This window comes from Colossoma macropomum, unplaced genomic scaffold (assembly GCF_904425465.1).
Source record: "Colossoma macropomum unplaced genomic scaffold, Colossoma_macropomum, whole genome shotgun sequence".
NCBI lineage: Eukaryota > Metazoa > Chordata > Actinopteri > Characiformes > Serrasalmidae > Colossoma > Colossoma macropomum.
The window spans coordinates 8,903,298-8,975,386 of NW_023494789.1; positions in this window are offsets into that span (position 1 = coordinate 8,903,298).

Consider the following 72,089-nt stretch of genomic DNA (forward strand, 5'->3'; position numbering starts at 1 on the left):
CTCCACAATAGTCCATGTTTTAGAAGGGGCTTTAGAGGCATGGCATGCAAAATTGCAACACAACCCCCCCCCCCCGCTTTGTGTGTTGGGTTTCTACCATAGAGTGAAGAGATGTGGCTAGTAATGGCCTCCCCTGCATCTCCTTCTACACCAATGCCACTGTGGTACCAGAAGTGGGATAGTGCCTTGGAATGGCATTTCAACGTACTTACAGGTGGACAGTGAGAAAGAAGAAGAGAAGAAGGCGAAGGAGATGAAGGTGAAAGAGAAGCCGATGGGAGAAAAGATGGTGGAAGAGATGATGCTGGCCCTGAAAGGAGAAGTGCTTATGTACCTGCTGGTAGAACAACAAGGTGACCTAGCGACGTTGACCAAGCTTTTCAGCGGTGCTGACCTTTGGGGGACTATGTGGCGTCTGCCAATGCTCCATGTTTCAGAAGGGGCTTTAGAGGTGTGGTATGCAAAGCTGCGCCATGCGCTCCGCCTCCTCTCACTGAGGAGGAAACTTGTTGCTGTTGTGTGTAAATTGAGTGTGTTTTATTGTGCTGGGCTTTGGGTTTAGTTAGAGTAGGTTGTGGGTAATGTATCTGCTGTAGAGTGAAGAGATATAGCTAGTAGTGACCTTCAATGCCATTCCGTTTGTGTGCATGTGCCTTTTCTGCTGGTGTAAATAAAAGAGCACTTCTCATGGCATAATTGATGGCTTCTCATGTGTCTCCTTGTATGCTGATGCCACAGTATATAATAAGGAGAAAAGCAGTAAAACTAAAAGATACAGCAAAATTACTAGTTCTCTGAAGTCCAGTCTTCCTCAATTTGAAAGACTGATTTGTGGAGTTCCTCAAGTGTATCACTTCGGCCCCTTTTCTTTTTTATACATCAACTAGTAAAACTACAACACTCTGTACTGTACTACAGGTAACACAGTTGGTTTTACTCCAGAATTAAATACTTATTAACTGCACTATAATTTAAGGAATCAATCAGAAAGTAGATGAATGTGATAGAGAAACAATAGGCATGATTTTTGTGCAGCTATAACCTTTTACACCCCAGGATTCTGTTCTTGAGTTCATTAAGGTTTTTTAGATCAGGGAAAGCACTAAACTATGCAGCTTTGTGGCTCTGCAGGCCGCAGGCCTTGTCTTTTTGACTCTGATTACATTGACTCTGATTACATGACTCTACTGGGTTTTGCTCCCCCTGCTGGTGCATAAGTACTATAGCATTCAGAAGGACAGGGTTCCTTCACCACTTGTGGCAACGGGGAGAGTTTAGCAAACTAATAATTTACACAATGGTCATCTTAACAAAATGTAGTCAATAAGCCAAAAACAGCTTTGGTGTCTAAAGTTTTCTTTTTTAGTTTTGCAATGGAGCTATGAGGCTAATGTAGCTAATGAGGGAAAAAATCAAACTGTGGGTGTAATTATGAAAGATAGTGATGTAAATGATCACACAGTACTGTGCAAAAGTTAGAGACCACCATAATTAATTTTATTTCCAGTCAAAATGATATTAAGTTCAAGTTATTCATTTTTATTGTCAGACAGAAAACATACTTAGCAAACAAAATTACACAGATGCTACCACAACTTAATATATTATCAGTTTTACAGTATTGAGTGACTTTTTCACTCTTTGCCTTTATTACAGCTTTCATTTTTTTTCAGGAGCCTCGCTTTCAGTTTCTCAAAGAAATCTGCAGGGATACTTTTCCACACCTCCAAAGTTCAGTCTTAGAAGTTGGTTGCATTTTCTGTTTTTCACCATCCAAATAATCCCAAACACATTCAGTGATGTTGAGGTTTGGACTCTGGAGTGGCCACTCCATTGTTCTGAGAACAGCTGCAGCTTCTTTGTTTTGCAATTTTTCTTTGTTACCCCTTCTCAGTGAGGCTTCTTGACACCTCCTTCAGACTCGTAGTGCTGAGTTGTCTTCTCACAGTGGAAGGACGGACAGAAAGACCTGTGGATTTTTTCAGATCTGAAACAAGAGTGGAGCTTGATTTTCTCCTCTTGATCAAAGATGGAAGTACTGTTTACAGTTTCGGTGGTCTACCAGGTCTTGCATGGTTATTAGGAGTCTCATTTTCTCAGTATATTTTAATCATTTTTTGAATTTTACTTTTGAAAACTCCTGTTCATTTATGCAAGTCTAACGTCCTCAGAAATATATCCTGAAAAATTAATCTTTTTGGATTACTGCATGCGCATTAAAGGCATGTAAGTATGTCCAAAAGGAGCTAAAATGTTGTAGATAGTTTACGTCAGCAGCACTGCGTCAACTCCAGTCCTTGGAGAGCCATATTTTACAGTCTGTTGTTGTCCCTGCTCCAGCTGATTGAGTTCATTGGCTACTTATAAAACCCTCCAAGGGGCTGAATCATGTTGGAGCACTGAAAACAGTAAACATTACAAACTGCTGTATGAGATGACGCTGTTAAGGTGCAGTGCTGAAAGAATTTGCACTGTGAATGGTGACGGTCTATTGCTGCTTTTTATTCAGAGCCCATAGGCTCGATCCAAAGCCGGCATGTTTATGTAGCAGGATTCATGCGTGGCCTGTGTGCAGCATTATCGGTGGACGTGAGGTGACTGTAGGTGTTTCAGGCTTCTTCTCTGATTAATGCTCTTTTCCCAAAGCTTGTTTTATCCTACTGAACACCAGCATCACTGCGTTGCACAGAATAATCTGCACTGATCAGATCATGTCCAGTGTAATAAGTAGGGATGCACCAAAATTTCACCCACTCAAAGAGAAAAAAGGCAGAAGATTAAACAGGCCCACAGTGAAGTGTTGGAATAGAAGACTTTGAAATCATTTAATGATTGATGACAAACTGTTCCTTTGTTTTCCATGAATCTGCAGAAGCTTTTTGCTTGCCAGCTTCTTATTCTAAATTTTTCATTCCATCTGGTGTGGCAGTTACATTCTGGCACCTGTGGTCACCAGAATGTAACTGCCACCATTTAAGGTGGAACAGAAAATTTGAATACAACGCTGGCAAATATGGAGCTAACTTCAGCCCTGTTTGCTTTCTTGCGCTGGTCTTCACAGACGCACTATGACACCATCTATTGATAAAAAATTTATAAACAAAAGCCAAAGTGCAAATTACAGCTTAATAAATAATGGAATTTGTTGACTTAGATCAACAACCTTTCCTGATTGTCAAAGATGTTAGATTTTGTGGCACATACTGTATTACTGTAAATACTGTAATAATTTCAGTATGGATCTGGCATGTAACTCACTCGCTCACTCACATTTAGCAGGCTGAAGGTTCTCCACAAGGGGGAGATATTAGCACTCAAATAGCTTTTGGCACTTCATATAAACATTGCTTTATAGCAAGAACACTGTGTCTTTGTTTGCTATTTTATTTACACTCAGTGCATTTACATGCATTCAATAATCCAATCCTAATCAGATTTTTGCATTTATCTGATTATTCAAATGGTCATGTAAACACCATACTTCCATCTAGAAATTTGATTAAGAAATCTGAAAAAGAGAGCTGGATTTTAACTCAGTAGTCAGATTTCCCAGTGCATGTGAACTCTTACTCTGATTTCTTTTGGATTTCTCAGTCTGTGCATGTGTGGAACAGACTGCTGTGCTGGAAAGTAAGCAAGCAGTGTTGCTGCGTGATGGCATCAAAACACTTTTGGAGCGGCGCTGAAACCCAACACAAAATGAAGGATTTAAATATTCTTGGTCTTCTAGATGATGTGTGTTCATATTTTCAGGTATCAATCACTACCTGACTCATGTAGAAACAGAGTTTTCACACATCTGATTACACAAGTACATATAAACCTATTGATCGTATTACAGACACAATCTGCTTTTCTGCAGTTATCGGATTATTCAGTGCATGTAAACACGCTCAATAATATCACACAGTGTCAATTTAAATGTGTAAACTAGACACCAAAACATTCAATATTTCAGATATTTTGGGAACAACAAGAAGTGTATATATATATAGCCATTTTATTTACTATCCAAAACCATCAGTGAACCTACACATGTTTTCTGACTTTTTATATGTAAAGTTAATGATAGTGATATGTGGTAAATCTTCAAAAATAAGCTTTCTCTGGTGACTACTTTGCCTCACAACAGGCCAAAACCTTTTTCAAAACTGTCATGCAACAGTGTCTCAGGCATCAGGCAGCATATTCATAACTATTTCATGTAATATTGTTCTGTGTGGCATCTTTTGGAAGCATTAAATACTTTTGATGTTGGTTCTTATTAATGTCTGGAATTCTCCTTTAATGGAAGTCAATGAGAGCTAATTTTGGACCAGTTCTATTAGACCATTTGTCACAAAATGTTCACAGAACGTAAATGGGTGACAAAAACAGATACTAGGTTTTACTCCGACAGTAAATTCTGCACTGCATGTTCTCAGTACATAACAGCCAGCACTGTTAATGTACGTTAATACAACAGATCACATTAATTGTGCAGAATCTCACATCCACAGCTGCATTTTCCTCCTACACAGGCAGCAGCTAAAGGCCACTGAAATGTAGGCTAGGTGGTGGTTTGAGATTTGGGACAGAAGAGAAAACGAGGCGTAACAGGTCCTGGCAATAACCGAAAGCTTTGTGAAGAACATTAAATAGATAATTAGCCGTTTGTTTTGATGTAGCTTTTAAATAGAACATTAACATCACATTATGAAGAACATATTTCCTGAAGAGTCCATCTGTCCTCTAACTGCCATTCTGCAGGTCTTATGGGCAGTTTGTGTAGAGCTGCGTAATAAATGTTTGCAATAATGTGTCAGAATGAGTGTTAAATGTATCTGATAAAAATAATGTAGCGCAGTGTGATCAGCAGCTGGGCTGCTGCCTGGTTTCCATGGAAAAACGGATCCAGGCCTGATCCGGATACTATTCATATTACCAGAGTACACATTCCAGGAAATATGGAGCTGCTCTCAATCAGGTTCTTACGCTAGTACCCTAGGAAAGGGTGACATCAATGGCAGTCTTGCAGTTTTTGTGCAACGCAGCTAATTAACTAATATTAGCCAACATAGAAGCGAATGTTGCTCTTGTTAGAGTCTCCTGAAGCACCAGAGCCTATTTTCTTAGCTTCAGATAGGCTACTGTGTCTTAGATAGGCTTTTTCCTGAGCTAGCATTAGGGCACAAGGAAACTAGCACCTGCATTAGCTAGCTAACCAGCTAACCTTAAAGTTAGCTATTTAGCTACATCAGACACACCGTTTAGAAATGTAAAAAAATGACCTGTCTAGCAAGAAAAGGTCGCCATCTCTCTTCATGCCCTTCAAGTTCTTCAGCTTTCTCCAGCACTGTAAGCCAGGCTAATATTTACGGTAGTCCTTAATGTAGATAAGTTATATTCTTTACCATTTCTATTCCTCTGTCTTCCTTTCTTGTATCGGTCTGGCTTTGTAAGCTGTTGTAGGCAGTGGCAGAATTGGAAATGTTAATGTTGTACGCTTTGTAGTTTACCTCCTTTATCTGAGGATCTGACAAGGTATAAGCAACATTCATGGGGTCATGCCTGTGTTCCCATAGGGCCCTATGTTTCCATGGCCCCGTATATTCTCATTGAAATGTCTAGGGAATAGCCCAATGTTTCCAGGGCTTTGTTTTTCCTCTTTGTAAATTTGGAAACAGCCCTATGTTTCTAAGAACCCACATTCCCAAGGCTCGATGTTGCCTATTTGAAATTTTCTAGGAAATAACTCTATCCCTGATAGCAAGATGTGAGAGGGCCACTGTGGGCCCACTGATGGCAAAGCTGGCGCTCCACTGGCATTTTGCGCAGCATTTTCTGGACGGCCCACCAGTGTTTAAGCAGAATATTACACAAAATTCCATGTATCTTCGCTCATTTTCCACTCACAGTCCAATTGACTTATTTTTCCTTCCTTCCTTTCTTTAGTTATACTTTGTAAATTAGTTCAGTAAATAATTTTCATCTAGCACAGTGTCAGCAACAGCATTTTCTATTCAATTATTACATATTAGGTCCAATCATTATTTATTCTCTCTCAGTTGTTGGTAATATTTGTCTTATTATATTTTCTATAATAAAAGTCCATGTGAATTTAAAATCTGTTTGAGGAGATTAAGAACCAGGTAGAGCTTATATGCAGGACAATAATCTGGGTGGTCCAAGGGTGGACCAGAAGTGGCAAACAGTGAGCGGCCCGATATTTGCTCGCTATCTCTTGTTCCAGTCCCATGTTGTTTCGATCTTGTTTCTTGCAGAACGTAGCCTACATATCACTGTGCTCTGATACTACATTCATTTGGTTTGACTTTTTAAAACTATGACATTAAATTTGCTATGTTCAAATTAGGCTTAATGTAGTAAGTTACTCATTATGTATTCCTGTAAACGTGAGCTCAGTACTTTGCTAATGCGTTAGTGAGATAGCTAAGGGCTACACAACTAGGAACAAAAGAAAAAAAAGAGAAGCAACACACCACATTCAAACCAGACAAAGCAATTATTCAAAATTTAAACGTATTCAACACGCTGACTTCTCAAAAAATATTTTGCATTACAAAATTTGCGTTGCTAGCTAATTAACCTAGCCGAGGGTAATTGCGTTCCAGTTAAAAAATAGGCTCTTTGTTCTTTTTGTAGCACCTGTGGTTCCTTGTAAACCCGGTACCCTAACGATGACCTTACGAACCCTTTTATAGGTTTTTTTTATCACATTGAGGTATGAGTGCCCTAGGAAAGGGTGGCATCATTGGCAGCCTTGCAGTTTTTGTGCAACACAGCTAATTAACTAATATTAGCCAACATAGAAGTGAATGCTGTTCTTGTTAGAGTCTCCTGAAGCCCAGAGCCCATTTTCTTAGCTTCAGATAGGCTACTGTGTCTTAGATAGGCTTCTGAGCTAGCATTAGGGCACAAGGAAACTAGCACTTGCATTAGCTAGCTAACCAGCTAACCTTAAAGTTAGCTATTTAGCTACATCAGACACACCGTTTAGAAATGTAAAAAAATGACCTGTCTAGCAAGAAAAGGTTGCCATCTCTCTTCATGCCCTTCAAGTTCTTTAGCTTTCTCCAGCACTGTAAGCCAGGCTAATATTTACGGTAGTCCTTAATGTAGATAAGTTATATTCTTTACCATTTCTATTCCTCTGTCTTCCTTTCTTGTATCGGTCTGGCTTTGTAAGCTGTTGTAGGCAGTGGCAGAATTGGAAATGTTAATGTTGCGCTTTGTAGTTTACCTCCTTTATCTGAGGATCTGACAAGGTATAAGCAACATTCATGGGGTCATGCCTGTGTTCCCATAGGGCCCTATGTTTCCATGGCCCCTTATATTCTCATCGAAATGTCTAGGGAATAGCCCAATGTTTCCAGGGCTTTGTTTTTCCTCTTTGTAATTTTGGAAACAGCCCTATGTTTCTAAGAACCCACATTCCCAAGGCTCGATGTTGCCTATTTGAAATTTTCTAGGAAATAACTCTATCCCTGATAGCAAGATGTGAGAAGGCCACTGTGGGCCCACTGATGGCAAAGCTGGCGGTCCACTGGCATTTTGCGCAGCATTTTCTGGACGGCCCACCAGTGTTTAAGCAGAATATTACACAAAATTCCATGTATCTTCGCTCATTTTCCACTCACAGTCCAATTGACTTATTTTTCCTTCTTTCCTTTCTTTAGTTATACTTTGTAAATTAGTTCAGTAAATAATTTTCATCTAGCACAGTGTCAGCAACAGCATTTTCTATTCAATTATTACATATTAGGCCCAATTAACATTATTTATTCTCTCTCAGTTGTTGGTAATATTTGTCTTATTTTATTTTCTATAATAAAAGGCCATGTGAATTTAAAATCTGTTTGAGGAGATTAAGAACCAGGTAGAGCTTATATGCAGGACAATAATCTGGGTGGTCCAAGGGTGGACCAGAAGTGGCAAACAGTGAGCGGCCCGATATTTGCTCGCTCTTGTTTCAGTCCCATGTTGTTTCGATCTTGTTTCTTGCAGAACGTAGCCTACATATCACTGTGCTCTGATACTACATTCATTTGGTTTGACTTTTTAAAACTATGACATTAAACTTGCTATGTTCAAATTAGGCTTAATGTAGTAAGTTACTCATTATGTATTCCTGTAAACGTGAGCTCAGTACTTTGCTAATGCATTAGTGAGATAGCTAAGGGCTACACAACTAGGAACAAAAGAAAAAAAAGAGAAGCAACACACCACATTCAAACCAGACAAAGCAATTATTCAAAATTTAAACGTATTCAACACGCTGACTTCTCAAAAAATATTTTGCATTACAAAATTTGCGTTGCTAGCTAATTAACCTAGCTGAGGGTAATTGCGTTCCAGTTAAAAAATAGGCTCTTTGTTCTTCTCGTAGCACCTGTGGTTCCTTGTAAACCCGGGACCCTAACCATGACCTTACGAACCCTTTTATAGGTTTTTTTTATCACATTGAGGTATGAGCTGAGGGAAGGTAGCACTCTGGAAACAAAGGACCTATATCCTCCCATCTTAGGTTCACTCCCATCTTAATTATAATTATGTGGCTCAGCTGAAGCTTTTCCCAGTAGCAACTTAAAAATACCCATCGCAGGAATGATTCTCCCTGGAGCACTTCATCTTTATGAGCTTTACACACTATCAACTGAGATCAAACCCATGACTTCTTGGTCCAAAGCCAGGTTTTGTGAATGATAAGAAACCACCACTGCAATTGCTAATTGCTAACGACATTAGCCCTGAGGGGCTTAGCTGCACAATGACCCGAGTTTGAACTTGAGCTTGCTACCTCGCCCAGAACCCTCTGCGTTTACCCCGACCAATCAGAGACACAGTCTCATGCATTTGCAAAAGCTCAGTGATGCAAGTACATGAGGTTACAGCAGAAATATTCTTGGTTAAAGTTGTTTTTTTCACTCTGATACGAGAGCAGCTCCTTTTAACAAATCTTCATGTAAGCCATATAATAGAAAAGTACTAGACTCAGATCAGCGCTATTGGGCAACTGTCTCCAGCAACAGAGTCATAGCATTGCTAATGTGTATAGTAATACAGAGACAAGGAGGGAGATGGGTGGAGACAGGATGGGAGGGAATGATTGAGAGTAGTCAGTATGATGATATGCTATTCAGTGGTGTAACCACTGGTAGTGCAAGCAGGGCAATTGCACTGGGGTCTGTAGTGTGGCGGAGGCCCAAGAGCAGTGGGCCTTCTACTGGCTTTATTGAACTCATTATATTGCTACTTGTAACTGTTAGTAAACAAGCAAAGTCCACTGTCCTTTTTTTTTTTTAAATTGAAGGTACCAGGACTCCAGGCGGCATGGTGGGCAGCAGTGTCGCCTCACAGCATGAAGGACTTGGGTTTGATTCCCAGCTGGGCGAGCAGGGTCCTTTGTGTGTGGAGTTTGCATGTTCTCCCTGTGTTTCCTCCCACAGTCCAAAGACAAGCAGTCAGGCCAGTTGGACACACTAAATTGCCCCTAGGTGTGAGTGTGTGTGTCTACCTTCCGCCCAATGACTGCTGGGATAGGCTCCAGCACTCCCCCCGACCCAGAAGGACAACTGGTTTAGAAAGTGTGTGTGTATCAGGAGTCCAACATTTTTTTTTCTTGCACTGGAGCCCTTAAGTTTGTGATAATTGTTATTTATTGTAATTTAATTGTGATAAATTATGCCACAATATGTTTTTCCCCCAATTTGCATTGTGTCAAACTCTACTAGGTCTCCCTTAATCACATGATATTACCAACGCTAGGAGGGTGAAGACTAGCACATGCTTCCTTTGAGTCACGTGAAACACCACTGCCTCTTTTCTAACTGTGGCTAATGCAATGTTATTGGACAGCTCAACACTCTTGGGGGAGAATATGATTATTATTATTATTATGATTATTATTATTATTATTATTCAGCCTATTTATTTACCATTTTAATTCCAACTTAAATACATGTTAAATCCTGTATACTAAACCAGCTGATAGTTGTACATGTTAATGACCTTATTTTGTTCTCTCCTCACTGATTACTGAGAAAGCATCCATGAAAAATACATCGCAAAAGACTGTCCATGCTAAACTCTGGCTAACAGGACAGTGATTTATATGACACCATGTCATCAACATGCTAGTTAACAGTGACATTTGTCATGCTTATTGTTGTATGTTATGGTTAGGCAACGTAATACAACAACTTTGATAACCAGTAAACTTCACCACTTATGCAGCCAACAACAAAGCGTATCTAGCCTATAGCATGCGGATTGAACTTTAGTAGTAGTCTCAATACAAAAATAAATGAAATTATATATATATTTATAATATTTTAATTGCCCTCATAATCTTTCACAGCTATATCAAAGCTACACTGTATGACCAAAAGTATGTGGCACCTGACCATCATGCCTACATCATCTTGCTACAGATCCCATTCTAAAATCATGGGCATTAATATGGAGTTGGCCATAACTCCACTCTTCTGGGAAGGCTTTCCGTAAGATTTTGGAGTGCACCTCTAGGATTGTGTGCCCATTCCGTCAGAAGAGCATTTGTGAGGTCAGGCACTGATGTTGCATGAGAAGGCCTGGCTTGCAATCAGTGTTCCCATTCATCACAAAGGTGTTCACTGGAATTAAGGTCAGGGCTCTGTGCAGGCCACTGGAGTTCCTCCACACCAAACCTGTCAAACTCTGTCTTTATGCACTTGGCTGTTCGCACAGGGGCATAGTCATGCTGGAACAGAAAAAGGCCTTCCCCAAACTGTTGCCACAAATTTGGAATCATATAATTGTCTAAAATATCTTTGTTTGCTGTAGCATTAACATTACCCTTCACTGGGACTAAGGGGTTGAGCCCACACCACTTGAGACGATGCTTAGCACTGTGCATAGTGATCTTAGGCTTGTGTGCAGCTTCTCAGCCATTGAAACCTTTTCATGAGGCTGCTAATGCACAGTTCTTGTGCTGATGTTGCTTCCAGAGGCACTTTAGAAGCTTTATAGTGAATAATGCAACAGAGGTGATTTTTACATGCCACGTGCTTCAGCACTTGGCAGCTTGGCTTTGTGCGATTGTCTACTACTTCGTGGCTGAGCTGTTGTTGCTCCTAGATGCTTCCATTTAGCACTTACAGTTGTCTGGGGCAGATATAGCAGGACCGGAATTTCACAAACTGACTTGTGGCAAAGGTGGCATCCTATGACAGTGCTGTATTCAAAGTCACTGAGCTCTTCATTATGACCCATTCTACTGCCAGTGTTTGTCTATCGAGACTGCAAGGCTATGTGCTTCATTTTATACACCTGTTAGCAATGAGTGAGGCTAAAATACCTGAACTCAATAATTAGGAGGGGTGTTCACATACTTTTGGCCATATATTGTACATCATAAGTTAGCCTATAGTAAATGTGTTCTATATTGTACATGTCAAGAGGTCAAAGTCGCTCTGGTTAAACATAGTGAACAGTTGAACCTTCCAAAACTACTGAGGTCTAGACCTCTGTGTCTTTATAGCTGGTTTTGGCCTAGTTTGCAAATACTGTATTAAATTAACCACTGTACATTTCATAACCTTTTTAACTTGTTTGTAAACTAAATATCATTATACACCGATCAAGCATAACATTATGCTTATTATATCATTATATCCTTGTTTCTATGCTCATTGTCCATTGGTGTGTTAGTGTGCATTGTGCTGGTACAAGTGGAGTTTTTAAACACTGTGTCTATTAGACACTCCTACCTTGTCAATCCACCTTGTAGATGTAAAGTCAGAGACAATAGCTCATCTGCTGCTGCACAGTTTGTGTTGGTCATCCTCTAGTCCTTCATCAGTGGTCACAGGACGCTGCTCACAGGACGCTGCCCACAGGACGCTGTTGGCTGGATATTTTTGGTTGGTGGACTATTCTCAGTCCAGCAGTGACACTGAGGTGTTTAAAAACTCCAGCAGCACTGCTGTGTCTGATCCACTCAGACCAGCACAACACACACTAACACACCACCGCCACATCAGTGTTACTGCAGGGCTGAGAATGATCCACCACCCAAATAGCACCTGCTCTATGAGGGTCCATGGGGGTCCTGACCACTGAAGAACAGGGTAAAAGGGGGCTAACAAAGTATGCAGAGAAACAGATGGACTACAGTCTGTAACTGTAGAACTACAAAGTGCACCTATATATTAAGTGGAGCTGATAAAATGGACAATGAGTGTAGAAACAAGGAGGTGGTCATAATGTTATGCCTGATCTGTGTATATATCGTGTACAGTGAAAAGGCCTTCAGGTATCGTGATGTTATATTTTCCTGCCGTATCACCCACCCTTTAGAAAGGTTTACATTAAAAGAGAGCAGAGGAGGTGAACAGGGAGGAGAGGGGAAAGGAGAAATAAGAAAAAGGAGAGAGATGAAAGAAGAGGAGAGGTAAAGAAGGAGGCGGTGAGGGGTGTAAAGGGAGGGGTGGAGGAGGATGAGGGGAACTGATGAGCACAGATAAGAAGCTTATAGACGCTTAACTCCCTCTCTTTTTCCTCCCCTCCTCTTCTGGCCTCCTCTCCTGCCTCCTCCCTTCACCCCCTCCACCCCGTGCCATCTGGTGGCGTGGTTAAAGTCGGGGATTTAGAGGTTAGAGAAAAGGGAATTAAGAAACCGATCATGTAAATATCAGCCATTCTGTTCCCCATTTTTGCCTTTTCCACCAGAGAGGGCTCTTTTGTGTCTGAACTGGTTTTAAAGCTGTAAGAGGGTCTAACTCTTTTGAGGGCAGTTGCTATCCATGTTAAACTGAAAGGCTTAAGCTGTATGTTTTACTTAAGTATTTAAATAACATCATGTAATGCAGAATCAACATGCTCATTCGCTAACATTAAAGGCTGAATTTGCAGTTCTCATTATTTCCACTGATGCCCTTGATGATTTGATTGAGTAGCTGATTACTTCGATATTTGTGGGATTAATTAGTAAACATTTTAATGAGAAGCTCATAATATATTAAATTACCACTAAATGACTCACACAATTAACACTAAATTGTAATTAAAATAATTAGGCTGCTCATTAAGATGTTATCTTAATGACACTGAGCAGGTCTGCTAATTGGATCAACTCGGCTCGCATAAATTAGCAAAAACGGCTGATTTATTTGTTTGTTTGTTCCCCGAAGGGACAGAACAGAGAGAGAGAGAGAAACTCATTTAACGGCCTCCATGATGCAACCGAACGGCAACAGTGTTGATGGAAATAACTTTGTCACTCGATTCCTGAGCTATCGCCAAACGCGGGATGATATGGGGCAGTTTGATTTCCTTTAATGATCCCTCAGTCGGGGCTCGCCGGGCAGGCAGAAGTAGGACGTAGTAGAACATTTATCAAAGGCAATTGTTTGATATACTGTTGGCTTAATACGAGTGTGATCTCTAATACTTGTACCACCAGTGAACTAGCCTCCCAAAGTCTCCATACTCTTACTATAATGGCAATTATAGACACCTCTACAATATGCAAAGATATTATAGGTCATTTCAAAGTCGGCACAAATAAGGACTGTGGGTCTAAGACACTTTTGTCTATGGGAAAACTGTATGGCATTCTTGAAATTACGCCTATCACACCCTGTGGTAAACAAAAATACTCCACAAGTGATACGTTTTGCCCTCACCTTTAAAATAATGGTGTCAAAAGGGGCAATGCCATAGAAGACCCACATTTGATTCCCTAAAAACCTTACAATGGGTGGTTTCTGTGAAAGAACTAGTGTGAAGAATCTTCACACAATTTTCCACCTACCGTACATGTCACTGATAGACCAAGACAGGTTTTTTGTCCACGTTTTGATCCTTTAGTTTAGCATCAGAGTTACCATTTGCTAACACACACTAGAAGTCAATAGTCACCCAAATCTTTTCTGCGAATAGATCCCCAAAACGTTTCTCAACCCACTCAAACTGCACCCTGCTTTCTAATATCATTGCACAGACTTACCAATGTTGTTTATGACACATTATGACTTACTATGAGGCATAAAAATGAATAAAACCTCACCGTGTAGCTGACAGTTGCGGTCAGCCATTTTAGATGACAGGTGTTGTGCTGATTTCTGACTTCCTCACAGAATCGGACCCCCCTTCATGTGCACTTACGAGATATTTATAAAAATTAAACAAATTAAGTTGCAAACATGCTATGTAGCATCTGTCTACATGTGTGATGTGCATGTATGCATTGGGCAGTTAAAGTGGCTGCCCGCAGCGTTCGGCTACACAGTGAAATTTAGTTCATTTTTATAGTTTACAGTAAGTCGTCCTGTGTCCTAAATCATTGACCAGACTGTGTGACCTTAATGAAGACCTGCATATGGTTTAAGTGAGTTGAGAGAAGTTTTGAGGATGCATTTACAGAAAAGAATTGGGTGACTATTGACTTTTAGTGTTTGTTAGCAGCGTTAGCCTTGTAGTTCCAGCACTAAACTAAAGAAGCAGAATTTGGACACAAAACATGTTTTCACATATTGATTACATCTAGTCTGAGTGGATAATTAGATTTTTTCCAAATAATTGGTTCTATACCAACTACAAGATCTTCATAAAACCATGTGTTTAAGTCAAGCAGCATTTAGGAAACTTTTATTTTTGGGAATGTACTTCACTGAGTGTCACTCAATCCTCTGAATTAGGAGGTCATTAGAAATTGATAAACCAATATTGCTAGTTATGAGAAGGTGAAGCTACTACTGTAACATTGAATTCATCACTATTATATAACAACACCAGCTACTCAAATTTGAGGCCTTCTACTGCCAAGGCAACTGAACCACCACATTTGACAAAGCTGGCTGGTTTGTGTGTGAGTGATTATGGTGAGAGCGCCAGTGTTGTGATATTTATTAAATGTGCACTTTTAGCTTACATGCAGCAATATTCCTATTTCAACTATTTAGCAGCTTCATAATTCAAATGACGCGTGTGATATCCGGAGGAAAATTGAATGTAAGCTTTGGAGCTATTGGTAAACCACAGAACATGATAGAAACGTTTTTTTTTAAAAAAGCATTCGTTTTTCCCTTAGACCAGGGGTCGGTAACATGTGGATCCAGAGCCGCATGCGAGTCTTTTACTGTCCTGTTGTGGCTCCACAGCAGACTTAGATTTTTAGGTAAACATAAAACAATTTTTCTTTGCAGTAAAATAAAGCTCTGCTGATCATTCTAAAACAGTTTTAACAATAAATAGTCTTAAAAGCTGGAGTTAATGTAGCCTATATCTGCTAATTTACCCTGAAGATTGGTGGGCAGAAAGCAGGTTACCATAGCAACACAGACAACTGTCTCGCCTAGCTAGCAGCTAAAGAAAAGGCAAAGAGAAAGATTTAAGACGAACATCGATAATTTGGAGACGAATGGACTTATTTGCATTTATAGTCACTCCAGCTGGTTTCCTGATATGTTTAATCTGCAATGAGATCTGCAAGTTGCGAAGCTGAAGTCAACTTCTCATTCACCAGCTGCTTGTACAAATTTTCCCGTTCCACTTTAAAAGGTGCAGCAGTTACATTCTGGCACCTCAGGCACCATTTAAGGTGGAACAGTCAAACGTTAAGAGGAAAAGTTTCCTGCTGGAGATGCGAGAAAAGTGACTATAGCAGAGCTAAAGCAAAGCAAAGTAAGTCTGTGTTTGCGTTTGAATTATATATTACATATATTATACTTAACCTATACTGGTTCATTAGCACATACTGCGACATACTTACAACCAGGATGGTAAAATGGACATTACATATTGTGTGATTTTTGTTGAAAGGACAAAATAGCTCTTTTTCACATTTGGGTTGCCGACTCCTGACACAAAAGCAACTCAAACCCAGCACTTGCCCAGATGCTAATGGTGAACTACAAAATGACAACACGTCCTCTGAGACCTATAATACCTTAAAAGTGATGTTTTTGGGGGAACAAAACTATTCAAAGCTGACTGAAATTCTTTCAAAGCTGCATAAAATGTACAAAGCTGATTGAAATTCTTTGCACAGTGCATGAATGAAAGTGCAGGAATTTACAGTGCCCTCCAGAATTATATCGTGAATAGTTTTACCTCAATGAAAGGTTCGATTTTTTTCATATTTTCTGTGGAAGATCAAGCAGATAAACAACATTCATAGTTTTTTTTGGTCATTTTTATTTAGAGTGCCAACTGTTTTGGAGGGCGCAGTTTTAGAGTGTATCTGTGTGTGAGACAGGACAGGTGAGTGTGTAATTGTGAATATCTGAGAGTATTTAAGTGGTTCTATTGTGAGTGTGTGCAAGATTGGCCAGGTTGTGTGTGGCGATGTGTGAGTGCGTGTGTTGCTGCCTATGTGTGGCTTAGAGTTTACCCAACAGTGTCAGGCCACATCTCATCAGGTGGCACAGCAGGTTGAAGTAGGGCACACACAGCACTGTTCAAACAGCACCATGAGCTGACCACAACATGGACTAGATCAGGCCACTTAGCTTCCTACAAACATAGCCAGAAACATAGCCATGTATAGTGTGTGTTTGTGCTGTTTAATAATCAGAAAACAATGATCTGAAACATATCCCCTTGTCCTGTTGTAGAAGCCTGCTTGTTTTCAGGTATAGTTTCTTGACGGACTGTGTCATATTTGCTTCCAGAATTTGCTGACATTTCATAGAATCCATTCTTCCATCTACCTGTGCAACGTTTCTTGTGCCACTGGCTGCCACAACAGCAAAGCTTAATAGATCCACATCCACGCCTAACATTTGGCAAGGTGTTCCTTTCATCAAATGCTGCTCCTTTTTCTCTTCAAACATACTTTTGGTGATTGTAGCCTAAAACACTTTTCCTCAGTCCACAACACATGTTCCCAAAAAACTTTTTTTTTTTAATTTTGCATGTCACATATTTTTGCAATGAGGTTGCAGGTTAGGTTTCTATCTGATGACTCTTCTATGCAGATCATGTTTGTGCAAGCAACACTGCGCAGTACAATGGCGCACCACTCCTGTGTCAGCTAAATCTTCCTCAAGGTCTTTTGCTGTCAAATGGGGGTTTTGCTTTGCATGTCTGGTCAGCATATGAGTAGTTCTAATGAGAGTTTCCTTGGTTTTCCAGATCTTACCTCAACCTACACTGTTGGCCTTAACTGCCATTACTTAATGACTTTTCAACAGTGGACGCTGCAAGCAGGAAGCGCTTTGATATCTTTTTATAGCCTTCCCTTGTTTTGAAGGCATCAGATCAGAGGAACCCATGTTGAGTGCTAGCATACGGTTGGAAGAGTCAGAGAATTTATTACATTTTGACTATTTCTTATAAAAATCTTGACCTGCCTACTCAGTCACTTTGTAGTTCTACAGTTACAGACTGTAGTCCATCTGTTTCTCTGCATACTTTGTTAGCCCCCTTTTACCCTGTTCTTCAGTGGTCAGGACCCCCATGGACCCTCACAGAGCAGGTACTTTTTGGGTGGTGGATCATTCTCAGCACTGCAGTAACACTGACGTGGTGATGGTGTGTTAGTGTGTGTTGCGCCTGTCTGAGTGGATCAGACACAGCAGTGCTGCTGGAGTTTTTAAACACCTCAGTGTCACTGCTGGACTGAGAATAGTCCACCAACCAAAAATATCCAGCCAACAGCGTCCTGTGGGCAGCGTCCTGTGACCACTGATGAAGGACTAGAGGATGACAAACTGTGCAGCAGCAGATGAGCTATCATCTCTGACTTTACATCTACAAGGTGGACTGGCAAGGTATGTCTGTCTAATAGAGTGGACAGTGAGTGGACACAGTGTTTAAAAACTCCAGCAGCACTGCTGTGTCTGATCCACTCAGACCAGCACAACACACACTAACACACCACCACCACATCAGTGTTACTGCAGTGCTGAGAATGATCCACCACCCAAATAGTACCTGCTCTGTGAGGGTCCATGGGGGTCCTGACCACTGAAGAACAGGGTAAAAGGGGGCTAACAAAATATGCAGAGAAACAGATGGACTACAATCTGTAACTGTAGAACTACAAAGTGCACCTATATATTAAGTGGAGCTGATAAAATGGACAATGAGCGTAAACAAGGAGGTGGTCATAATGTTAAGCCTGACCGGTGTATGTACTGTATGGACTGTGGAGTGAACAGTATTTTGGTGTTTGCACAATACATCAACCTCTTACTTTAAAAATGTTTTTTCATGATATGGATCCTTTAAAGTGAACTACTGAGCTTGAGGTTTGAGACAACTGGTCGAGAGGTAGTGATGTGTTTGTGTATGTGCGTCTCAGAATCCCAATGTCCTCCAATGCCCGTGCCTTGTTGTTGTTGTTGGACACAGAAATAGCCATGGTATTCAAGTCCAGTCCAGCCATTGGCAGGGTCAGTGCTGCTGTGGGGTGTGAGTTGGGCAGGGGGGTTATTTTTGATGGGCTTCTCCCTCACTTGCCCCCCCACGCCCCCAACCCCCACCTCTTCCTCTAAGCCAAAAGTCAGGCAGGCGCCACATAGCATCACATGAGGCATTTTACTGGCCAACTGCCATCTTACGTCACTCTGGATCTGCTACTAGTGCATGGCAAAGCAAGCCCCCCTTTATATATCCTCTTCTTTCTTTTCTCCTTAAAAAGATTGGTTGGTTTGGTGTCTGAAGTTTGCTTATTTAGTTTTGCACTGTGTATATGAGGCTAATGTGACTAATAAGCAGTTGAAGCCTATACCCTGCTCGTTAGCATTGTGCATGCATGCCTAAATCACCATGTTAACCTCAGACTGCTTCGTGTTGTTAGATAATCTTAAATAGACTCGTTTAAGTGGTTTCCAACACTGTGTGACATACAACTATACATAAAATTGGGAAAATAATGTTGCTAAAACCAGTAATAGCAGCAGTCCTGAAGCCTTGTTTATGTGCATGTGGTTGTCATGCAGTGTCAGAAACCAAAAGTATTTTTTATTTAACAACTCAATGTGGTTTGAGGTATATCATAATTCAGGCATACAATTTGTACAATGCCAAGTGATGGACTATAAGCTTCCTTTACTTGCTAGCTCTATTAGCCTTGCAGCTCCAGTGCAAAACTTTGGACACCAAACATGTCAGACTAGATTTGAGGTTGGGAGAAAACTGTATAAATTAGATTTTTCATCAAACTGTTGCTTTAAATCTGCTCTCTTCCTACTTCATCTCATTTCCTTTACTCAAATACCCTTCATCCCCACTCTTTTCCCCCTGCTCTCATCTTTCACTGTAATCCCGTCCAATCTGGCTAGTGTCCTGCAGGACCCCCGCTGTGAGGCTGTCTGTACTTGCAGGTCCAGCTCCAGCAGGCCGGACACTGCGTCCTCTTGCAGGGAATTCCAACCATGCAGGACACTGTCTGATAGGATATTAGTTTGTGTGTGTGTGTGTGTGTGTGTGTGTGTGTGTGTGTGTGTGTTCAACCTTGTTAAATCCTTAACATGAGACGTCTGTAAGATGGACAGTAATAAAGCTTTTATGTAGGGCCACTGGCCCTTTTTCATCAAATTTGCCTACGGTCGTAAAATGAGAGTGTGCAAATAAAACAGTTTTGTTATTTATCAATTTTGTCTTTAGCGTATCTGTATAATCAAACTCTAGTAGAAAACGAATATGTTAAATACGTTGTTTAAATATGTGTTTATGTATTTCAGGAAAATAATACACTAAACAATCACACCATTCTACCACCGTAAAAAGACAAAGATATTTTGATTATTTTATTCTTCTCAGTCATCGTAATTTTAACACAATGGAGTTTGGTCTAAGAAGACCGCCTCAAACTCTGCCTATGACCACAGCCGTTGGCTCACTATCAAAACATCTGCATGAATTAGGGTGTGCTTAACACAAACGACATGTAATTATGTCGCTGGTAGGTCTGGCGCTTGATTTCACGCACCAATGCTGATTCATCATTTGCGCTCAAATCTCCACTTATTTCCATGTTGTACATTTTACATTATTAAAGGTGGTGAAATCTGCACTCTTTTATGCGAATTTGATGAATAAGGACCATTGTGTGCAACCACTTCCAGTCTCCCGTCCTCTCTCTGTGTAATTAAAGCTGCACTATGTAAGACGCTTTGTCAAAACTGAAAGAAGTAGCATTACTGAGTCTGGAGAAAAACAAACTCTAAAATGTCTTGCATATGCTACTGCAAGCTACACTGTAAAGCCTGAAATAGTCATTTAAAATTGGGCATTTAGTTTTTTGGATCATGATCACACGCAGGCTTAAAAATTCATCCATTCGGGGAAGGGGTCCGAAGCACAACTGATGTAGCAAAATGTCCTGTGTCTTTACTACATCTTTACTAGAGAGGTCTCCAAATCTTACACTGATTTTGGTTAAAGTCAGTGGGGACTAGCTGTTCTGAAACTTAACAGCCAAACAAATACACCCCCTCCCTTCACTACTCCCTCCAAGGCCTCGTCTAAGCTCACCTGACTGCTGGTGATTGATTGTCACCATAGCTGGCGTAGCAGTATCTGTGGGTGTCAGTATTAGGTTTATATCAACATAAAAAACTGGCTCAGACATCAGAGAAAAAAAGCAATCTGATAAAATCCTGTAACAAATCTATCCTGAAATGGCCCACATTCACACTGAGCCTGCGTACACCTATGCTGACGTGTGTCTGGATCGTATCTGGATACAAATTTAAATTACACATTTCATTAAAACACGTCCCCAGTTTGACCAGATGACATCCGATTGTAGTTTTCCCACTTAAAAAGCACATAAACATTTATCATTTTTGTTTCACTTTTGTTTCCAACCCTCCCCTCCTGTTATGATACGGATGGACCAGCTTGGCCTGGACGCTTTCCTTGGCCCAGAGTGCATGATGGCTCTTGTTTTGGGGCTGACTTCAGCCATGTGTATACTAAATCTTTTGTTTTGTTGTTCATTCTCTCATCTGCAGTACATTTTGTCCTGGGGGTTATTACACTGTTTTCAGTAGTTGTAGCAGAGAGCATGATAGCCTACTTTAGATGCTCTTCTGAAGTGAGGTGTTTCAAACAACGATACCTCATTTTACCTCAGCTTTATAGTGCTGGGGTAATTAATCAAAAAAGTAATTTATTATTGTTTTTAATTACTTCTCTTGCAATTTAATTGGAATACATAACTTATTACTTCTTAGATAAAATCTCATTACTTTACATCTACCTTATCAAATTATCTCACTATACCGGCAGATAATACTGTTTGTTTCAAGCACTTTTTCTTAAAACAAAATTACCTGACTATATATTGAGACAGTGAGTGCGTTTACATGCACTTGATAATCTGATAACTGCAGAAAATCAGATCTTGTCAGTAATTCCATCGACATGTTTACATGCACTTGAGTAATCAGATGATGTGAAACTCTGTGTCTACATGAGTCAGACAGTAATCAGATTTCTGATTAACATCCAGCCAATAAACTCACACAAGAAGATGTGACGTAAACTTAATGTAAAACTCAAACTCAATGCTGTGGCTTTTTTTAAACATTGCGCCACTTTACATACATCATCTAGAAGTTGAAGAATATTTAAATCCTTCATTTTGTTGAGTATAGTTGGTTTCACCGCCTCTCCAAAAGTGTTTTTCTGCGTCTTGCGGCAATTCTGCTTGCTTATTTCCAGTCTGTTTTCGCACATGCTCAGACTGAGAAATCCGAAAGAAATCAGAGTAAGAGTTCACATGCACTGAGAAATCTGATTACTCAATGCATCTAAGTAGGCACGCCTCCTTATCCTGACTGATCAGAGGTTGGTTCCTTTTTTTCCTGTTGACAGCCCAAGGGCGGCTACAGAGGCTGGATTTTTCTTCCTCTGAAGGTATATTTCATTGACAGCTGTTCAAATGTGAGGAGAATTTCACCAAATATTACAAAAAGTGTTCAAACTTAAAAATCACTGACCCAACATTTTTAAACAGGGGTGTAAAAATGCATCATGATGCTTTGAACTGAAGTAACTGCGTTGGTTTTGGAATGTTAAAATTGAATGTAATTGATCATTATTATAAGAATTATTATAATTTTGTATGTGTGTGTATATATATATATATATATATATATATATATATATATATATATATATATCATAAAATTTGGACACAACATAAAGGACAACTGCCTGTTTCAAGTTATGTCAGAAAATGAAAAATGGGAAAGGTTTTGTCCCATATATATTTCAATATCTGTATTCCACTACTGTGTAAATAATTCTGAATTGTATGAAAAGAGTGGAATCAAATCGAGTTGTAGGGAAAACGGATCTCAGGATGCACTGAATCATTTCCTGAAGAATTCCTAATAGAACCGAATCATTGTAAGGTGAGAGAGTTACACCTCTATAATTAAATAGCGAGCTCATAAATCAGCCCCAGTGATGTAGTGCTGTTGGACCACCTCCCATCCACTTTGCTGGTGCCCACACCGAGCCCACCTGTCCTCAGATAACCCTGATTCTGTGAGGAACGAGGCTTTGCTTCTGCCCCAGACATGCAGTCCAACTGTCCTCACACAACCCCGGCTGTGAGGGGAACGAGCACGTAGCTGGGATAAGAAACCAGGGATAAGCGAGTGAGTGTGTGTGTGTGTGTGTGTGTGTGTGTGTGTGTGTGTATTAAGCTATATTATGGTAATCTGAGAAACCGACGAAAGCTGTTGGTGTGTTTTCATATCTCTGCCAGCTTTAAAATTCATCTACAGTAAACACGGTGCATTAGATAAGAGGATATTACCTCATGGGATGTGGATTGTTTGTACTGAAGATATTTTAGAGACACGGGCATCAGCAACCGTTCGTGCGAAGCACTGTTTCTATTAATAACGTGGCCGTCTTTTTGGAGAGTTTCCAGTGACCTGCCTCAGAGAGAGGGAGAGAGGGGGAGAGAGAGAGAGAGAGAGAGAGAGAGAGAGAGAGAGAGAGAGACAGAGAGAGAGGAAGAGAGAGGTAAAGAGGACAGTAGGAACGCTTGTTGCGGGGTGGAGTAATGGAGTGTATTGGGTGGGGTGTGTCGGGCTATAAATTAGCCAGCTGAGAGTGATTGGATTGGCTGGCGATGATGTAATGCACCTGATGAATTATAACGCGCCCCCCTCCCCATCTCGCCCCCTGGCAGCGTGAGCTCATTGCCCTTCATCTGCAGGCTCATATCTCAGCGTTCACTTCAGCCTGCCAGCCGTAAACACTGGATTCAGTTTCTGAGAGAAAAACCCATCTTCAATATTTACAAAGAAAGAGGGACTTTTTATCCTGGAAAACATCATAAAAAGTGAACATATTTGATGCAACTTTTAATTAAAACAGTTTTATATACGTTCATTATTCTTTGATTTTTTATTTATTTTTTTTGTTTTGATTTTTTCTCATTTTAATTGTTTGCACTCACTGCACTGTTACTGTACTTTGTGTCCTTGTATTATTGCACTATCCATATTTTCACAGTCAGTTACTGTACATGTTTTTACTCTGCATTCTCATCACTTTACATATGCTGCTCTCACAGTTCGTACTACCTACATTTGCATTCTCTCCACTTACTGTGTATATATGTATATTATATTAGTTCCACCGTCCTTAATTGTACATATTGTAACCACAGCATCACTTACCACTTTCTTGCACTTTATATGTTAAACATACCGTATTTTGTACTTCTGGTTAGATTCCACCTGCATTTCATTGGCTCTGTACCTGTACTCTGCTACTCTGCACAATGACAATGAAGTGGAATCTAATCTAATCTAATCTAATCTAACTTCTTCTTCTTATATATACACATACATAGAAGCCTCAACAACTAAATATTATCAATAGTTTTCTGTATTTAGTGTGTCCACTAGTAAAACTATCAAGAAAGTCTTATTAAATGACACTGAAATGCCCAGCAGGTTCTAGATAGTAAAGTAAACAAGGGCATCATTAGATATCTGATGGTAAAAGTAAATATGAAACACTTTTAAGCAACTTTAGCTTTGAGTGCACACTCCAAAACTCAGATTATGGTCATCTGGCTTCTGGACACACAAACAGCAGCCAAAATGTTGCTGTGCTGCTTTTGGCCACAAGAAGATGATGATGAGTTGAATGAACAGTACCAGCTGACACCACTGACCATTCTGAGCACAGCAGTCTGTGATGGTAGTGAGTGTACCAGACACTGCTGGGTCAGTGTTTCCAATAAAGTGGCCAAAAAGTGTACACAGTGTTGAAAAGTCCATCAACACTGCTATGCTTAGGATGGTCCACACCCAGCTGAGCTGTCATTCAGACGGGTTTGTTATGAAATGATTTATTTTAAAAACTTAACGAATCTTATTTTTCTACTGCTTCACACAAAAACAGCCATTTTATTTACTATCCAAAACCAGTGAACCTGCATGTGTCGCCTGAGTTTTTATATGTAATGTTGATGATGGTAAAATAGTGGTAAATCTAAGAAAAATAACCTCGAAACTTTCTGAAAATAATGTTTCAGGCATCGAGCTGCATATTCATAATCATTTCATGCAATAACTCTCTGTGAGGGGGCTTTTAGAGGCATTAACTCTTCTACGTCTGGTTCCTATCACCACCACTGTGAACAATCCTAGAATGTAATGATGGAAATGATGAATTTAATTATGCATACATTTTGAAAAATGTATAGAATTTCCTGTAATACTGATTACCATCATGCAAAACACATCCTTCTTCTAGACCTGCTGCTGAGCACTGTTCTTGAGAGTGCTGTAAAAAACAGGAGGAGATGGAAACAAACACTAGATCTCCTCGACAAAAGGACCATAGTGAAGATATGAAGAGGAAGTGGTGGAAGAAACTTGCAGAGAATAACTGTATATACCAAATGCTGTATTATAGCAGCATTGGATTTGTTGCTCTCTGCTGGTGGAAGTATGTAATTGCACGCAACTTGCAGAACAAAATGTTCATACTATCAGTTGTGCTGCACATCCTGAGTGGATTAATATAGGCCACTGATTCCCAGCCTGTGTCCACATATTTGCTCCAACCAATCTCACCATACATAAGGATGAAGGAGAAATGTGGACTGTCTGGGGGTCCTGAGGGCCAAATTAGGAACCACTGATCTAAACAGCTGGGGCTGCCATTTAGAAGTGTCCTGCATATTCAGTGAGCTTCTTACAGCAGCAGGTCAATGTAGGGTGAGGAACCTAACCTAAAGACTCTTAGTTATTATATATTAGAAAGTTATTACATGAAATGTTTTTGAACACACTGATTGATGCCTGAGACATATTTTTTAACCCATTCATGGAGGAGAGGTCCAGGTAGGGCAAACAGTCCTCAAAGAAATGTTTTTTTTTAATTTACCCCTACTTTACTATCGTCAACATATAAAACCTCAGAGAACATGTAGGTTAACTGCATTTTGCATATAAAGTAAAATTGCCGTATTTGCATTGTAGACATTGTGACCCCAGGTTCCCATCATCACCACTGTAAATAAATCAGAGCAAGTAAGTTTCTCTACATTGAACCGTCTCACATCAAACCACTCTGAATGACTTTGTTTACACCTCAACAACTGAAAAATGCCAACATTTTGAAAAAAAGTCATGATCAAAAGTATGATTTCATCATATATAATCATACAAGACTAAATTCTTCTTTCTCATAATCTTCATTCAACATGTAAAGACTGTTACCTCTAAAATGTTTTCTTTTTTTGATGACATCATCATGCACGGGGGTAACAAATACGCAGTGGTGGACGAAGTACACAAATCATATACTTGAGTTAAGTGGAGATACCCAGGGTAAAAGGTCAAATATTACTCCAGTAAAAGTAGAAGTCCTCCCTTTAGACCTCCACTTGAGTAAAAGTATTTGCCTTCAAATGTACTTAAGTATCGAAAGTAAAAGTACTAAAAGATTATTTAACTTAATTCAGCTTAGTTACAAGTTTAAGTTTAATAAAAACTTTAAACTCAGGTTCACAAATGAGTTTTACTTTACTAAACTGCATCTGTAGGTCTCTGTTCATAAACATAAACTAGCAAAAACTAATTTATTATGAAATGAAATGTTAAATGTTGTTGAAAAGTGTTTGTATAAAACCAGAAAAAAGACACGTCAGTCACAACTGCATATGTGTACATATTTCTATATTGTGGTCTATTTACACAGTTAGGTTAGTTCCATCATTTATGTTGAACAGACTCTCCCAAAATTTTACACTGCTGCACTGATGTTGAACTGCTGAACCGCTGAACAGGTCAAAACAAGCTCAAAACAAAGTGCTGTGCCCTGATTGGTGTTCTTGCTTTGTGCTTCTTTCGTTTTGACATGTTATGTTTTTATGCACACATAAGCCAAAAGGAACGACAGATTTCTCATAATGTAGTGGAGTAAAAAGTAAGATATTTGAATTTGAAATGTGGAGTAAAAGTAAAAAGTTGCCCAAAATGGAAATACTTCAGTAAAGTACAGATACAAGAAAAAACGACTTAAGTACAGCAACAGATTACATTTACTTCATTACTGTCCACCACTACAAATACATCACAGAACGGAAGGAGGATAAGTTATGAATTCCTGTTCATGCTGACTTTCAGAAAACAAATCATACATAATGCAGCTTTGATTACAGATCATGATCAGATGGAATCATGTGGGCCCACAAAGTGCTGCAAGGATTATTTCTTTATCCTCAGTGTTGCTAATTGTATCCTGTGCTGCTTTATGTTTTTGCTGAGTCTCAACCTGTCGTCCACTCTCTGACCTCACCTCTTTATGCACTGACAGAGCTTCTCAATAACACTGCTAGACCTGACTGTGAGAACATGGAGGATGGAGAAGAACTAGTCTCTGTGGAGAAGATCAAGAAGAAGTGGCAGAAGCGTCTCAGGTAGAAGGATGAGGAGATGATTCTGAGTGAAGAGGTCGACACTCTGATGCCCGTCTACAACGCTGAGAGAAATGGTGAGAAAAATGCATTGAAATAATTTCAGCAACTTTCAGCAAAAATGCATTGAAATAATTTCAGCAAAGTGGAATTCCATGTTTTTTTTTCAACAATTTGTAATAATTCAGTCATTGAGATGACTCCGATTTCTTTACTGTGGTGGTGATAGGCAGCAGAAGTCACTATTTCACTGTTTTATTTACTAAACAAAACCACCAGTTAACCTACATGTGTCTACTGAGTTTTTACATGTTTTGCTGATGATGGTAAAATAGTAATAAATCACTAAAGTTTTCTTTGGGGACTGTTTTGCCTCACAACACCCTGCAAGTACCTCTTTTTGAGGTCAAAACCTTTTCAAAACTATCATAAAACAGTATTTCAGATATCAGACTTCGAATTCATGACCATGTCATATAATAAGTTTCTGTGAGGGAGCTTTTAGAGGCATAAAGCTCTTCAGATGTCTGGTTTCTATCAGGATCGCAAACAATTTTACTTCAGTATGTTTCTCTACTATGAACCTTTTCACATCAAACCACTCTGAATGATTCTGTTTACATCTTAACGTTTGAATTGTGCAGAATTTTTGAAAACTCACTAATGAATGCATTTACCTCTTTACCTTCAGTGAATGTGCACTGTCTGCTTTGCTGCTTCAACTCAGCCTCGCCTTCATCCTCTGAAAGCTGGCCTACCAGAAGATGCATGAGACCAGATGGTCAGAAAGAAGGGCCCGTTTGAAAACCATGCTCATGCTCTGAAAGAGGATCACATGGCAGCATTAAAAAAATGGGGTAAGAGGCTGAAAGAGATGGAGGAAGTAGCTGGATGATGGACAGAATGAGACATTCAATATAAAACTAATAAGCATTGCAAAAAAAAAGAGAGAAAAACTTCATGAATTGCTTTTTATTAAACTGCTTTATTATTTACAGATTTTGATCTTTCATTCAAAATATTAACAAACATCTAATCTTTTCATGAAGTACTATGTTCGAAACCCTTAAAATTGCCAGAAAATAAATATTTTTCTCAAATCTGTGTGTGCCACAATTATTGGCACCCCTTCATTCAGTACTTTGTGTAGCCTCCCTTTGCAAAGATAGACAGTTTTCTCCTATAATGCTTAATGAGACTGGGCAACACACGGGAGAGGATCTGAGACCATTCCTCCATATAGAGCCTCTCCAGATCCTTCAGATTCTGAGCTCCACACTGTGGACTCTCCTCTTTGGCTCTTCCCACAGTTTTTCTGTGGGGTTTAGGTCAGAGTGCTTGGGTGACTATGGCAAAACCTTAATTCTGTGGTCAGTAAACCATTTTTGTGTTGATTTTGAGACGTGCTTTGGATCACTGTCCTGCTAGAAGATCCAAACTATGGCCCAGTTTAAGCTCCCTGACTGAGGCAGTCAGGTTTTGATTTTATTTCGGCTGGTACTTGATGGAGTCAGTGATCTGAATAAATTGTCCAGGGTCTTTGGAAGATAAAAACAGCCCCATGGCATCACAGATCCACCACCATACTTCACAGTGGGGATGGGGTACTTTTCTGCATGGCTCTCTTTATGTCCACACTGAACTCCTCTGGTGTTTGTTGCCAAAATGAATTGAACCATCCTCCTCACTCTGCATGGGGTCAGTACAGACATATGTGCTCTTCCTGGCAGATTCTTGACATCTTCAGTTGTTTTAAGCTTCTTAATTATTGCTCTGAAAGTGGAAATGGGCCTTTTTTAATGCTTTAGCTGGTTAAGCTAACCTTTCGTCAGGCATCATTGCTGTATTCTCTGGTCTTTCTCATAGTGATGGATAACTGAGGGAATTTAGCCTGTGTTTCATCTCTGATATTTTCCCCAGTAAAACAGGAAGTCATGGCTGTCTATTTAAGTGTTCCTAATTGTTCAGGTGAACTTAAAAACAAAAATATGAATGAGAATACACTTCGGTTAGATTTTATTCGTAAGAACTTCTAGGGTGCCAGCAATTGTGGCACATATAGATTTAAGAAAAATATTTTTTTTTATCACAAGTTTTAGTTTCTCCTTTCAATCGTTATGCCTTAAATAAGCATTAGATTTTTGCTAATATTTTGAATAAAAGAATAAGTACTGAAGAATATTTTTTATAGCTTATTTTGCTCATGATCACCAGGGGTGCCAATATTTGTACAGGTCATTATATGGAAAATGGAACCAGAAAGCATTCTGGCCATATAAGAACCATCTTCATGGGATGGTTCTTTGAAGAACCACTTTGATAAATTGTGATGTGCAGATGTGAAGTGTAACCACTGAAATTTCCAAGCTTATGACATCCAACGGTTTATTATACAGCAACTACATGGAAACAGTGTAAACTGTCTGAGTTATTCTTACATTATAGGAGTGAGGAACGTAAGCCTGGACATTTTTTGGACAGGACAATGTCTGGACAGGTTCTGGACATTTCAAGAGGTGAAAAAGCTATAAAAATATACATAATAAAAGACTCTATAGTAATTAAACTTTGTGTTGAGAACCATTTAGGAATCTGTATTTTTTATTATTTAAGAGTGTCATTTTCACTTTTTCCTCCTCTTCCACTGTATGTGATGGTCAGGAAAAAAACAACTGAAGATGAGAGAACACTGCGTCGAGAGAAGCTGTGGAATAATAAAAATATTGTAAGTGCATCAGTTTACTGGATCTACAACCCTACAGTGTCCAAAGCTAATCAAAATCACCTGATCCAGGTAATGAAGTCCTTCAGAGGCATCTGAATATTAGAGTCAGGTGTGTTGGAACTCTCCAGGGTGGTAGATCTTCAGAACCAAGATTGGGGAGTCTTGGATTAGAGTGATGTGTTATCTCTCAAAATTGGTTCCATCATAAATCAAGATGTGATTGAATTCACTGTTGCATTAGATTTGATCTAGAAAATACTGGAAATATGATGTTTTCTGTGGCTGATCTTACATGCGGGGTACCCCAGGGTTCCATTCTTGGCCCTATTTAATTTTCACTGTACTTGCTTCCTCTTGGAGTTTTAATCAGACGTTTTAATATTTCTTTCCACTTTTAAGCGTATGATATTCAGTTGTACCTCTCAGTTAATCAGAATGACTTCAGTAGAGTAGATAATCTAATCAAGTGCACTGCCACTATTAAGGACCGGATGAACTGTAAGTTAATTGAGGACAAAACAGAGGTTCTGGTTGTTGGTCTTGACAGCATTCCTAGGGATTTGCAGGTGGCTCCTGGTTCACTCACATCAGGAGTTAATGTTTTTCCTAGAAACCTGGGTGTTATTTTAATTCTCATTTACAATTTTCAGCGCATATTACAATGTTCAGTCCTGCTTTTCCAACTAAGAAATATTGCAAAGATCTGACAGATTTTGTCTTTTAGGAGTGAATCATTCGTACATTTGTCTCATCTCGTCTGGACTATTGCAATGCCTTATATACTTGCCTAAGTCAAGGAGCTTTGGTTCAAGGAGCTTCACTTGGTTCAAAATGCAGCTGCTCAACTCTTAATGAAAAATAGACGTAGGGAACACATCAGCCCAGTGCTTAGCCCGTCTTTACTGGTTGCCAGTGAAATTCAGGATTGAATTTAAAGTACTGGTTCTTACTTTTCGCTGCTGTTGGAACAAAACCTGGTATCTCCAAAACGAGAACTTTACAGGAAAAGGAAAAAACCTACTTTACTTTAAATGTAAGTCAATGGAACCAGACTTTTTTCGAAGTCGTTTTGGTCCATTTCTTTTGGTCCATTCATCATAAAATTTACACATAATGTAAAGACCAAAATGCATTTTACAGTTATGTCAAAAACTGAAGAACAACAAAAATGGAGATACGAGGTTTTGTTCCAAAAGCAGCAGTAAAAGGCTTTATGCAGCGTAGCATTGAATACATTTGTGAATTGTTAGTTTCCCATACAACCACCAGGTCACTGAGATCCTCTAATAAAGGGCTTCTTGCTGTTTATATTACCAAACTGAAGAAAGAGGAATCTTCTTTCAAGAAACGCCTAAAGATGTCTTTTAATCTTTAGTTTTTTTGAGTTATCGTAGGTAATGTGCTTAACTCTGTGTGTTTAATTCCTTTTTATTATTTTACCTTTTGTTTCAATTATTTTATTGTGAAGCACTGTGTAGCTCTGCCTTAGAAAAGTGCTATATAAATAAAGTTTACTTACTTACTTGCTAACCAATGGGAGAACTCAATTGGATGAATACTGAATCTACCTAGATACCACACACAAAAAACGCACTGTGCAATGATCGATTGACTGTTTTAAGATTATAGCTCTTTTGTTTTCAAGCACACCTTTACAATAAGAGCACTACAGTAGTAGTAGTTTAAATATAAGAATCAAAAAAAATTCACCCTGTAAAAAATTAGAACCTTTTTTTTTTCCCCACAGAAATCATCAGACCTGTAAAACACAAGTACATCCGTTCTCATTCAGAGGTTTAGTCTTGTTCAGGAAATCTTAAATAAAGAACATAAAATCAAACCAAATATCTTTTTAATAACTAACAATATCAGTAAACAATTAAGTAATTATTTAAAACTAATGAATTAAGTCATTTTTTTTTGCAATGCTTCTTAGTATTTTTACACTGAAGGTCTCATTCTGTCCATCATCCAGCTACTTCCTCTGCCTCTTTCAGTCTCTTACTCCAGCTGCTGTGTGATCCTTTTCTAGAGCACGAGCACGGTTCTCAAACGGGTCCTTGTTTTTTGAACGTCTGGTCTCATGCGTCTTCTGGTACAACAGCTTTCCAAGGATGAAGGACAGGCTGAGACAGAGCAGAACAAAGCAGCAAAGCAGAAAGTGCACTTTCACTGAAGGTAAAGAGGTAAATGCATTCTTCAGTTAGTTTCAAGAGGAATTTCACTGAGTTTCCAAAAAATTCTGGGTATTTCAAATTTTAAGATGAAACAGAGTCATTCAGAGCGGTTTGATGTGAAAAGGCTCATAGTAGAGAAACTTTCTGAGGCAAAATTGTTTACGGGGGAACCAGACGTCTGAAGAGTTTAATGCCTCTGAAAGCATAGAAGGTTATAACATGAAGTGTCTATGGATACACTGCCTGATGTCTGAACCACTGTTTTATGATAGTTTTGAAAAGGTTTTGGCCTAAAACATAGAGGTACATACACGGTGTTATAAGGCAAAGAGGTACTTGCAGGGTGTTGTAAGGCAAAACAGTCCCCAAAGAAAACTTATTTTTTTCATATTTACCACTATTTTACCGTCATCTGCATTACATATAAAACTCAGGAGACACGTGTAGGTAAACAGGTGGTTTTGGATAGTAAATAAAATAGTATATTTGTGTTGTGACCTCTGCTTCCTATCACCACCACTGTAAAGAAACCTGTAAGTTTCTTTACAATGAACCATCTCACTTTACACCACTCTGAATAAGCTTGTTTACACAGGGTGATTCAAAATTTTTTCCAATTTCAAAATGATTTATTTGACTTGTAAATCATTATAGATCAATGCAGTAAACTGTAAATGCTTTAATTGAGCATAAAGTTTATTATGTCATTTTACAAGTGCTCAGTATGAACCTCCTCCAGCTGTACGGACAACATCAGCGCGATAATCAAATTCATCCCATACTCGATTGAACATGTCGGGTGTCGCTGCACTCACGGCTCTTTCAGTGCGATTTCAGAGATCATCTAGTGTTGTGGAACCAACAACTAATGCTCTGAGCTGTTGGAGGTTCACTGCCGACGAAAATCACGTTTCACAGTTATGATGGATTCACTCTTATTGAAGTGGAGAACGCAGAGCGCTTTCTGCTCGGGGGTCGCATCTCCTCACAGACTGAAGGGAGCCATCTTCCAGTGACGGTCAGAAACTCTACGACCCCCTTCAATTGGTATGTGATTTGTTTACACCCTGTGTAAACAAATTATGTTACAGACATCGTGACCCCTGGTTCCTATCACCTCCGCTGTAAAGAAATCTGTTGGTAAGGTTCACTACAATAGACCACTGTAGTCGTGAGTCATTCTGTAGTCCTCGTTATGCCCATATTAGGAACTCCGGGTCTGAGCCCCATTTCTCTATGGCCAGAATGATGAATAGGGTTTTCGAAAAGTCACCTCTATCACACCCTGTGTTAAATTAAAATGTTCAGAACCCGATACGTTTTGTCCTGTGTACATTTTTCTCCTGAATCCCGCTGGACCCTCCTAATTGCAAAGCCGTAAAGAGCTATAATACTAATATTGCTACATGCGAGCTAAAGCTACTGCGCATCAATTTGATGTCACTAAGCTGCACGAAACTAAGGCCGGCTGTGCTATCTTATCGAAATGTTAAATGTTAAAAATACAGGTATACCCGTAAATAAAACCTCTGGGTGGGACATTCTGATAGACTAAAACTCCTTATCAAAAATACTACCCGTGTTAAAACTACGACGCTGAATTTAGCTTCTTTTCCCGCAGTTTCTTGTTTGAATGTTCCCGTTCCACCTTAAATGGTGCAGCTATCACAAACATTAGCAAACGAGACAAAACACTGACCTGTCGGTTCTGTGAAACAGCAAAAATAGGTTAATGTTACTCAGCTGTTCAGCGGAAATAGAGAAACTTCCTCATATCAGGCCTTTCAACCCTCCATGGAGCTGAAGTCAGCTTCTTTTTCGCGGCTGCTTGTTCGAATTTCCTCGTTCCACCTTAAATGGCGCGGCAGTTCAGAACGTGACTGCTGCACCATTTAAGGTGGAACGGGAGAAGTCGAACAAAAAGCTGGCGAATGTCCTCAGAAAAATGTTACCAACATTAAAATAATAATGAGGATATTCTGAGAGCCTAAATCAGTTTATCAGGGGTCAGCAGTGATATTAAGCTGAGCTTGTACTGGATCAGCCTGAGTGCAGGTTCGTTTGTATCTTTTCAAATCAAGCTAAAAGGAGAGATCTATCATGTTTCAGTGAGTATCAGATGAAGAACAGAGAACTGCAAGGAAACCTGCTGATTTTGTTCTGACTTCTTTTCATCTGCTCTCAGTCTGTATATGGAAATGTACGCTGCCAAAACCAGTTTGGACCCTGCCAGTCTAATGACGTGAATTTAGTGTGCAGTAGCTGTAGCTCACATGTAGCAATATTCATATTTCAACTCTTTAACTCTTTTTTATTTAACACAGGCGGCAACAGAGGCGATTTTTCGAAAACCCTATTCATTCTGGCCATAGAGAAATGGAGCTTAGACCCGGAATTCCTAATATGGGCATAAGAACATGGCACCGACTACAAAACGACGACACGACTACCGTGGTCTATACAAGTAAACTTGTTCACAAGCGGATCTTGACCTCTCCAACATGGTGGACGCGCAGACATATCACCTCAGATAGAGAACAACAAACAACGCAGCATCTAGGTATGTATATCTATGGCCACCCCACACAACTAAGCAAGGCTAGCGGCTAGCTCTACCTCAGCTCACATCTGTACCCTCTCGCTTCTGAGCTCTGACTGACTAGTTCCTCATGTTGTACAGGCATGAACGCAGAACAAAGCGGTTAGTCCACCTTCACAATAAGAGTCTTCATAGAATAAAGTCAGAGAAACAAAGCTAACATACAGAACGTTGTTATGAACACATTACAATACTAAATCAGCTGTCTCTGCCCTGCCTGGTGCCAGGCCCAACAGATTCAGGCTCAGCAGCCCTGTCTCCCCATCCCCATACCCCTACCAGTGAACCAGACCTGTCTCCAACTGAAGAAAGAGGTGAGCAGCATTGTGTTGAGTGACATGGCAGTTGGTCTGAATGCTGGGGGTCTGTACAAATTTCTTTTTTTAATTGTTATTTATTTTAGCTTAATTAATGTTAATGTAATTTTCCATTCAAGGATTTTACCATTAAAATTGCATTTAAACTGTAAAAGATGGCCTTTAGCACATTTCAATTAGAGTATGTTAGTCTTACATCAAATAGTGAATTCCACTGTATGCAGAATGCTGCATGCATGTCTGCAGAGCGTTATATTGTCAGGGTTGGCGTGACCTGTGGTGGTGGGGCCCAATGTGATATCTTTTCATAGGGCCCAAAATCCCTGGTAGTGCCCCCGCACTCTCCTTCTGAAGTGTGACGTATTTGTGAGTGAAATGTGGTCATAGGGGGTCTCTGAAACAGCTCAGTGTTTACTCTTTGTGATAGGTGAGAGTGATGAAACATGATATTGTTGATTACTCAGTACGTCACTCACTCAGTACATCAATCACTCAGAACATCAATGTCACTCACTCACTCACTCACTCACTCACTCACTCAGTACATCAATCAGTTAACATCTCAGTAAGTTAATCAGTTACTCACTCACTCAGTCACTCTCTCAGTAAGTTAATCGGTTACTCACTCACTCACTCACTCTCTCAGTAAGTTAGTTAGTCACTCACTCACTCTCTCAATCACTCAGTACATCCATCACTCACTCACTCAGTCACTCTCTCAGTAAGTTAATCAGTTAGTCACTCACTCAGTCAGTTAGCCACTCACTCACTCACTCACTCAGTCGTTCACTCACTTAGATACTCAGTCACACAATCATTTACTCAGTCACTCACTCATTCACTATGTCACTCAGCCAGTTAGTCACTCATGCACTCAATCACTCACTCACTCAGTAAATTAGTCAGTCACTCAGTTAATCAGTCACTCACTCATTCATTCACTCACTTGCTCATTCACTCAGCCACTCACTCAATCACTCGTTCATTCACTCACTCATTCACTCACTCACTCATTTAGTCATTCACTCATACATTCATTCAGTCAGTCACTCACTCACTCAGTCACTTACGCAGTAGTTACTGAACTGTCACTTTGGTAGTTACTGAATAATTCATAGTAGTTTCTGGATAATGTATTAGTAAAACTCCAGCAGCACTGCTGTGTCTGATCCACTTGTACCAGCACAACACGCAATAACACACCACCACCACATCAGTGTCACTGCAGTGACCACCCAAATAATAATTTGATGTCTTATGTGGGCTGCAAATACAAAAAGGCCTTCAGTGATTAAAAAATACCTATGTAATTTACTTGTTCTATGTCATACAAGTTAGTGCTCTTTCAATGCCGGTTAAAGAATATTATTATTGTAGATTGGTATTAAATTGTGTAAGTAGAGTTATATAAGGTCTAATGAAGACATTAGGTGGGGGTTGACCATGGGCTCCTGTACATTTGCTGCACCTTCATTGTTTTGTAAGTCTGGACTGAAATCTTTAGACATGTTATTTTTCACTGTGAGAAATACTGAAGCTTTTGTCTGTCCTTCTCTGCTCTAGTCACAGTCATACAGCACATTAAGATCAAACGGATGAATGCAGCCCTTTCTTTAACTTTCTGTGACATTCTGAATTGGCAGAAGGTGACAAAGACAGGCAAGGTGACCTTGCATGCACTTATCTGGCCCTTGTTCAACACACACACACACACACACACACACACACACACACACACACACACACACACACACACAGGTTGACTACTGAACATTAAACAGAACTTATTATACTGTGCTATTTATTTAAGTGCTGTGTGGTTGTTTTTGAGTGTGAATATTTTTTTGACCTGTTACTGCCCTCCAGTGGCTGTTATTATGGTTGAGCCAGACCCTGGACAGAGTGTGAACACAAACCATTTACAGCATTTCTGCCACCTAGTGGCCATTTAAAAAAATGACCACTGACTTCAAATTCCAACCAAGAATACAGATGCTGATGATCTCACAAACTACAATGCAACTTAAAACGGCAATAGTTCAGCTGAAAATCAAATGTATTTTGTGCAATTGTACAAATTTCTCTTCAGCCCCAATGTATTTGATCAGCCAGGGCATGTTTGGTGTCTGACGTTTGCTTCTTTAGTTTTGCATTGAAGCTACAAGTCTAATGGAGCTAACACGTAACGGAGGCTTATAGCCAATTAACATTGGGCAAATCATCACACATTTGCCTCAAACCTCTTTAGGTGTTTCAGTAATCTCGAATAGACTTGTTTACATGGTTTCTGACGCTGTATGACACACTGCACTGCAAAAAATGGTAACTTGGCAAGTGAAATTATCTTAAATCTGGTCAAATACATCTAATTTGTCTTATCAAGATTGTTTTAACATTATTATAGGATTATCTCACTGATTTCTAGACATTTTTATTTGTTTTAGGTGATTTTAGTAAGTCAAATGATCTCACCATATAGGCAGATAATTAGCTTGAAACAAACCAAATTATTTGCTAATAAACTCTCAGAAATAAAGGTAGTAAACCGTCACTGGGGCAGTTCCCCTCTTGGCACTGGGGTGGTACCCTCAAGGGTACATCTCAGTACCTTTAGTCAGGGAACATAACTGTACCATAACTGTACCATAATTGAAATTATATTATAGTTGTATTGACTCCACACCCCCCGTCTCGTCTCCAGGCTTTTTATTTTATTGTTCTGTTTTAAAACATTCGGTTATGAAAAGGTTCAAATATGTACTTTTCACCTAAAAACTTATTTAAGGTTCACAACTGGACCTTGAAACCACTGTTGTACCTTTGAGGGAACATTTACACTGTTTGTACCTTGATGAACGAAAAATGTACCTGCACAGAACCTTTATTTCTAACAGTGTATGCTGAGATAAGGAAGCAGGGGTTGTGATGTCTACAAAGCAAATAAAGCCATTTCATTTACTATTTAAAACCAATAGTAAACCTATGTAATTTAATGATAGTGGTAAATCTAAAACATGTTTTCAGGAGCTATTTTGACATACAACACCTCTCTGTCATAAATAGATTTTAAAAAATATGTTTTAGTCCAAACTCTTATCTCAGAAACAATGTCTCAGGCATCAGACAACGTATTGAAACCATTTTGTGTAATATTTATCATGTGACGAAGCTTTTAGAAGTATTAAACTCTTCAGACATCTGGTTCATATCAACTACACTCAACAATTTTGATGTGGCAAGTTTCTCTAGAACAAAGCATTCCACACCAGACTGTTCATTGTGCTTTTGCTTACATCGTATTGATTGAATTATGCAGGAATTAAAAAATGGTGGAATTCCTCTACAAAAATCTGTCAAGTACATTGTGTTGGGAAACAAAATGTCAAACAAAATGCCATTTATTTTAACCTCTTAAATAGCCAGGGCCCAAAGTTTTATTACACAATTATGTAACTTAAGAATAGCTCAGCGAATCTGCACTGAAGTCCCTGTAGTTACTGAATAATAAGCCTTAGTATGTTAAACAGACCATTCCAAAACTGTTATTTTGTTTTTGGCAAAATATTCTTTTAAAAGTCTGTTGGACATTTCAGATCATTGCCGTTTGAGCAGATGTCGGCAGGATTGCATCCGAAACACCTTTGCACACTTCTGAGTTCTCACACACACACACACACACACACACACTCACATCTTCGAAGTGCAGTCTGGTTGGTGTTCCCCACACAAAGTCAGAAGCAATATAATTTTGTTAAAAAAAATTTTACAAAGAAAACTAATAACATCATTAAAGTTCACCAATGGTTAAATGGCTTTTTGGGACTACTGGACTACAGTTGTCAGGAGCATAGCTCAAGCCTTTTTGCAGGCTTTAAGCAGGATTTGGAACCCCCCCCAACAGCAAACTTAGCTGAGTTAGTTCCCATAGGCTAACCTTGCTAGAGAGTAGTAGTACTTGACCATGGTAAAGAAAAAAAAGCTCAATACCATGAAAAACAATGAGAACATCACAGTCATTTGCCCAAGACATCAACTCCTAATCATGTAAAATGTAGGTTTTTTGTTAGTCAGCCTTTACCTGGTTTTGTATGTGATCAGTTTTTATAGAAACTTATGTAGGCCAGTTAAATAACCATGTATTGTGTTTAATGTTCCAAAATATGTTATTTTTTCCCTTCCTATTATGGTAATGGGTGGATACATTTCTAACAATTTTTGTAATTCAGTTGGTTGGTGGTTTCATCATCCTGACTCTAGCAATGTCTCTGGGCTCTGTCAGCTTGCCCTCTCCGTTTGTAACCAGCCCACCTCTAAAATGGAACTCGGCCTACCCCACTGGTTCGATCTTATCCTGAATTTTCTGTCTTGGCAACTCATACTGCACTCCTAACCTTCTCCAGGGCAGGTGAAGTGTAAGATTTTGGATCACAAACAGCTCTTGGACCACTAAATCATGCTAGGTGATATAACAATGGCTGTGTTTACATACAAAGACTTTTGCCAATCCGATTGAACACATTCCGATGCACTCTACTCTGCAGCCTGTTTACTTTCATAATACAAGTAATCAGATCCTAAATTACATGAATGCTTAGAGTAACACTTAGTGTAGATGTTACCATGACAACGAGCAGCACGTGAGTCCGGTCAGAGTGAGTTGAGCAGCAGTGTGTTACTGAGTTTTAGAGCTGGCGCGTTTGTGTGTTTAATTGCTTTAAAATGGTGTCAGACTCAGGAAAACGTACTTCACATGTACTTATTGAAGAAGGCCGAGAGGAAGACGTCGTGTTCTGAGACACGTAAGCTGGACGTCCGTCCCACCGCCGTCTTTTAAAGATCAGAGCATAACTTCGTCTCCTCTGCAGACCAGTTTCTGCTCCGCCATGTTGACTTCCACAAACTTCCACTATGATGCGACGCGCATGATTAGAATGTACTTAAACTTTCCGATTCAGAATGTAATCAGATACAGGCGTTTGCACGGTTATTATTCTTCCATTTAACAGATTTATTTACACCTCGTGCAATTGGATAGAAATTGTATGGCCTCAATCTAGTCTGTTCCGATCGAGATGTATACATGGACGTGCTCTACTCCGATTGAGCTATTGGTTGGAATATTAACGGATTATCAGGCTGCATGTAACGTGGCTAATGACTACCACAAGCTGTCTAAGTTATATACATTTATAAATGGCTAATTTGTGAATTACTGATAATTGGATGCTCATTTTAGGGTTCTAATAGTTTCCAGTATAATTTACAGATAACTCTCTCAGCATTCTGGATCCAGGGCTCTGTCTCACCACACAGTATTTCTTGGTTACCCAGCTAACCTTAAGCTCAGTTTGATCTAAACCTGATGTCAGAGAAGACAGCGTTCTTATTTGCTATTATAAATTCTTTACTTTTTACATATTGTGGCGGCTCCCACTTGCTCTGGTACTGAGAAAGGGGCTTTGGGGCGCGGTATGCTAAGCTACACAGTTGTTGTTGTTGTTGTTGTTGTTGTTTGTTTGGTCATTCTCATGTTTTTTTTTTCCTGTGAGACTTGGGGTGTCTGAGGCATGGGTCATTCTGTGTAAGTAGAGGGTGGTCACTGTGAGGTGGGAGTTTTGGTGACCTCCTCTTAGTTTAGGAAGTGGCTTTTTCTGCTGTTTCTTTGTTACAAGAGCACATTAATGGCTTAATGTTAACACCAAAAACATCTTTATCTTCAAGCTTTTGTCTCCACATCCTCCCATCTCCAGAGGTGTGCATTCTTTTTCAAGACATGATTAGCCAGTTGCTTTTTTCTCTCACTCAAGCATCTTAGACAGCATAATGGTTCAGTAATAAGCCCTAAGTTGTTAGGGGGCCACCTGGCCGCCACGGGGCCCTAAGCAGCTGCTTATGTTGCTTATTAGGTAGAGCCAACACAGCCTTCAAGGTCAGTAAACATATACCATTGCCTATATTGGATGCATAAAGCCACATGTTAACCTGTTGATCGCAGATCTGACCACAAAATGAAATGATTCAGGCCACAGATTACTCAAATGAGAAGACTTTTTGCTGAGCCAAGCCCGTCTGTGTTAAGAAAGCATGTTAAAAATGAAACTATTAATCCTCATGGCTGATCTCCCCCCAGCAAACGCTGAACAAAAGAACAATCTGCTGAGCGGCGCCTCCCCTGAAACAATTAACCCGACAGGCAACGATAATTATCATCATACAACCAAACAGCAAGGCAAACAGCAGGGCCCGCGTCTCTCCCTCATTAAAGGTGCGATGTGGAGGCCGCTGCGTGAATTATGCATTCTCTAGCACATGGTGTTAATTAGAAACCCCTTTGATTAACATAAGCAGGAGCAGTTCATCGACAGTAGTTTTTTGTTTGAGGTGGAGAGGTGGTGCATTTACTATTCACGTCTTTTTTTCTCTTCTAGTTATTACAGGAAGAAGGCAATTCTGCGTTTATTTGTTGTCCATGTTTGAAGTCATTGAACATTATAACTGCAAATAGCACGTTGCATTTTCATTCCTTTCGAGAATTATATGGGAAACTTCTGGACCACTCTTATGCACAGATTTCTATAATGAGCTTTTGTCTACAAAAAAGAGTCTTTTTACACTTTATTAGTCACACTGTTCTGACATTGACCCCCCCTTTGCTCTTGGAACAGCCTGAATATTTGGTAGAGTGGATTCAGCAAGGTGCTGGAATCATTCCTTAGAGATGCTGGTCCATGTTGACATGACTGCATGATGGAATTGCTGCAGATTCATGCTTTGAATCTTCCGTTCCACAACATCCAGGGGGTGCACAACTCTGGTCTTGGAGGGCCGGTGTCCAGCACAGTTTGGCAATTTCCCTACTCAAACACACCCACTTAGCCTGCCAATTAACAGATAAGTGTAATCAGGTGTGTTGGAGCAAGTTAATCACCACACTGTGCTGGACACGAGCCCTCCAGGACTGGAGTTGTGCACCCCTGCTCTACTGGTTTAAGATCTGGTCACTGGTGAGACCACTGGAGTATGCTTAACTTATTGTCATGTTAATGGAACCAGTTTGAGATGACTTGAGATGCCAGACGTAGACATTAGAAGATGAACAAACTGTTGCCCTATCGGGATGCACATGGTCAGCAGTAATACCTGGGGTAGAGGAACACCATAGCAACCCCCCAGCAACACTCAGGGAACCACCTGGAATATCATAGCAACCACCTGAGATACCATAGCAACCAGTTAGCAACATCATAGCAAGCAAAGCGATCCCGTAGCAACTAGTTACTCCCAGCAAACCTCTAGCAACTTCCTAACAACACAATAGCAATACCAGGGAGTTGCTTAAGCTGTGCAATCACTCAGCATTTTCTTCAGGAAAGGTATTTTTCTTGCTTAATATGTGATTTCATTAAAGAGATATTCTACTAGCCTTCGACCCAATGAGTTCTTGGATTGGCTCCAGCATCCCCTGTGACATCGGAGGATAAGTGGCTTAGAAAATGTGTGTATGTGTGTGTATTCATTAAATCATTGTATGCTTAAAAACCATGAAATATTGTGCTAATTATCTCTAGAAAGTGTGAAAAAGTAGCTGTTTTGTTATTAATGGTGAATATTTGTGAATGTGGGAAAATTCTGCTGGTCTCAGAGCTTTTTTTAAAGGAGAAAAAAGCATAATGAAATGTCCAAATGTCCTCAAGGGCCACAGGCTCTTCATTTTCAGTGGCCAAAATGTGAAATTGTCACATTGTTCAGTAGGCAAAGGCAATGCCCAAATAGGCTGTAGCATTTATGCAATGCTTGATTGGTATTATAGGGCCCAATATTTACATTTACATTTACATCATTTAGCAGACGCTCTTATCCAGAGCGACTTACAAAAAGTGCTTTGTCTATCCAGAGAAAGAATCTTTGCTAGCTACCGATAGGTTAGAGAGAAAGTCAGTCCTAAGCTCAGATACTGGTAGAATCAGAAGGTCATTGACACCTAGTGAAAAAGGGACAGAGTTAAACACAGAACAGTGCAATACGATAAAATACATAAGTGCTGTACAATACATTACAATCAATACTTAATTTAGTGCTCATTTAAGTGCTGAATAAACAGGTGTGTCTTCAGTCTGCGTTTGAAGACAGCGAGAGACTCTGCTGTACGGACAGCCAGTGGGAGTTCGTTCCACCACCTGGGTGCCAGCACAGAGAACAGTCTAGTTGCTTGCCTTCCACGCGCCTTGAAGGATGGCGGGTCAAGCCGAGCTGTACTCGAAGCTCGAAGGGCTCGTGGTACAGTTCGAGATTTGACCATTGCCATCAAGTAGGGAGGGGCTGGTCCATTTTTGGCCTTGTAGGCAAGCATAAGGGTTTTAAATCTGATGCGTGCAGCTACAGGAAGCCAGTGAAGGGAGCGCAGCAGTGGGGTGACGTGGCTGAACTTTGGGAGATTGAAGATGAGTCTTGCTGCTGCATTCTGGATGAGTTGCAGAGGCCTGATGGCCTGCATCGGAAGACCAGCCAAGAGCGAGTTGCAGTAGTCAAGCCTTGAGATGACAAAAGACTGCACTAGCACCTGAGTGGCCTCTCTCGAGAGAAAGGGTCGGATCCTCCGGATGTTGAACAGCAGAAATCTGCATGACCGAGTTAGGTTCACAATGTGAGTCGAGAACGATAACTGGCCATCCAAAACCACACCAAGACTTCTTGCCTCTGCTGACGGGACAATCAGAGAGTTCTCGAATGAGATGGCAAGATCTTGATGAGGACCTGTAGTTGCAGTATGTGGAAGAAAATGTTCCCCACACAATTACATCACCACCCGCTGCTTGAAGTGTTGATGCAAGGCAGGTTGTGACCATGGATTCATGCTGTTTATTGTTTATGCAATATTCTGTTAAGAAGATATCTAGATTCATCACCCCTGGCAACATTTTTCCAATCTTTAACTGTCCAGTTTGGGTGAGCCTGTTCCCAGTGTAGTCTCAAACAGCTGTTCTTGGCTCACAGAATTAGAACCTGAATTCCTCTTGGTTTTCTGCTGTTGTAGCCCATCCACCCAAGTGTTCAACGTGTTTGCTTTTCTGTTCACCATTGTTGTAAAGATTAGTTTTGAGTTACTGGAACCATTCTGTTAACTTGAACCCATTAAGCCATTATCCTCTGACTTCTCATCAACATTCCCATCAACAGGACTGTTGCTCATTGAATTTTTTGCATTGCACATAAATATTGTATGCATGATAGAAACAAATTTATCAAATTCAAATCACAATAAAATATCTCATCTGCCACCTATGACCACAAATGTGGTATCCATTGAAAGTTTAGCACACTCCACAGAATTTCTCTGCCTTTTTCAATGAGCTACGAATGAGAAATTATTTAACAAAATGTAAGAAGAGTTGTATGAAGAAGGGTGTGCACTGTGAGGGACCTAGGAGGGTTAATGAAGAACAATAGTTAAAAATTCATGGAAAACACGTTAGAATATACATCAGCATGCAAATGCATGTAAATTAGCAGTATGACATGGACGAGATGCGGCCTCTTCATAATGGGCACCTCATTATGTATGCCATGTTTATCGTGAGTGCATGGCCTCATGGAAAAAGGTAGTCTCAAGTGTATTATGATATGGGTCATCATCATGGAGGAATCATCTTCAGTATGGGACACTGTGGAATCTGGAATTTAAATGAATTTCCCTGATTTTTCAAAATTTCTGCATAATTCAACTGTTATGATGTAAACAGGGTAATTCAGAGTGGTCTAATTTGAAATAGTTCATTGTAAAGAAATTTACAGACTTGGATTTATTTACAGTGTTTGTGATAGGAAGCAGGGGTCACAATGTCTACAACGGAAATGTAGCCCTTTTGTTTACTATTCAAGACCACCAGTGAACCTACATATGTCTTCTGACATTTTAAGTGTTGATGCAAAAAATCATCAAAAATATTCTTTTTTGGGATTACAACCCCATTTCCAAAAATGTTGGGATGCTGTGCAACATGCAAATAAATACAGACTGCACATGTAAATCATTTAAATCCTATATTTAATTGAAAATAGCACAAAGACAACATATCAAATGTTATTGTTTTTTGAAAAACATGCCCATTTTGAATTTGATGCCAGCAAAATTACATACAAAAATACAATTTCTTAGTTTCAACATTTAATATGTGGTCTTTGTACTACTTTCTATTGAAAAAGGTATAAAATATTTTCACATCATTGCGTTCTGTTTTTATTTACATTTTGCACAACACCCCAGCACCTTGTCCACCATGAATTGAGTTTAAAAAAATCATAAAACTATCATAAAACAGTCTCTCAGATGTCAGGTGGTATATTCATAGCCATTTTATTTAATAACTTAAGAAGCTTTAAAGGAAATAAAAGCATCAGATGTGTGGTTCTATCACTGCCACTGCCAATTCTGACTCAGAACAGGGCGTTTGACATCAGACCACTCTAAATGACTTTGTTTACATCGAGACAATGTAGTCAGGCAAACATTTTGAAAAACTGCAATAAACATAGCATTTTCTTTGAATATACATTGCTTGTGTTAGAACTTAGTACAGTTAACTACCGGCAACTAACAGGTATCATAATATAATATTTATGCCCTTGGAGGAGTTACTAGCCTTGATAATATAACTTTTGCTCTGGAGCTATGCTGAGAGAGAGAGAGAGAGAGAGAGAAACACTCATACTTGTCTGTTTTGCTTCAGTAAACAATCCATTTACTCACAATAGAGCTACATCAACTGGCCCAGCAGTTCAACAGGCAGGTAACGCCTTCAGAGAGAATACCTGTCAAAACGCACGACTCACACACACATCTCACTCTTCACATGCAGCAAAGAACTAGTGAAAAATGATATGGGGCTGGAAAACAACGAGACATAAGAAATGTATGAGAGAATGAGAGAGAGAGAGAGAGAGAGAGAGAGAGAGAGAGAGAGAGAGAGAGAGAGAGAGGGAGAGAGAGAGTATGAGGGAAAGAAAATGACAGAGAGAAATAGGAAAAAAGAGAGAGAGAGTATGAGGGAAAGGAAAAGCCTAACCTTAAGTGAAAAAAGAAAAGAGAACACAAGAGAAAGAAATAGAAAGAAAAAAAGAAGTATGGGGGAAAGAAAAAGACAGAGAGAGAGAGAAAGGAAAAGAGAGCACGAGAGATAGAAAGAGTATGACATAAAGAAAAAGACAGAGAAAGGAAAGGAGAATGCAAGAGAAAGAAACAAAGAGAGAACAAGAGACAGTATGAGAGAAAGAAAGAGAGAAAAAGGAAAAGAGAAAGAAAAAGAAACAGAAAGAAAGAAAGGGAAATAAGGAGTATGAGAGAAATAAAATGAAAAAGAAAGGACGTGAGATAGAGCGAAAAAACATAAAAGACACTGAGGGAGAGAGACTGATAGAGAGAGAGACAGATAGGGAGAGAGAGAGAGAGGGAGAAATAGAAAAAACACAGAAGACTGTCCTGCATGTCATTTCTAAGCGAATGCATTAAAAGTGTAATAACAGTTTAAGGATACAATCCATCATTGCTGTCCTGTGCTGCGGAGGGAGAGAGAGAGAGAGAAAGAGAGATGGGGGGAGAGACAGAGAGACAGAGAGAGAGAGAGAGAGAGAGAGAGAGAGACGTCTCACAGGTCATCATTTTCTGTTGATTAAATGACAAATAATAGCCCATTCATCAATAACAATAGATGAAAGCTGAAATGATTTATTGCCGTTTGGGTTAGTAATATGATGGAGCAGCCTGGTCACTCAAGTGCTACGGCAAAAAAAGAGTGTGCGTCTGGATGTGTGTGTGCGCGCGTGTGCAGTGTTTAATTTTCACGGGCCAGCAGAACACAGGAAACAAGAAAAAGAACAGGCGCACCTCAGACAAGGTGAGGGGGAAGGTGGGGAGCACAGGCACAGTGCACGGCGGTCAGTGTGCAGTAATGAAGTTTAAATGAGTGACTGCAGTGGAAGTAGTGCCGTATACAGTTCTTTGGGCCAGTTATGTTTAGGAATCTCTTAGTGTCCAGCGTTGAGCAATACGTTTTAGTAGTGACCCTTGACTATCAGAGCTAGGCCTTTGGTCCGGGCCATGAATGTCAAAACTTGGGGTAAAAAAGGTAAAAAAAATCTCTATGTTCATGCTAAATTCTGATAACGCCCCTGAGGAATTTCCAATAGTTTGTTAGCACTTATTCAACACTGGTGCACTTAAAGGAGCAGTGTGTTAGATTTACCAGCCTCTAGTGGTGAAGTTGCAGATTGCAACCAACTGAATACCTCTGCCTCACCCCTCCCTTTCCAAGCATGTAGTAGAACTACGGTGGCCTTCATGTTTGCTACCGTTGCCTGTCCCAATTTCGTTTTGCTTTCTAATGTTTTCGCTTCTTCGCTGACAAGGATTCACCCTCATTGCTTATTCTTTTGCTAAATAATAAGTATGATCATCCATTTGTTAAAATTTGGGTTCTCAAACTTCAGTGGTTGCCCAGCACCAGCAGCAACCACTGATTCTTCTTATCTCTGCATCTTCCAACCGGTCCTATAGCGCCGCCAAATTTAAGCTGTTGCTTCAACGTGAAAACGCGAAAGGCACTTTCTAGATCCAGTGTTTACTTTGTCCGTTTTGGGCTGCTGTAGAAACATGGTAGTGCAACATGTCCGCCTGTGTTGGGCTCATTCTATGCTAACGAATACATATACGTCAAGCTCAAGTAAGCTTCTTATTCACTGGCTTCTCATTTGAATTTACTGTTCCACCTTAAATGGTGCTGCAGTTACGCTGAGGTGCCTTAAATGTAGATTGAATTCTGAAAGTTGACGGATACAAAGCCAACATCAGTTTAACTCAATAAACACATTAATTTACCTAAATAAATACATTTTTAGTCAACAAATACCTCAAACTTTCGCTTGGAAATGTTTAATGAGCAGCTAACGAGCAGCACAGTGAAGCTATATTCAGCCACTGGACCTGCTGAACTGATGAACGCAACTCACTGGCTGACCTTACGCCGCGTCACAAACCACTCACTTCTATACTTCACCTACTATGCTAATTAGGGCACCTCTAATGGAATATGTGATGTTTGTCACACTATTTAGTGCGCTAGCATGCAGTTTGTAATAATAACGCAGCAGAAAATCTCAGCTTTTCGATTTTTAGCTTCATTTGTTATCACAACAGGAGCAAATCAAATGAATTCACGTCAATACACTCAACTACACTGGTTAATATGCTTTAAAAATGAGATTTAAAAAAAATATGTTTTACTGCCTTTGCTGGATCAGTTATGGATTTGTTATCTCATAACAAACAGCCACAGCACTGCTGAACTAACTTAAGGTTGCCTACCAAAATGGTGGCAGTGCAATTGTGATGCTGTCAGAATCAATTGATCAATCCATATCTTGTATAACCTGGAAGATTTCATCGATATATCAGTATATACCCCCGGTGAACCCAGCATCTCGTTTATTTATCTACCTCAGACTCACTAATTGCACATATGGAGATGTGTACAGTACATATCATAGTTTTATTTCATAACTTGTTACTGTCCAAAACTGTACATTTGAATTAGTGCAATACTAGTGTGTACGACTGTGTATATTGTGTATATGTGTATATATTTAGAGTCTAACGTGTGTGTGTGTGTGTATGTATATATAAATATATATATATATATATATATATATATTTTGTCTTATATATATTTTTGTATTTAAGTACTACAAGGTGGCTGCTCATCTAAGATTTTTACTTCGCACCTGTGTAATGTGATGATGTGACAATAAACATGATTTGATTTGATTTGATCACCCTAAATGTTACTAACTGGATCTGGAGCTATGAGGCTAACATTGCTAACAAACCAAACAAGCCAACATATAAAGGTTTTGGTGCCAGGGCTGGGACTAAGGCTTATTAGCAATGTTAGCCCTGTAGTTTCAGTGCTAAAGAAGCACAGTTTGTCAACAGTAAGGTGGCCATTATCCACTAGAGGTTTGTTTCTGGCTAACTGAAGAACCACTGACACTAGTTTAATTAATAATGACTCAAATCTGAGGGATGGAAGTCGAGCGACTGGGCTTGAAGGGACTGGGCCTGTTCCATCCTGTCTGGCTCTACAGCCTAATAGCTAAATTAATGTTAGCTTTGGCTACAGATTCAGTCAGTGCCAGACACAGCAATACAGGTTCGATTCAGACTAACTGACACAATGTAGATGATAAATCTAGACTGAGTGTTAGTGTAGATGATAAATTCGAGGGTCTCTGAATGACTGACAGCGCCAAGTTGAGTGACTGATGTGTGACAGAAAGCTGAAAGACAGTGCCCCCCCCCACACCTAAAATATGAGTGGACAGAATGTGTTTATGTTGCTGTTTGCTCTATAGATGTGGAACAGATGTATTGTTTATTTTTATAGGTCCTTTTTTCACGTTTCTGGAAGTTTTTTTTTTTCTGGAAGTAGTCTTTGCAGGGTAACGCTGCTTCCACTAAAGCAATAACAATAACAACAATAAGTAGAGCGTGTACAACTTACTCAAGTGTTTGAGTTTGAAGCACAAACTTATCTCAGTTTCAGTGGTTTGTCAGCTGACCATGAGCAGAGGAATAATGAGTTTGTGCAGTTAACAAAGGAATAAACTTAGCTTTGCCATCTAGTTTATTGCTAGTGAGCTGTTTCAACATTTCAAGCTAACATGGCTTATGTAGCATTTTGGTTATAGTTATTTTCACATATGCAGCCATTTATTACTCTGTAGATGTTGGCTGACATTATGGTACTTTAATAGCTGTGAAGGAATTTTTTTGGAAGCATTTATATCCTTTGTTTAGTTTGGACTCCCGCATTGTTGTGTGTTTGGTTCTCCAACAATTTTAGACACGTCCTTGAATTACAATTTTGGCAACTATGACAAAGATGAAGTGACACCTTGATGAGTGATGAGATAAAGTGATACGAAAGCCTGTATTTCTGAGGTTAGTGACTGTCTGTAAGGCAACAGCGGAACTCGTTTTACCCAGCGTTTACGCACTTCAATTTCTTGTGAAAAGGGTCTGTTGTTCACAGTAAGGCCCAATCCCATTTCTTCTTTTTACCCCTGCCCCTTGCTTTCGAGTATCACCCTAACCCCTTGGAACTGAGTTACAAGGGGTAGCGGTTAAAAACTTGCCCTGCGAAATGAGACAACCCCCAACCCTCATTAGCAGGCTACTAGCGGTGCTCTGTAGGCGACCCTGCCCGTCTTCAGTGACAGCAGAGAAGGGAAAAGTTCAGCGACCTTGCTGCTGGGCTTCAGTTACATTTAGAGCATCATATACTTTCAAAGAGGGGGTATAAGACAATTATTTATTATCGGTCACTGCTTTTCATTGGTGATATGAAGCTGAAGTCAGCTATTCACCAGCTTCTTGTTCGAATTTTCCCGTTCCACCTTAAATGGAGCAGCAGTTACATTCTGGCGCTTCAGGCGTCAGAACTGCTGGACTATTTAAGGTGGAACGGGAAAGTTAGCTAGCTAGCTACCGTGACATTAGCATGCTATTAGAGATTTTTTATGCTTGTTATGAAGAAAACAACCATAATACATTGAAATTGCATTAAATTACATGTTTCTTTGGTCGCTCGCGCAGCCATCTTGCCGGTTTTTCTTTTTTTCTCATAACACTCCGTTTGGAGGGCCATGTAGCCCTAACACTTCGCCCTACCCCTCTACCTCAACAAAAATTGGGACATCCTACCCCTAGACATGAATGCACAAAACAGAGGGCTAAAGGCTAAGTGGTAGGGGCAAGGGGTGAAAAGGGATTGGGCCCAAGCCATACTGTTTCCTAAACCACACTGACAATTGTGCTAGGTTACCGAATAACATGTTGTTTGTCATGCCATCTTAAATAAATCCACTCACAAACTACAAAGACTTGCAAGTGACTTCCAGAGAGTGTTAGAGTGCACTCGCCCACTAAAGACTGCGGAGATGTGTGCACGTATGAGCCAGATACAGCGGGTGTATGTGGCTCATACGTGCCATTTCATTCCGCTGATGAAATGTCATTCAATTCATCAATAACAATGCAGCATGTGCGAATAGCAAGAGGTTTCAAGAGGTAAATGTCAAAAGCGGCCTTTGTTCAGAAGTCTCCACTGTCTCGCTCTACCTTCATCCTCTCACCTCATCTCTTCATCTCTCTCTCTGTCTCTCTCTCTCGCTTTCCTGAGTAATTGAAGTAATTTCCCACCTTTGCGGATGATGAATGGGTTGGGCCTTCTCTCGCTGCCCTTCCACTCCTCACAGCCTAATTAAAGAAAACATTCCATGATTGCCTATTTTTCCTCATGCGTGACAACCTATTATTCTTTCTACTACCTGATTAGGGCCCTATTATGCTCAGATTTAGATTGATTTAACGGGGCAGTGCAATAAAACACTACTCCGCCTTGATTTAAGCGGAGTGCAGGTTCCAGTCACTCGCCGTAATTGGTATTACTGCCGGCTGAGACGGGGGAGCGGTGGGCCGAGCTGGCGGGACGTTGGTGGAGGGGGTGAAATTGAATTAGAAAATTAGAAGGTCACTGTGTACAACAGGTGCCACTTCAGGACGGGCTTCAGAAGAGAAAGCCGTCGGCATGGGACCGCCTCTGCAGTGGAACTGTCCCAGCCAATCAATCACAGCCATCATATTCGCCAAAGCTGACATATTTCCATCAAAACCAGAGTGATGTTTTCATCAGAGAAGACAGTGGTGTTATAATTCTCGATAAAAAAAAAAACTGAAAACCAAACGCAAACTGGCAAATTGCTTTTTTTCCTCTTTTATTTGTGCAGCAGAGTCTGACTGATTAAATTACGAGGTAATGAATAAGAAATTGAAGGAAACAATTTTGAACAGCTTTTCTCCAAACTGGAGCTTCTGTGGTAATTTTTTCTAATAAACGACGCTCTGATGGCCCTATTTGACGTCGCGAGTATGTGATCACTGACTTCCAATAGTGACTGGGGTTTGGCGAGCATCATAAATCCAAATGAAGCCCTCTGATAAGGCACTGCGCTCATACAGAGCGATTTGACTTCAAACACGCAGTAATAACACTCATAAATATTACATCTGTATAGATATGTTTTCATAAAACTCAGAAACTGCTTTGGTGAACTATCACTGGAATGTGTAGTGCATTGACTATTATATTTTACTTAAAATATACTTAAAACGTAAAACTTTCCTATTTTACTTAAACATGTCATAACTAGAAAACTAGAATAGACAATTTTGTAAATGCTGGACTGCATATTGTATTACTATGTAAAGTTAAAGTGAAATTTCACTTATTTTTCAGAGTTTCTGCACAATTCAATTGTTGAGATGTAAACAGAGTCATTCAGAGATGTTGGATATGAATTGATTCATTGTAGAGAAACTTAAAGTCTTTGTTTTCTTTACAGTGGCGGTGATAGGAACCAGATGTCATGACGTCTACAATGCAAATAAAGCCATTTGATTTATTATCCAACACCTATACCCCTCTTGTCACTGGAGTGGTACCCTCAAGGGTACATCTCAGTACCTTTAGCCAGGGAACATAATTGTACCATAATCTATTGAAATTATATTTTCTAAGTTGTACTGACTCCACCTTCCCCGTCTCGTCTCCAGGCTTTTTATTTTATTGTCCTAGTTTAAAACATTAAACTATGAAAAGGTACAAATATGTACTTTTTACCTGGGAAAACTTCCTGCAAGTAAAAATAGGCTTTATTATGTTTTACCCTCAGGAACTTTACAGGTAGGCTACTTTAACAGCTGGACAAAACCAAGCAAGACAAGTTCATAATTAGTTAACCTAAAGGTGCATAGATAAGCTTTGGATGAATCTACGCTGCTTAGATAGCCTGTTTTTTTTTCTCTGTGCTTTTGTGCATTTGTATAGATAACAGCATGTCCTACATTGTCAGGTCTTTTTGACTTAACAATGCACTGAGGCAACTGTATGATGATTAAATTGGAAACTATCTTAACAGTGTGTGGACATTTCTATTGGAGCAGTAGACATTGTCCAGAATTACTGTGAATAATAGTTATATTAACATATCATCACTGGAACGAAACCTCAGTTTTTCTGCATGATTTGAAAATTCTCGCTGCTCTTAATACTGATTTCATGACAAATACCACAATAGAAATAGTCTAAAATGGCATTTTATATGAACTTAAAGCTGCACTAAAGATTTTTTTGTTAAGATTAAAAGAATTAGCCTGTGATGGACTGGTCTGTCCAGGGTGTTTCCGGCCTTTCGCCCAATAACCGCTGGGATAGGCTTTGGCACCCCCCGTGACCCAGAAGGATAAGAGGCTTAGATGATGTGTGTGTCTATGTGTGTAAAATAAGTAGCATTACTGAGTCAGGAGAACAAAAAAACATGCTAAGATATTTTGTTCATGTGCTGTGAATCACTCTGTAAAGCCTGAAATAATAATTTGTAAGTCTAAGATGTTGGGCCAGATTTCATGGGTGTTTTTCAGACTGTCATACGTCTTTACAGATTAATGTCACATGCACAGGCTCAAAAGGAAGGTTAGGCTCAATGTTTACATCTCAAATGCACAATTAATATTATACTGATAAAAATGACAACGGTAGGTCATTCACGTACATCCTCTGAAAAGAGTTTTGACTAAGTTCTCTTTGAATATTCTTTCAATGCGCTCACAATCGTCAGACTCATCCGCTTGTAGGGGCTGAAGCACAAACAATGTTACAAAATTTTCATCTGCACGTTGCATGCAATTACACTATTCCACCAGAGAGGTCTCCAAATCCCCCAAACTTACCTAGTGTAGCTTTAAGAATTGAGAAATGTTTTCCTTCTCTTTTAAAGTTATATTCCAGGAGACACAAGGATTTGTTATGACAGTGACAGTGATATGTTAAAGTTACCATGTTGGAGATTCAGGGTTTTCTTATGATAGCAAAGCTATGGTAAGAAGTCATAAGCTTTCATTACTTGTTAGCTACATTAGCCTTTTACCTCCAGTGCAAAAATAAAGAAGCAAAAATTAAAAACCAGAAATTAAAAGTGTGTCTCCTTTTAAGAAAAGATGGTCAGACCATCTTTTTAATGTACATGTTGAGTAGAATTGATTCTGAATAGAAACGAAGACCGCACACCTTCATCTCTACCTCTGTGGAGGTGTTCAAATGATGCACAGCCTCTGCTGATCTGCTCCGTGCAGTAGGTGAACTTTCAGAGGTAGACGTTAACAGAAGTGATGTGTGAGCCTCTGTAACCTTGCTGAAATCTGGTGGACTAATCACACGTATCAGTGTGCTTGGGCCGCGCTCTGACAAACGAGGCGATTAGGGTCCAAATGAACAAGCTCTCTCCAGCCGTGGAAGAAAGACATTAGGGCTCGGTGTGCGCTGTGGCCGCGTGGCTCCGGCTCATCCTTTTATTTGAATTACGGCTGGAGTGGACTCTGAGAGCTCCATTGTTGCTGCAATTGAATTATTTGCTTGTAAGACTATTGACCGTTTGGCCCTTAATTTAGATTATTTAGACCTTAATGTTGTGCGTTTCCACTCTGAGCGATTGGTGTGTTCTCAGAATTAGACATGATGGGTGTGTAGTTTACCCTCTAGCCCTGCTGTATACACACACACACACACACACACACTCACACACACACACACACACACAATATCATGCTAAACAAAAGCATTTGTCCTCTTTACAGTTAATTCATCTTTCTCTTTTCTCCAGTAATCCCTTGCAAGCATAGTAAGTACTTTAAGTATATAGAAAATACTAAAAGTACATTTTCATGTTATTTATTGTTTTATTAAGATATATTTAAAAATAATGTATTTGTTGAAATGTATTTATTATGCTGTAAGAAAATACACTTTAAATGTATTATGAACTTATAAATGTATTTCTTAACATACCAACACTTCAGCAACAAGTATATTTAATTATCATCAACTTTGTAGGTTATTTATAAGTATATTTTAAAGAAATGGCCTTTGAAGTGTGCTTTAATTACATTTGTTGCATTTTAGTTGCAATAAAATTCAAATAACTCAATCAAATATAGTCATCATTGCAATGTAAGTCGTTCCATTTTACAACAGAAAGCACTTGTAAGCATTGTATATATTTTTCTAGATTATTTATTACAAATTCAGTCATTTATCGACTTGGGGAAGATCAGATGGTGCCGGAGCCTATTCCAGCTGTCATTGGGTGGAAGGCAGGATACACCCTTGACAGGTTGCCAGTCCATCGCAGGGCAAAACTGAAATATTTTAATTAAAAACCACTGTCTTATTAGAGTCACGTTTCACTGTAATTTTTGTGTTTTAGCTGCAGGGCAGCTGGTCGGACACAATAAAAAAACACTTTTGTAAGTGTTGACTTGCAAAAATCCAGTCCAAGTCATACACATGTCCAACATAGAGATACATTCACATGGTTGAACTCCAAAACAGGTTGAGATTGTATTTTGTGGCTACTGTGTGAAGGGGTTAAAAGAGAAATACTTTGGATTAGGTTACATTTTTAACAGTCAGTCAGTAATCTCTATCAGAATATATTTTTGAAATAATTCTTCCAACAGTGTGTCCTAATTGTTGATTTCAGTTGTTTCAGCCAACCACATTGCTGACTATGGGAGGCAAATCCAGCCAAAAAAGAAATTAAAATTAAAACCGTAAAATGAAAATGCAAACCTCTTTTTGCCATTTCTTTTTCCAAACATCTGCGCAAATATCCTGCCAAAATTGAAAATGAAATGAAATGCCTACATTTGCAATTTCATTTTTCACATGAGCACGAGCCATTTGTGACAAAAATAAAAATAAATGTGAAACAGCTATTTGTCATTTCATTTTAGTCGTTATTCTGGGTTTTTCATGGCCAAATCTAAAATGAAAAAGCTAATAGAAAAAAGAAAATCCAAGCTTCATTTTGGCTTTGGCTTTTCTCCATGAAGTGCAGAATACAGGTCAAAACTAAAATAAAAATGCAATGTTTACAATGTTTTGTTATTTCTTTTTCATAGCAATCGGCTGCAGATCTGACAAAATGAAAATGAAAATGCAAAACTGATAAATCAACAGCAAAGTGACGGTTTGTGATTCAGTTTTCGGCGTCGACGCGCTTTAAGTGTCAGAATGAAAAGGCAAATGCAAACGAACATTTACTTTTCATTTTCGACTTTTCGATTTCGTTTTCAAACTGACCAACATGCAAATATATGTTAATTAGCACTAGGCGGGGCTACGGGGTACATTTTAGGACATCCTTAGACCTCCGAGTCAGAGCGGCATCATTCCTCAAGCTAAACGACTTCGAGTCTCGAGAAAGACCATCGTCATGTCTCAGATCTGGTGAAACTGAACGTCAGCACAAACACCGTCAGAAAAAACTGGAAATGTTATACTGGCATTTATATCGAGATACATAATAGTTTTCTAAGTTATATGAACCACTATATGCTCGACCAGGCCTGCGTTTGGTCTGATACCTTTTCTCTGAGGCCGTTTGGTCTGACGGTGTTTGTGCTGACGTTCAGTTTCACCAGATCTGAGTCATCACGATGGTCAAAGCTTGGATTTTCTTTTTTCTATTAGCTTTTTCATTTTAGATTTGGCCATGAAAAACCCAGAATAACGACTAAAATGAAATGACAAATAGCTGTTTCACATTTATTTTTATTTTTGTCACAAATGGCTCGTGCTCATGTGAAAAATGAAATTGCAAATGTAGGCATTTCATTTCATTTTCAATTTTGGCAGGATATTTGCGCAGATGTTTGGAAAAAGAAATGGCAAAAAGAGGTTTGCATTTTCATTTTACGGTTTTAATTTTAATTTCTTTTTTGGCTGGATTTGCCTCCCATAGCTGACAGGTGTATAGAATAAAGCCATAGCCATGCAATCTCCATAGACAAATATCGGCAGTAGAATGGGACATACTGAAGAGCTCAGTGTCTTTAAACCACAGAGTGCTGAAGCATGTAGCACATGTAGCACACCTATACTATGTTACAGAGGTCTGGAAGCAACATCAGCACAAGCACTGGAGCTTCATGAAATAGGATTCAATGGCTGAGCAGCTGCAAATAAGCCCAAGACCACTATGTGCAGTTCCGAGTGTCGGTTGGAGGGGTGTAAAGCACGTCACCACTGGACTCTGGAGCAGTGAAAACATGTTTTTTTGTAGTTTTGAATCATGCTTCTCTAACTGGCAGTCTGATGGATGAATCTGGGTTTGGTGGATGCATGGGTCCATATTACAGAAACCTCTTAAGTCTGAATCTTATCTTATCTGCTTAGTCACCATGACAACTTTGGTTAGGACAGAATTTAAAAACAGAAGCTATTACAGAACGACAGTTCTTAATTTTATAATCTTATCCATTAACTTCAGATAAGAAAACAGTATTACAGAAACATCCTAATTAGACTTCATTTCTGAGCTTTCAGGTTTGAACTGAGCTTTGAGTTTGAAGTTTTTTTTTCTAACAAGGTTTTAAAAACCCCAGATGCTGCAGACACGACCACCACTGCCCCCTCTTATCACCTTTGGATGTTAATGTTGACGAAAACTCGTCAGATAAAATATTACAGTGATGTTGGATGGTGAATAATGAGGAGAGTGTGTCTGTTAGGAGGAATTAAGAGGAATAATGTTAGCACGCTCGGCTAAAGCATTTGGGAAACTGAAACTGAAACTGGAGAGCGGCGGCGCTCTGATAAACAGCACAAAGTCCTGTCACAATATTCTTAACTTTCAGTTTATCACGCTTCAGTTTTGTTTTACCTTTTTTACAACACTAACTGTAGCTAGCAGTCTGGCTAACTAGTTCGATTACTTTGATTACATGTTTGCGTTTCAGCTGTGCACGCATGTTGTATGTCGGTTGCTAGGCAACAGACAAGACAGTTGGTTGTCAATTAAGATCGTGTAAGGATTCTTAACTTGAGACAAGATGCTATAAGATGAGATAAGATTCCTAAATCAAGACTTGCTTCTGTAACACAAATTTAATTTAAACTTGACCTGTCAGATCTCAAGTTAAGGCAAAAAGATAGGAGGTTTCTGTAATATGGCCCCTGGAGAACACTACCTACTGGAATGCATAACGCCAACAGTAAAGTTTGGTTAATAGGGATAATGGGCTGAGGCTGCTTTTCAGGGTTTGGGCCTGTTAGTCTCAGTAAAAGGTAATGATAATGTTACAGCATACAAGGGCATTTTAGGCGATTATCTGTTTCCACCTTTGTGGCAACAGTTTGGAAAAGGCCCTTTCCTGTGCACAAAGCAAGGTCTATAAAGACTTGTTTTGATGAGTTTGCTGTGCTGTGGATCTCCAGTGGCCTGCACAGAGCCCTCAGAATCACTGATCACCTCTGGAATGAACTGGAACACTGAGTGCGAGCCGGGCCTTCTTGTCCAACATCAGTACCTGACCTCACGAGTGCTCTTTTGACTGAATGAACACAAACCATAATCTTGTGGTGAGCTTTCCCAGAAGAGTGGAGGCTGTGATAGCCACAAAGGGGGCAACTTCATGTTAATGCCCATGGCTTTGGAACTGGATGTCCGTCAAGCTCATGTAGGTGTGGTAATCAGGTGTCCACATACTTTTGGCCATATAATGTATGTGTGTAAGAACTGTGTGTTTGCATGTATGTGGTTAGTGTGTGTGCGTGTGTGTGTATGTGTGTGTGTGTGATATGTCTGTGTTCACCGTAGTGTTGAATGATTTGTCTCGCTGAAAATGAGGAATAACCCAGATAAATGATAGAATGTCAAGCACTAACACTCTTAAATGAACCTATTATAGCACGGAGGGCTGAGCGCAGAGTGTGTGTGTGTGTGTGTGTGTGTGTGTGTGTGTCTCAGCATTTCAGTGTGTGAGTGTGGGTGTGTGTATATATGAGATTGTGTGTGTCGCCTCATTATAAAGAGTGTTCAGCTTGTCAGTTATGTGAGAGGAGCTGGAATGATTTGCAGTTTACTTGTCATGTGAGTAATTTAACGTATCAGAAGTGTGTATGGCGGGAGAATGGATGGAGCGTTCGGCACGCGCAGAAGAACATTCACACACACACACACACATACACACACACACACACACACACACACGCAGACACACAGAGCACAGATATATCTCATCTTAGTCCAGTGAAGCAGGAAAAATATACCCCTCCAAACTGAAGGAGCTTCTTTACACGCTCTCTCTCTGCCTCTCTCTTGCCCTCCCTCCCCCTCCCTCTGTTTATTAATTCCTGCTAAATGAGATGTTGCCGTGGCGAGATAAAACTAAACATTAAAAAATGATTTGGAGCAGGATGGATTAGAGAGCAGGGCCATTGCCCATCATTCACTGAAGACTTCATTATGGCAATTAATGGAGCCCTCAGCTACTTGACCCTCTGATCAGACCAGGGCAAGATGCTTTAAGACTGATGAAGAGAGAGAGAGAGAGAGAGAAAGAGAGAGAGGGGGAGGGGAGGGCCTAAGAGGCTAATTGGCACCATACACCACAATCCTGCTTGTGAAAATGAAAAATGAGCATGTTTAATATTGAAAGTTCAGTGAAAAATCAAATGTACCCACTTTTCCCCTTCTTTCAAACGCAGCCAATCAAGATATGCATGGTGTCCAAGTATGTACGACATTGTATGACCATTCGCGAAGCATGTGGGTATGCAGGATATGCCCTTCCATAAGGGCCCATGTTTTGGGGGGAATAAATCACCTCTGCTTCTTATCTCATCAAAACATAATCACCTTTACTTCTTATCAATTCATATTTGACCAATTCCAAGGCCTGATTTATTGACTTAACCCTTTAACATACACACACTGAACTACTTCAAGCCCCATCAAATGACATTTTAGCAATTTTAATCAAACAAATTGCAAAAATGGTCGTCAGGACCCCCATGGACCCTCACAGAGCAGGTACTATTTGGGTGGTGGATCATTCTCAGCACTGCACTAACACTGATGTGGTGGTGGTGTGTTAGTGTGTGTTGCGCTGGTCTGAGTGGATCAGACACAGCAGTTCTGCTGGAGCTTTTTAACACTGTGTCCACTCACTGTCCACTCTATTAGACACTCCTACATTGTTGGTCCACCTTGTAGATGTAAAATCAGAGACGATAGCTCATCTACTGCTGCACAGTTTGTGTTGGTCACCTCTTGTCCTTCATCCGTGGTCACAGGACGCTGCCCACAGGACGCTGTTGGCTGGATATTTTTGGTTGGTGGACTATTCTCAGTCCAGCAGTGACACTGAGGTGTTTAAAAACTCCAGCAGCACTGCTGTGTCTGATCCACTCATACCAGCACAACACACACTAACACACCACCACCACGTCAGTGTTACTGCAGTACTGAGAATGATCCACCACCCAAATAGTACCTGCTCTGTGAGGGTCCATGGGGGTCCTGACCACTGAAGAACAGGGTAAAAGGGGGCTAACAAAGTGTGTAGAGAAACAGATGGACTACAGTCTGTAACTGTAGAACTACAAAGTGCACCTATATAGTAAGTGGAGCTGATAAAATGGACAATGAGTGTAGAAACAAGGACATAATGTTATGCCTGATCGGTGTATAATGTAAAGACACACCTTTAATGTTTTCTCTGCAATATTCTTGCTGGTTTCACCTGTGCATTAGATGAAAGTTGTGCCCTCTCAGTGATTTCTTTTGCCTCCTTGTCTGACTCACCCTGCTGCAAGGCCTGGTCTCAGGTGGCTCCTGGGATATTCAAAATGTGGAAAACAGCATAAATGAGACAACGCTCTCAATAGGTAGGTGTGTCTAAGCTTTATAATGCTATTGCGGCTGTATTAAGGTCCTGTGTACCACCATTCTTCAGTTAACTCGTAAGTATGATTGAGTAGAGGAGATAAATGACAGATTTCGGTGTGCTCTGATGACATACTGGCTTTGGTTATTTTAACGGCAGGTGTTAAAGCATCCTGCTGCATATTCACCCACAAACGCTGCAGCCATTACACCTGACATGAGTTATCCACCATCTGCAGCGCTGCTGACACACGCAGTCTGTGTGCTCTCCGCTGGGTGAAATCAGCGCTAGATGTACAGCACCCAGGTGACCCATCCCTCCTGAGCGAGAAGGTCTTTTAAAAGCACACGTGAGTGATGTCTCCTGTCTGCGCATCGATTCTGCTTTCAGCAACACATGCAGAGTAATGGCCACCACACTGCTCTTCCATGAATCAGGCTGAAACACCGGAGTCGGCCTCGGCACCGGGCATGATGGGAAAATAAACATCAGGTGTTGTAGTGCAACACTATTTGTACTATCTGTGTCTGTTTGGTCCTCAGAATAATTGTATATGTTTGTCAGCTTTTTAAGAAGGTAACGCTGGTGTGACAGCTGTCATAGTACAAGTTAAAATATTGGGTAACACTTTACTGTAGGGTACTGGTCATAAGGCTTTATGACACCTACATAAGCTTGTCATGACAACTGACATAACCCTACATAAATGTTTATAAATTCAAACAGGTGTAATTTGTTATAAAGGTCACATTTGCCAGTTTTGGTCAAAGTTAGCTAAAGTAGTCTTTATGACAGATGATGCCCATTGGAATAAGCATTAATAAACATTTATGTAGGGTTATGTCAGTACCCTACACTTTACTGTAGGGTACTGGTCATAAGGCTTTATGATACCTACATAAGCTTGTCATGGCAACTGATATAACCCTACAGAAATGTTTATAAATGCTTATTCATATAGGTGTAATTTGATATAAAGGTCACATTTGCCAGTTTTGGTCAAAGTTAGCTAAAGTAGTTTTTATGACAGATGACACCCATTGGAATAAGCATTAATAAACATTTATGTAGGGTTACGTCAGTTGTCATGACAAGCTTATGTAGGTGTCATGTAGCCTTATGAACAGAACCTTACAGTAAAGTGTTATCAAATATTGTAAGACCAAGATAAAAACAACATACTAATACTTATCAAATTTCTTAATTAAAAAAGGTGAAATAATTTGTCTTTTAACCTTCAAAAAACAGAAGAAAATAAAAAGTTAGAATTTTAATGTTCATTTTTTGAAATGTAAAGACAGTTCATTTTCTCTCCACAAGGGGGATCTATTAGCACTCAGATATTGATTTTGCAGTCATAGAAAGAAAGGTAACCCACCCCAGCAGAAGCTTATGAATGTATATATGGTCGCAGTCACAAATAAAAAAATGGGCCTTGTGCACGAAGATTTAGTTTTATTCTGTAATATTCAAATTACCTGACGGACTACAACTACATTAAACCCTATGACTTAACCTGCATTGGAGTTTGCACGAGTACACTTGAGGCGAGGGCTTGAGATTGGTATTGGAATAACAATAAATACATAAACAAATAAAAAATAATAAACAAAACATTTTTAATTTGTTCACCTGGAGGTAAACCATGGCCACTTCTACTTTGAGCCCAAATACTGAAAACCCTCAAAACAACAACAAAATTACACATAGTTGTTTGCTTATTTGTATCAATCTCTGTATCTGCTTTGAACACATTATTTATTCATTTCAAATAATATATTCCAGGGATTTTCAACTTGTAGGCTGCAGCCCCCCCAGTGGACCACGGTGGTACTGCTAGACAGCTTTTGGCTATCAGTTTTTTTAACCTATAAAAATTCCTTACAATGTATACATAACTAATTACATGCCAGTAAGTATGAAAAATAGTATTACGGTGATAATTATTTGTGAAATAATAATTCTAGTTATGTTTCTAAATGTAAAACATTTTCTTTTTTTAATCATGGCCTACTTGCTTTAGTTTGACAGATCAGCAGCAAAAATGAATTTATGGTAATCAGGCCTGTTCAGACACACACACTCATACAGAGAGAGACAGAGGATCAGAGAAATGTTTACCTTGACTTTCCTAGCTGTTTGGAAAGGGCTGAAACTTCACGCTTCTGGTTTTTGCGATTGTTTCTGTTGCTCCTGCAAACTTCAGTTCAAAGGTTCCAGCGCTGCGGGAGAAGAGAAGGGGAAATATTTGAGAGGAGTTTATCTCCGAAAAAGAAAAACAGAAGATTGGGTAAAGTGCTCAGTCTGAATGTTCTCAGACTTCAGTAAAAGTTTCCTCAGAAGAGACTGATCTGCAGCCTTGTCTTCAGTGATTTAACATGAAAGATAATTAACCAGTTCCAGTTAGAATGCATCAGTCTTAGTTTGGATATTCAGTTTTTTTTTTGAATGCTAGTTAAAAATAATAATAATAAAAAAACTTCTGGTCCTCAGTTTTGGTCATACTTACCTACTGCCTTCCTATAACAAACACACTGGACTGTGCACACTGAAAATACAATGTGATGATCAGTTATTAATCTCAGTGTTATCGAGCTCTACTAAAGCCTGAGTAGACTGATAAATCAATGTGATAATCAGTTATTAATCTCAGTGTTACTGAGCTCTGCTAAAGCCTGAGTAGACTGATAAATCAATGTGACGATCAGTTACTAATCTCAGTGTTTCTGAGCTCTTTTGAGGGATAATCAAGCTAATAATCTCCTCAGTAGTAGACAAGTTTAACATCTATGTTGTACTTGACTGCTCAGGAGATTGTGGGAGCAGGAGTGGACTGAAGCAGGCAGTAAGAGAAGAAAAGCCACAAATTTTGCTTTAAATGATAATGCATTTTTAATGAAACATATTAATGGAATACTTAAATGAAGAAAACTGCCAACCAGTATGGATTAAGTAAAATTAAGAATATAAATGTATTAAACCAAAATTACTTTTTCAGTAAATTTTAACCAACCCTGGTCTCCAATGTAACTTTAAAGCTCTGACACATTTCAGAAAAGAGAATCTTAAGTGCATAAAAACTTATCTAAGCTTATTTGCAACACTACACACATTTATATAAGCAGCTCTTGTTCAAACTGACTGTACTATAGCATGTAAACTGTACTCACACAGTCATGAATACATACAGAAATATGTCTGTCTCTTCAGTTCAGTGTGCTTAAAGGGGCACTTCAGCCATTTAAACATTACTGCATGTGTTGTAAACATGCCTTCTCACCTCCTGTAATGTCACCACAGGAGTTGCTAGAGCAAGATTTTCCAGTTTAAAGACTAGGAAACCCCCCTTTCTGATGTATCTTGAAGGTGTGAGGAACTTTTGAAAAACTACAACTACCTTGGGGAGGACACTCAAGGGAGGGCTAATTCTTCCATTAGCTGGCCAAGGCAGATAACTAGCATTACTGTTGGGAAGCCGGATGTCACATCTGTATTTATTAGCCTCTAAATCAGTGGCTAGTAGTCGGGATTTTTTACCACAGTGGAGGGATTCCCAGTGGATGCATGATGTGTTTCTGTATGCATACTGGGTACTGTAGTGAGAGAACCCTGTTGGATTAAAACACAAAAAAGAATGCAAAGTCGTGAGTTCTATCAAACTGATGATGTTGAGGGATTATTTACATATTACATATTAAATGCTAGTTCTGATGGCTCTGTATCTGAGGGCAGCCTTCGCTAATTCCTGTAATTGGATAAAACTGAGTTATCATAGAGATTAATGACCCTGTCAGAACTTCACAGCTCTACCTCCTCAGTGCCCTCTCCACCCCTTTTTCTCCAGCCCCACCCCTTTCTGTTCTTACACATTGTTTCTTTACATAACAACTATTCTTCTACCAGACCTAATACTAGTAATGATGAGGATAGTATTTTCTGCTCTCCTGTCCATTTGTAACCCTTTCTGACACAGACATCTTCCTGTAAACAACATCAACAAAAACAAGCACCATAATAAAAATCAATAAAATAAAAACAATAGTGTTCCAGCGCTGTGCTTAGTCCCCTAATAATAATAACACCACCACCAGCACCAACAACAATGATAATAGTTTATGCACAAACTAACTAATAAATACAGTGCTGAATATTAATAAGTTCCATTTAGTGCTGGAATCCCATTGTTATTTGTTGATTTTTGTCATGACTAATAATAATGCTAATAATAATACTACTACCACTATTATTATTATTATTATTATTATTATACTTTCGCCTTTCTAATTTAGACCTACACAATCTTACTTTACTATACAGCCATGTGAAGAAGCAAGTACACCATGAAATGTTTCGCTTATTTTGATATATGTAAACATATCAATATTTGTCATTCAATTAGACAGTATAATGTTATCTAATAGGACAAAAACAATTGAAATTGAACTTTGTAATCATTTATTTCAAAAAAATTAACTGAGATGTTTGTTGAAAAAGTAAGTGGTACTTGTATGTTTCCTATAACTATCTTCCAGTTTCTGGGATCTACAGTAGGTCCTGATTGGGTGCACCTCATTTTAATTTAATACGTTTGAAGTAGTGATGTACGTAGGGGTGTACTTGCTTTTTTCACATAAGAAAACTGCATTACTGTTTATTTCATTTATATAAAGCATGACAAAAATCTCAGTTCTAAGTGTCACGTGTTAAATGATTTTAACACTGTTAAAATGAAGGCTTAATATCTGTATCTGCATATATGTTGAAAAAGGCATCATGGGGTGTACTTACTTCCTCACATGACTGTATAATATCATCATCATCATCATCATCATCATCAACAACAACAACAACAACAACAACAACAACAACAACAATAATAACTATAATACTACTACCATTACTACTACTACTAATACTAAAAATAACAGTAATAATAACAACAAAAATAATACAAGAATTCTGTTGACTCATCTCATTTTTTTTCTCAAATCTCCTGGAACTTTAGGTTCTGATTAATCCCCCCTCCTAAACAGCCCTTCTATTAATTAATGCTTGTGGCTTTTAATTTCTGGCAGGCAGAGTTGCAGTCTTGGAGCAGCTGCTTGGTGCCGTGTCTGTGCTGAAGCAGAGCCAGACAGGACCAGCTGTAGCGCTCTTACCTCTTGCTTAGTCGTTTACGCAAATTAATTTGAACAATTAGCCCTGGACAGCTCCTCTCATGAATCATGCAGCAGAAGCTGCCGGGACGCACAGGCTTTAACGTCTGACCCCCACACATCAGCTGCATCTGCACGCCCTCTCCGTTCGCCTGCTACACAATTAACTACCCCCAGACTCCATCGAAAGCCCCCCCCCCACCATCCAGATCCACACCCTTAATCTACTTTCCGAGGGCAAAAAACGATGACATGCCAGATTAAGAGGGCCTAGCTGGAATGAAGCGTGCACTGTATTATGTAGGCGTCTTATCTCAGCACTAAACCCAGAAAAAACCCTCGGCCTGCTGATGATGAGGAAGGCAAAGGGAGGCGACTTAATATCTCTGAGTTTGATTTTGCATTAAGATGCTATTGATCTTGATGACCAGCATAGCTATCTCGTCTGACTAACTCTTGCGAATGGGACACCACTGTCACTGAGATTATTACAGATTTACAGAAATCCTCTCTTTATCTTTTTAATTTTTTTTTGCCACTTTTCAAATGTCTCAAAGATCTGCGCCCAGCTCAGATCAAGCTGACGCGACGTGTGATTACAGAGCACTTCTGACACCGACACACGGGGCTGAACTTTGTGAAGAGGGTTTGAATTACAGTGGTGGAGCAGAAAGCGAGGAAAAGCTCTCAGGCGTGAAAAGGGAGGAAAATCAGTCTGATCCTGCAGATTACAGGCCAATTCAGGATATGATCAAATTTCTGAAAATGCTGAAGAGATTTGCTGTTTGCTGTTTCCTATTTGCTCTCTCTCTTTCTTTATCTCCTTCCTCTCCACCCACTCCTCTCAGTAGTGGAGTGTGCTTTTACTTTCTGTTACCAGTAGGGGGTGTTTGTACCAAAACTGTGCAATTTTGCAATTTAGTTTTAATGGTCAGCATCTTCTGAATGCACCCATCACACTTTATGTCAATCGTTCCCTTAACAAACTAAAGGGTGAAACTGATTCCACAGCAAAAAAAGTTCGTTGGAGCATAGAGAAACCACTTTTGGTTCCCTAAAGAAACTTTCATTGGATGGTTCTTTAAAGAACCTTGATGTGCGAGAGTGAATAACCATCTTAAATTTTAAACCTTCCACATGAAGGAATCTTCTACCTTTCCACACTTTCCACATAGAAGAATCTATGACATTTAAAGGTTGTTCCTAGAACCGTACCTTCCAAGAACAATTTCAGAACCTTCATTTTTATTTTATTTATTTATTTATTTTTAATTTTTACCCGATTTTCTCCCCAATTTAGTCGTCTCCAATTCCACCCGCTAGTTAGGACTCCCCCAATCACACACGATACTATCAACGCTAGGGCGGTGAAGGCTAACACAGGCTTCCTCCGAGACCTGTGAAGCCAACCACCGCTTCTTTTCGAGCTGTCGCTCACGCAACGTCATTGGACAGCCGAACGCGCTCGGAGGAAAGCGCCAACCGCCAGATCTGTTACGTCAGCTAACAGACGCCTGCGCCGACTAGCATCGCGCTGAGTGATGGGAGGAGAAGGAGGGGCCATCCTACCCACCCAGAGAGAGCGAGGCCAATTGTGCTCTCTCGGACTCCCGGCTACGGATGGCTGTAGCATCACCAGGGATCGAACTCGCGATCTCCTGATGACAGGGCCAACGCTTAGACGGCTTAGAATGTTTCAATGGTCAGTTCTTTAAAAAATGGGAAGTTTGGGTTTGAAGAACATTCATAAAGTTTTATGACTCTCCACATAATCTACATGTTCTAGGAAGAACCTTTGAGTTGGTGTAGAACTTTATCATATTGCTTGTATAGTATACCAAAAGCTTTCCCACTGCTTTCTTATGTGAAAGTTCTTTTAACCTTTAAAAGGTTCTTCACAGTCACAAATCTCCTTTTCAAACATGGCTATTTAAGGAACCAAAGGTGGTTCTTCTATGACATCACTCAAAGAACCCTTTTTTAAGATAGTAGGAACATGTTAAGGACAGTTAAACAGTTTATTTAAATGTCAGTTAAAGAAAAAATGATCTACAAAGATCTACCTACACTGGTCCAAATAAAGTTTTACCAGTGCATGTCCACCTACATCTTTCGAACCTCTTGAAGGCCAGAGGTGACCGCCATATCGACTTGCACTGGATCAAGATGGTTAGTTGACTCCAGATTGGACCTTTGATGCAACCATGCTTTACACCGGTCAGTCTGCGGCCTGCTGGGGGCTTCTACCAAACCTCTTGTGCATTCACCTCCAGAATGCTGTGCTAACTGCATTGAAAAAGACACTTTGTGCAATAACCGCAGATCCGTATCTGGACTAATGATGGCTAATTCCAGTGACACTTATGTGTCGTTAGGCAAATATATTGAGGTGCACTTCCCCACTAAGTGGCGGCTAACCCAATAAGGGCACAGTTTTCTGTGTGTTGGCTGGTTAATGGGCATTAGGAGTTTTAGACACTGAGCCTGAGTCCATAATGGCCAGCGCCTCTCGGAACGCACAGCACTTTCTCATGGCCATCTTAAGAGCAATTACAGCAAGCGGCCTACTCTCATATCTGTCTGTCTTCTTTCGGACTCTTGTCTTTCGCTCTGCGATGCAAAGCCTCGCTGAGATATGACATGCATCAGTGGAGAAAATTACATTTTCAATTTGTGTTGTTTGTTTTTTTCATCAGATTGAATCTAAGAGCAGTTCTGTAGAAGTGGATGGAGTCTGTTAGATCTCTGCTTTGACAGTGTTGGAAAGTGAGTCTCTGTGATATAAAGCGCCCAAATCCTATGATTTCCTTGGGTTTCATTTTTTATGTACCAAAACCAGCCATACTTTACTTTTCCATGAACATGATCAAATGATCATATTTATCCCTGTGCCTTTAAGACTGACATATGTAAATGAGCTCTGTTCTGACTGGCTGCTCTGTATTGTGCCTTGTACAAAAAACAGTCCAGGCTCAAACAGTCCTTATAATGTAGATGGGGTGAGTGATGAGCTGAGGATTGAACAGACGGATATATGTAAATGGTGTCTTTTTTGTGACATCACAAAAACAAATTCAATACAGAGCTTCGTTTCCATATCGCTGCTGTCAGAACAAAACCTCGTATCTTCATTTTTACCATTTTTCAGTTTTTTACATGATTTGGAAATGCCTGTTGCTGTTAACATTGTGTGTAAATTTAATGATGAACCGACCAAAAGAAACGGCCCAAATTTACTTGGGAAAAACGTCTGGTTCCATTGACTTACATTAAAAGCAAAGTAGATTTTTTTCTTCTCCTGTAAAGTTTTTATTTTGGATTCCGACAGCAGCGATATATAGAGTGTTAAGACTAGAAAGGACTGATACATTTTGACTTTACCAATGTTTGATCTTTTTTTGAAAACAATAAAGCTTAGTTTTCCTTGATATGAGGCCTTTAATGGAGAACATAGGTCTGTGAGTACTGCATTTACCACTAAGACAAAAACAGGTGTCAGTGAGAGTTCATCTCAAGAAAAAAGCCCTTGTTTTCATAAAGGTAAATCACAGAGCAGCAGAGATGGTCATTACACTTAGAACAGTGTATATTCCTGCTTTTCTTCAGTATTTATGATCTGTCGAGGGAGCGGTGAGTCTCTGATGAGTTTAATGAGGGATCTGGACGAATTGGTCATGGAGCGTTTGGTTTGCTCGTTTCTGCACTGTGGATACTTGTAGGTTAGTCAGATTTATGCTTTTCTCTGCAGGATCAGACTGACCGTTCTGTACAGGCAGGAAGCTGGAGCTGCAGCAAGGTCAGCCTGGAACAGGAAATGAGTGATGGACACTGTGTGTGCTGTAAACAGAATAATGCGTGAGTGACACCGTCAGTGACGCTGTGAGATGATCTGATGTTTTCATGTCAAGGCGTTCATCAAAGCCGACCTGCTTTCTAGGCAAAGAGTGCTCATTGAATCTTCACTGCTACTGCTAATAATAGTGATAACAACAATGTTAATAATGTTCATCTCTCAAAACCCTTTCTGCTGTTACCTAGATCTAAATATTCTTCCTGTAAACAACAGCAAAAATAAGAGCCACTCAATAATAATCATCATCATCTTCATCAGTGTCATCACTTTCATTGGTAATAGCATAAATTAAACGAGCTTCCATTATTTTCACATTTTTAATTAATTACTTTTATTATTATTATTAGTAGTATCATTGTGCTTATTATTAAAGGGAATTTCACCAATTTTTAACATTTCTCAATATGAATTAGTAAATCCACACATACCTGTTTTCATATGTAATGATGTTAATAATGATAAAATAGTGGTAAATCCCCCAAAAAAGAGTTTTCTTATGTCTTATGATTCCCTGCATGCACCTCTCTGCTATTAGTGTAGGTTTCCTCCCACAGGCCAATTGGACATGCTAAAATTGCCCCTAGGTGTGAGTGTGTGTGTGAATGTGTCTTTCTGTCTGTCTGCCCTGCGATGGACTGGCGACCTGTCCAGGTTGTATCCTGCCTTCTGCCCAATGACAGCTGGGATAGGCTCCAGCACCCCACCGCGACCCAGAAGGATAAGCGGTTTAGATGATGGATGGATGGATGGATGGATTTTCCAATTTTGAATCATGCTGTTTTTGTTGCTGAGCATTTAAGACTGATTAATGTTAATGAGCTCTGTTCTGATTGGCTGTCCTGTATCGTGGCTTATTCAAAAAGCAGTCTGGGCTGAAACACTCCTTGTAACATCAGTGAGAGTGGGCGGGGCTAAACTGCTGTAGGCTGATTAGGTGGATATAAATGTAAATGTGCTGGTTGTTCGGACAAAAGCAATAAACTTAGAAAGGGCTGTTTGTGCAGGTTATTTGCCCGATATGGACTGTACATTGGACTGTTTCATTATATGGGCCCCGAGTGGTGACCTGTCCAGGGTGTTTCCTGCCTTCCCAGCACCCCCAGTGACCAGGAGGGTATGCGGCTTAGATGATAACTGAGAGAGTGAGTATATGGGCCTTTATTTAATTAATAGCTATTTAATTGTGCTGAAAATCAATGGAGTTCCCCTTTATTATTATTATTATTATTATTATTATAACTTTCACATTTTATAGAGAGTTAATTTTTTTATTTAATAAAAACAAACAGCAGTTCATACTATACAAAATGGCTAGACAGAAAGTCCGAGGCTTTTTTCTCTCTTTTATTCTTAAACACATCCGTACTCACCAAAACGTGGCTGGTAAAGTTGCAAGCTGGAGCCCGGAGCCCGGAGCCCGGAGCCCATGTGCATTTTGATAACACAGCTGTCATCTCCACTCGGCGGCGCGGGACACTGAGTGAACGTGAGCTCGTTGGCTTAAAGCGCTAACAAATGAACACGTTTCCCTCCGTAAAGCAGTCCCGACACTGATGAATGGCTCCGCAGATGAGCTCTGAAAATCTGATGGATTTGTGATCTTATAAATGCTTAGACAAACTAATGCATGTAATTATATTTTCCATTCAAAGTCTATTGCTGGGCATCTTATTACAATGTCATTAGTCAAAATGGCCAAAAAATGACACAGTTTGCAGATTCTTCTTTTTTTTCCGCAGGGGGACAGTTATGGAGAGTTGATTTCTTTTGAGTGGAATGGAAGTGAATTGAATTTGTTTGCTTTTGTGTGGAAGACGTGATTGGGCATTGTGGTGTAAATGTGTGTAATTGTGGAGAATCTTATTTACCGGCTTCATTTGGATTACCCTCTCACTATACACGCCGCGCTTATAGGCCGCGCATACTGATGCAGGAGCAGCGCAGCCGCAATGCACAGACCACCAGAGAGGGTGTACTGACTCCGAGTGGTGGGAAGACTGGAACATCTCTGGTCAAATGACATATTTTCTTGATTTTCTAGAAAAAATAAGTTAACACTTCCTCTACAACTTAAACATGTCATTTTTCTGCTAATTTTAATGCTCAATTTGTATTTATTTCCTGAGTTTAACATATTAAATATAAAATATAAAATGCACCATCATTTCCACAAGCTGCATTTTATGTTTTATTTTATCCAATATGTTAAAATGAGCAAATAAACTGTAATTGTGCATTAAAATGTGCAGAAGTGTGTTCACTGTAGAGGATGTGTAACTTATTGTGTAACTTATTTTCACTTAGAAAATCAACAAAACATGAAATTTGATCAGAGGCAGCCAAACTTTTGCATATGACAGTATGTATGACTGCATGCTGTATGTAAGGTGGTGGTTATAGACACCTTTTATATCGCTGCTGTCTATATATATATATATATATATATATATATATATATATACTTTTAATGTAAGTCAATGGAACCAGACTTTTTTCCAAGTAATTGTGAGCCGTTTCTTTTGGTCC